We start from the raw sequence: 71,852 nt of genomic DNA, 5'->3' as shown, positions 1-71,852 counted from the left end.
CTCACCTACGCGTGGATATAAAGACCATCGAAAACAGAGTTCGTATGAAGAAGATATGATTTTTTGAAGTTTATTAAATAAATTATATATTTATTTAATTCAAAAATCCGGTAATATCCGAAGAGGACTCAGCGTCCTCATCCGAGGTACGCGTCGCGTAACCCTGTATGCCCTGCGTACCCGAGGGCCTTGGTCTCGGTTCGTCCACGTCGCCCTATGCGAGGCTACCGACCCGCCCATCCGACCCGCCCCATCCGATCCGTCCCATCCGAAGCCGAGGCAGTCGAGGACTCGGTCATGCATGACGTACGAGTACGCGCTGCGTACTAGCGTACGCCCCGCGTACCGAGGCTTCTCAGACCCCCTATAAATAGCATGCGAGGGCTTCCGAAAAAACTTGCTCATTTCTCTCCTTTCTCTCACGATCTTGCCTCGTTTTTCGTGCCCGTTCAAACCCGAAGCTCTGGTCTTTTTGCTCAAGTCCCGAGGGTCGATTTTACTCCCGAGATTCCCGAGAATCCCGAGAAAAATCCGTTTCCCGAGACGAAACTCTGCCCGGTTTTCCATCTCGCTATCTTCAAACTTTCAAGTGAGTTCATACCCCTTAATCAACCTTTTTAAATATTCTAAATGCTTTTATATGCTCTCAAGGGGGGGAATACAAGTAAACACACGATTATTATCGTGTGTTAAATAAAGAATTATTTTATATGCTTTTATATATCCAAATCGCATGTGCTTTATAAACTTTATAGAGAACTTTCATATATATATAACACATGTTACAATAGCATTCTATCTTTTGAAATATAAATTGTTGTAATGCATGTATAAACTAAACTTTTCTTAGATTATATGTATACTTGTCTATCTTAGGCTCTACAAAAATCTACGCTTTCATAACAAATGATTCCTTTTCTAGGTATTTCTAAACAAACAGACACACTTTTAGAAAACTATAATAGGTATAGTTTTACGAACAAATTCCTAACTCTTATGTACTAGAAACATGAATTTCAAGAAGTCACTTTCATATACAAAAACAAACGAAACATTTTAACAAGTAGATCTGTTTTTATACACCGGTTTTTGTGAGACACTAACTTCACGTATGTTCGAGTACACATTTCAAGTCCTGTATTATATACCAGAATCCTTTGGAGGGGGAGCATGGTGTTTGTGTATAGATCTATACGGTCTTGACAACCCGCGCCCTCACTGTTAGCTACAGTCCACCGTTTGGGGTGACAAACGTCATAACATTCCAACGCCTGAAGAACGTTGTGTATAGGCATTCCGAGTCAATAGTATGGTTATAAAAATCACATGGGGTATTAAAAATGCATTGATTTACAAGGTTTTCAAACACATTGGTTATTTTACACTTACATACATTTTAGAAAAAAACATTGATCTTGAGTGAATGCTACTTTTATACTAGTAGAAAATATAGGATTTTCTAAACACAAACAAACAAAGAAAAAACATTTCATTTCATACAAACATTGTCACTTAAATACTTATGAAACTCACCAGCTTAAATGTTGATCTACTCTTTCAAAATTACTTGTATGTCCCAGGGAATCAGTAATTTCAGGTATCATTATGCTTTTGATGAAGGGATGCTGCGGCGCCAGTTTAATCTCGCATTTTGACATCATATTGTAGTTGGTTTTGAACATGTAACTTTTGACAAATGTAAACTTTCAATTATATATATGATGGTTGTATTGCTTTCTTTACTATGTATTCATTTGTTACGTTACCACATGAAGTCATCCGCCCCCGAACGTTTCCGCCGTTCAGGTTTGGGGGTGTGACAGATTGGTATCAGAGCAATGTTTATAGTGAACTAAGTATATCGAACCACATAAGATATACAAACTATAAATGCTTAAGGGACTAATACTCTGTGACAAAACAATTTTTCTTTTTACGCTTAAGCAGCGTTGCATTCAACTTAAATTGATAGTTCATTTAAGTACAATTACATGCATACCACAAATTATTTTCGTGTTATCCAACTATAAAAGTATTTAGACAAGTTGACACTATGATTGAGACTCGATATATGTAATCAGATTTTGAACAAATATAGCGCGATCAACTATATTTGCCCGAGATTGGACCAACGTATATCGAGGAATGATCGTAGTAAGCAACAAGTCAAAACTTACCAAACCATTACAAGAATCAAACACAAGAATTTAAATACTATAGGAGTATTTGCTACCTAAACTAGTTTAACTTACATGTTTTGCATATTTCAACTTTATTCAATTCTTATAACCCTATTTCTCGTACAGTCAAATGGCTGGATTTCACCACCCTGGCGACCCCTACTTTCCCAACCAAGGCAACGGAGGATGGATCGAAGATGATCCCGAAGAGGACGAGGAACCCATAGAAGTGGGTGATGACTCCAGTACCGACTCAGAGCCGGAAGTTATCGATCCACCACCCATTCAACCTCCCGTCTTCGTAAGGAACTTTCAAGGACCGACTCCCGTCTGGGGAAGTCACCTCCACCATTGGAGCCAACAGCAAAACCTACGCCCTCCCTACAGCATGTGCCGGGACTTCTATGATGTTCGCGGCGGAGGTTCGGCTGATCGAGCACTCCCGGTAATGGTGGGTAAGTTAGCCAATCAGTCCTATCAGTCCGGAGTTCAAGCTAGCCGACTCCGGGATGTCAACATAGAAGTGCAGGTTCACACTTCTGACATCCGTAGGCTAGACAAGATACAAGACAATGCTCAACTCCAAACCGAAGCATTTCAAGCGCAAATGATTGCAGCCCTCGCTGAACTGAGGGAACAACAAGCCGCTTTTGATAGGCGTCTAATGGAGTCAAAGCAATCAGATGAGGAGTCAAGCTCCAAGCGTAACCTGCATCGCAAGTAGTGCTTGTCAAAGACTCAAATTTTGTTATAGCTTAGGACATCGGCTAAAAGTCTTTAAATTTCTCGAACTTTGTAATCGGAGACCCTTATAGGGGTCAAATTTTCATGATCGTTGTAACAACTTTTATATTAATATAAGTGACACTATTATTACTACGTTAAGTATTTCTTTCAAACCTTGAAAGGTCTTTGAGAAACCAAATACTTGTTTCATACTTTCAGTCTTACAAATAACTTTCATTCTTCTATTTTAAAACTCATACTATCATCTGTTGTTGAACTATAGCGATTTAGTTCATGAGACACATACATTTTCTGTTCTATGGAATTCTTATCCTTGTCTTTTCAACCTATAGTTGAAGGATGCCTCCGCGTAGGAATCCAAGGCGAAACAATGGTGGGGAAGCACCTGTACCACCACCACCTCCACCACCTCAATTTGATGTTGTTATGTTCCAAGCAGCAGTCACCGCAGCGGTGGCAGCTGCCATGTCACAGATCAATAACTCGAGTACTAATGGCTTGGGATTTGGCACACACCCATCCAACCATGGCGAGAGTCATGGACCACCTCGAGAATGCACCTATAAGGACTTCACTAATGCCAAGCCCCGGATGTTTTATGGAACTGGTGGTGTGATGGCCCTGAGGCAGTGGATTGAAAGGACGGAGGCAGTCTTTGAAATCTGCTCCTGTCCCGAGCACAGCAAAGTCAAATTTGCAACTTTCACCCTTATTGATAAAGCTTTAACTTGGTGGAATGGCCACGTTAAAGTACTTACCCTAATCGTGGCAAAATCCATAAGCTGGGAGAGCCTGAAAGCCATGATGATGAGAGAATACTGCCCACGGGGAGAGATTCAAAAGCTCGAACACGAACTATGGACTCTCGGAATGCTTGGTACTGACATCGCTACTTATACCAATAGATTCTGCGAGCTGGCAATCCTTTGTCCAGATATGATTGCTCCCGAGAGCAAGAAAATAGAAAGGTACATCTGGGGACTGACGCCCCAAATACGATCAAGCGTGTTAGCTTCCAAACCTAACACCTTTGAAAGTGCTAAGGAACTGGCACAATCTCTGATTGACTACGGAGGTCATCAGAACTCAACCACTCCTGCACCAGAACCACAGAAAGGGAACAACAACAACAACAGGAAGAGAGTATGGAATAAAGGGAAGGGTGGGTCTTCCCAAGAATCCGCAAAGAAACAACTGGTTTCAGTGAATGTTGCCACTGTACCTACTACAGCTCCTACAAATACCTACCCAACAAAGCCTTATGTAGGTAACCTCCCAAAGTGCACCAAATGCACTTACCACCACCATGGACCTTGTCGGGAAATGCAGTGCACCAACTACAACAGAAAGGGACACACAGCCCGTTTCTGCAAAGACCCCGCAAAGCCGATCACTCAAGTTCCCAGTGCGGGTGTAGGGCAGACTTGCTACGGTTGTGGCGAGGTGGGCCACTACAAGAGGAACTGTCCTAAGGCAGCAGGCACCGGCGGTGTGGGACGAGTTTTGGCAATAGGCCACGATGAAGCTGTAGCTGACCCAACTATAGTTGCTGGTACGTTCCTTCTCGATAATTCATATGCATGCATATTATTCGATAGTGGAGCGAAGAGAAGCTTCGTAAGTCAAAACTTTATTCATTTACTTAAACCTAAACCTAGCAAGTTAGAAAAATCATTCACTGTAGAGATGGCCAATGGAAAAACCAAAAACACTAACTACATTTACATGGGTTGTACGCTAACTTTAGACGGCCATTCTTTTCCAATCAATCTCATGCCGGTCCAAATTAAAAGTTTCGACGTCATAGTCGGCATGGATTGGTGGAGTCTTCTTCGCGCCGACATCATGTGCTTTGAGAAAGCAGTCCGTCTTAACCTCCCTAACAACGAAACATTAGTTATCTACGGCGACAAATCAAGTACAAACCTTCGCATCATTTCGTGCATCCAAGCTCGAAAGTGCTTGCGGAAGGATTGTCGAGCATTCCTAGCGCACATCGTTGATACAAGTCAAGAACTGAGGGACATCAAGAACATCTCGGTAGTACGCGACTTTCCCGATATCTTTCCAGAAGAACTACCAGGATTACCACCGCAACGCCAAGTCGAGTTCAGAATCGACTTAGTTCCAGGGGCTACCCCAGTAGCGAAGTCGCCTTATCATCTCGCACCAGTAGAGATGCAGGAACTTTCCAGTCAACTTAATGAACTCCTTCAAAAAGGATTCATAAGACCAAGTTTCTCACCTTGGGGAGCACCGGTCTTGTTTGTAAAGAAGAAAGACGGATCGTTCCGTATGTGCATCGGCTACAAAGAGCTGAACAAACTTACTGTCAAGAACCGTTATCCTCTACCCTGTATTGACGACCTATTGGATCAGCTTCAAGGAGCGAACTACTTCTCAAAGATAGATCTACGATCCGGATATCACCAATTACGAGTTCTAGAGGGGGATATTCCAAAGACAGCTTTCCAAACTCGTTATGGACACTACGAATTTGTAGTGATGCCGTTCGGATTAACCAATGCACCAGCAGTATTTATGGACCTAATGAATAGGGTATGCCGTCCTTACTTGGATCAGTTCGTCATCGTCTTTATCGATGATATACTTGTCTACTCCCGAAGTGAGGAAGAGCATAGTCAGCACCTACGAAAAGTCCTAGAAACACTGCGAACGGAGAAACTCTATGCGAAGTTCTCTAAATGCGAATTTTGGATTCGAAGAGTCGAATTTTTAGGCCACGTTGTTAGCGAGAAAGGTATACACGTGGACCCCTCCAAAATTAAGGCCATTGAGAACTGGTCGGCACCAAAGACACCTACAGAAATTCGTCAATTTCTAGGTCTCGCTGGCTACTATCGCAGATTCATAAAGAACTTCTCTAGCATTGCGAAACCTCTTACTACATTAACCCAGAAAGGCGTGGCCTTTGACTGGGAAGCGAAACAAGAGAAGGCATTCCAGACACTAAAACAGGCCTTGTGCACCGCACCGATACTATCCCTCCCCGAAGGGATAGAAGATTTCGTAGTGTATTGCGATGCGTCAAATCAAGGACTTGGTTGTGTTCTTATGCAGAGAGGGAAGGTTATTGCTTATGCCTCCCGACAGCTTAAGACACACGAAGTGAACTATACGACACACGATCTTGAGTTAGGAGCAGTGGTATTTGCTCTGAAGATCTGGAGACACTACTTATACGGAACAAAGAGTACTATATTCACCGATCACAAGAGCCTTCAACACATTTTCGATCAGAAGGAACTCAACATGCGACAACGACGATGGGTTGAGTTACTAAATGACTACGAATGCGAAATTCATTATCATCCTGGCAAGGCCAACGTGGTAGCTGACGCCCTCAGTCGAAAGGAATACACTGGTCGGAGGGTCAAATCTCTGACTATGACTATCCATTCCCACTTATGCACACAAATTAAGGAGGCACAAATGGAAGCTTTGCAACCTGAAAATGTGGCGGGTGAATCCCTGCGAGGAATGGAAAAGAATCTAGAAGTCAAGGGTGGTGGAGCCTACTATCTCATGGACCGAATCTGGACCCCGAAACATGGTGGTTTCAGAAACGTAGTCATGACCGAAGCTCACAACTCAATATATTCCGTTCACCCAGGTTCAGATAAAATGTATCTGGATCTTAAGAAACTGTACTGGTGGCCTAACATGAAAGCAGAAATTGCTACCTTCATAAGTAAATGTCTTACTTGCGCTAAGGTTAAGGTCGAGTATCAGAAACCGTCAGGATTACTACAACAACCAGAGATAACAGAATGGAAATGGGAGCGGATTACTATGGACTTCATAACCAAGTTACCCAAGACGACAAGTGGACTCGATACCATATGGGTCATGGTCGACAGATTGACCAAATCTGCGCATTTCCTACCCATCAAGGAGACTGACAAAATGGAAAAGCTTACAAGAACTTACTTAAGGGAAGTAGTGCGACTGCATGGTGTTCCGATATCCATTATCTCCGATAGAGATAGTAGATTCACTTCAAGATTCTGGCAGTCACTACAAAGTTCCCTGGGACTAGGCTAGACATGAGTACAGCCTACCACCCACAAACAAACGGACAAAGTGAGAGAACGATACAAACTTTAGAAGATATGTTGAGAGCCTGTGTGATTGACTTTGGAAAGGCATGGGATATCCATTTACCCCTTGTCGAATTTTCATACAACAATAGTTATCATACAAGCATAAAGGCTGCTCCGTTTGAAGCCCTCTATGGTCGAAAGTGCAGATCCCCTCTGTGCTGGACTGAAGTTGGCGATACCCAATTAGCTAGAGGAAGAGTTCTTGAAAGCACTCTCACCGGTCCGGAAATCATACGAGAAACGACTAAGAAGATCGTTCAGATTCGTGAACGATTTAAAGCCTCTAGAGACCGACAGAAAAGCTACGCTGACCAAAGGAGGAAACCTTTGGAATTCCAGGTAGGAGACCACGTCTTATTAAAGGTCTCACCATGGAAGGGTTTAATACGCTTTGGAAAGCGTGGGAAACTAAATCCAAGATACATAGGGCCTTTCGAGATTCTTGCCAGAATCGGCCCTGTGGCTTACAAGCTTAACCTACCGCGTGAACTTAGTAACATACATCCAACCTTCCACGTCTCAAACTTGAAAAAGTGTCTGTCCGATGAGACTCTTGTTATTCCACTCGACGAGATCGAGATCAACGAGAGCCTCAACTTTGTGGAAAAACCAGTAGAAATCATGGACCGAGAGGTCAAACAAACAAAACAAAGTCGCATACCCATCATGAAGGTTCGCTGGAACGCCAAGCGGGGACCTGAATTCACATGGGAATGCGAAGATCAGATGAAACAAAAGTACCCTCATCTCTTTCATGTTCACTAGTATCTTTACTACTTTAAATTTCGGAACGAAATTCCCTCTAACGGGGGGATGATGTGACAACCCGATATTTCAACTCTTTGTAATGACCTAAAAAGTCAAGTATTGTAACCACTTTTGAGTTAATAAAATTAACTTTGATAATAAAATGTCCAAAAAGTTCTATTTAAATTCCTTCTATGTTTAAATGTCTTTAAACCATGATCGTACGTAAAAAGAACGCCCAAATCCGACTTCGTATATTGAAGTTATGATTTTTCCAAATTCGGCTTAGCAACAGACAACTAAAAACTCGAATCGGAGATCGAGCGACTTTTGGCCGGAATGACCTAAACGAGAATCGAAGGTCTCGACAATGGTATTTCAGCGGTAAAAAGTCTGGCAAAAACCGACGTCAGATAAAGAAGTTATGAATTTTTAAAGAAATTCCTTAATCACGTCATTTTAATAAATAAATAATAAAAATAATTTCGGAATTTGCCAACGGAATCTAAACGAAAGTTGTAGAGCGTGGTCTCACCTACGCGTGGATATAAAGACCATCGAAAACAGAGTTCGTATGAAGAAGATATGATTTTTTGAAGTTTATTAAATAAATTATATATTTATTTAATTCAAAAATCCGGTAATATCCGAAGAGGACTCAGCGTCCTCATCCGAGGTACGCGTCGCGAAACCCTGTATGCCCTGCGTACCCGAGGGCCTTGGTCTCGGTTCGTCCACGTCGCCCCTATGCGAGGCTACCGACCCGCCCATCCGACCCGCCGCCCCATCCGATCCGTCCCATCCGAAGTCGAGGCAGTCGAGGACTCGGTCATGCATGACGTACGAGTACGCGCTGCGTACTAGCGTACGCCCCGCGTACCGAGGCTTCTCAGACCCCCTATAAATAGCATGCGAGGGCTTCCGAAAAAACTTGCTCATTTCTCTCCTTTCTCTCACGATCTTGCCTCGTTTTTCGTGCCCGTTCAAACCCGAAGCTCTGGTCTTTTTGCTCAAGTCCCGAGGGTCGATTTTACTCCCGAGATTCCCGAGAATCCCGAGAAAAATCCGTTTCCCGAGACGAAACTCTACCCGGTTTTCCATCTCGCTATCTTCAAACTTTCAAGTGAGTTCATACCCCTTAATCAACCTTTTTAAATATTCTAAATGCTTTTATATGCTCTCAAGGGGGGGAATACAAGTAAACACACGATTATTATCGTGTGTTAAATAAAGAATTATTTTATATGCTTTTATATATCCAAATCGCATGTGCTTTATAAACTTTATAGAGAACTTTCATATATATATAACACATGTTACAATAGCATTCTATCTTTTGAAATATAAATTGTTGTAATGCATGTATAAACTAAACTTTTCTTACATTATATGTATACTTGTCTATCTTAGGCTCTACAAAAATCTACGCTTTCATAACAAATGATTCCTTTTCTAGGTATTTCTAAACAAACAGACACACTTTTAGAAAACTATAATAGGTATAGTTTTACGAACAAATTCCTAACTCTTATGTACTAGAAACATGAATTTCAAGAAGTCACTTTCATATACAAAAACAAACGAAACATTTTAACAAGTAGATCTGTTTTTATACACCGGTTTTTGTGAGACACTAACTTCACGTACGTTCGAGTACACATTTCAAGTCCTGTATTATATACCAGAATCCTTTGGAGGGGGGGCATGGTGTTTGTGTATAGATCTATACGGGCTTGACAACCCGCGCCCTAACTGTTAGCTACAGTCCACCGTTTGGGGTGACAAACGTCATAACATTCCAACGCCTGAAGAACGTTGTGTATAGGCATTCCGAGTCAATAGTATGGTTATAAAACTCACATGGGGTATTAAAAATGCATTGATTTACAAGGTTTTCAAACACATTGGTTATTTTACACTTACATACATTTTAGAAACAAACATTGATCTTGAGTGAATGCTACTTTTATACTAGTAGAAAATATAGGATTTTCTAAACACAAACAAACAAAGAAAAAACATTTCATTTCATACAAACATTGTCACTTAAATACTTATGAAACTCACCAGCTTAAATGCTGATCTACTCTTTCAAAATTACTTGTATGTCCCAGAGAATCAGTAATTTCAGGTATCATTATGCTTTTGATGAAGGGATGCTGCGGCGCCAGTTTAATCTCGCATTTTGACATCATATTGTAATTGGTTTTGAACATGTAACTTTTGACAAATGTAAACTTTCAATTATATATATGATGGTTGTATTGCTTTCTTTACTATGTATTCATTTGTTACGTTACCACATGAAGTCATCCGCCCCCGAACGTTTCCGCCGTTCAGGTTTGGGGGTGTGACAGGTCTGAACTTTACGTGATTATCATGCTTGGGAAGGCCAGATCTATGAATTAAAGGAACAGATCTGACCTCAGGAGGTCTGTGGAGTTTGTGCATGGCATGAACTCGCCGAGTCCGAAGAACGACTCGGCGAGTAGGATGACAGTGTCCCGTAAATCACTCAGTGAGTAGATTTGCCGAGTTGAGGAATAACTCGGTGAGTCAAGGAGAGTTAGGGGAATGGAGTTCAAAGCAGAACTCGCCAAGTTGTTCTTGAGACTCGACGAGTTGAGTCGGGGTGGCCCCGCGATTCATGCCAGGTGTGGCTCGTCGAGTCACGAGAAGGACTTGACGTGCCAAGAGAGGGACTAAGAGAGTCATTGGACACGTGTAGACTCGTCGAGTCGCCCAAGTGAACTCGACGAGTCGGGTCAAAGTTTGACCGTTGACTTTTGTTGACTTTTAGGGTTTGGTCAACAGTGAGGCATTTGAGCCAGGAGAGGGGTAAAATGGTCTTTTACCCTTCTGAGGATGTTAAGAAAGGTTGGAGTATAGTTATATTTATGGGAGTATTTGCTTTATGTGATTAGGCGGAGGCTAGATCACATTTCTACGGAGATAGAGACTTACCGAGACACCTGAGGTGAGTCTTCTTGCTATATGTTACCTAGAGTGGTGTTATGTGATGACCAAAGGGTCCTGTGTGTTATGTATTAGATTATGTGCTATGTGATATATGTGTGTTGCATGATGTTATAGACCGGACCGGAGGGTCCAGCTACGGGACTGGAGGGTCCCGCTGAGACACATCGACCAGAGGGTCGTATATTAGCCTCGAGTGGCGTATGTTTTGTATGCGGTATTTTGGGGAACTCACTAAGCATTTATGCTTACGGTTATTGTGTTATGTGTTTCAGGTACCAGTGATGAACGCGGGAAGGCGTCGGCATGATTCGTACACACGCATATTGGATTTTATATATTTAGATCTTGGGGTTTTGTACTGATACAATGATGATACAATGTTTTTTTTAAAATGAATGTGAATGATATTTTATGGTTTTTCAAAAGCAAAAAATTGCTCAAATTTTACGGTGTTACATCGTGAGCCTTGGTCTTGATTTTGGTGGTTTAGGCTACTTGAAGTGAAAGAAGAAGAAGTTGTTAGACTCGTTCTTTGGAAGGAAGCTTAGAGATCCACATTTAGCTCCATCTTTTGGTGACTTTTGAGGTATAAAGTCCTAAACTTTACCCTTGTGTGTTTAGATCTCTTCATGTCATGGTTTTTGTGCTTTTGGTCCCTTTTTGGGTTAGTTTGATGAGCTAAGTCGTTTGAGGGGTTTATTATTTTAGATCTAGGCATATTATGAGTTTCTTAAGCTTAAAGGTGCAAACGTTATGGGATTTATGGTCTCATGCATGCATTAAGGCATCTATTAAGTCCTATTGAGCTTTAAGAGCTTCATAAATCATTGCATGCATGTAAAGTTAGCAACTTTACGTGATAAACCATCTCAAGGAAGTCAAATATAAGTTTTAGAGTGATGTCCTAAAAGATTAAGAGCTGGAAAATGAAAAATGGCCAAACGGGGAACTACATTGGGTGTACAAGAAGGTACGCTTAGCATACAAGCCCTAAAGTGAGTACGCTACACGTATGTGCTAAGTACGCCCCGCGTACTTAGCCAGTTGGGCTTCGATTTGGGCTTTATTGGACTTAGATGCTTAAGGCCTTGTTGGGCCATCAAGTTTTGGGTTGATGCCTGTTTTGGGTTCTCTTGGAAAAGGCCCATGAAAGGGTTTGGACCCAATTTGGAAAATTGGGCCTTGGATGATTATTTTGGTAATTAGGCCTTTTGGATTGTAGGTTTGGGTCTTAGTCTTGGATCAAACTATGTAAGGGGTAAAATGGTCTTTTTACCCTAATTTTGGACTGATGGTTATGGATTAGAATCCAATTATTAACTGGAATTTATTTGGTATTGATAGCTCGAGGATTTTTTAAACCATCATCCAAAGATTTATCAGCGTGATTCAGCAGTTCGAGGTGAGTTTCCTCACTTTGTTTAGCGGGTTGAAGGCACCAATTTCGGCCCATGATTTTTTTTATGTTAGGATGCTAGATGTCTACGTGACTCTTGCATGTGTTTTGTACTCGTATGCTTACCAGGCGGGGGCCGATGACTATATTGTATGCTATGTGCCTTTATGATTACTGCATGTATATATGTTTATATGTTATATGTTTATATGTATGTCGGGCGGGGCCTGATCAGTGTATACCGAGCAAGGCTCGATGTCGGGCGGTGCCTGATGAAGAGCGGGCCCATATATGTTTATTTGTGTATATATGGTATGTGGTATTTGGGGAACTCACTAAGCTTTGTGCTTACGGTTTTCAGTTTATGTTTTAGGTACTTCTGGTTCCAAAGGGAAGAGCTTGGGATGATTGCAGAGTACACACCACTCGTTTCCGCATCTTTGTGATTTACTTTGATTTTGAGGATGCATTGATACATATTGATAACCTTGGTTTTATGATAATAATTTGGGAAATGTTTATTAATCTAAAAACAAAAAAAAATATGGTCTTATTTTTTGACGTTACACACGAAGAACTTCATTCACTTTTACCCCCTGGGAGCATGCAATCACCTCTTTCCTCAATGGGGACTGATTTACCATTAGGTATAACCATTGGTGAATCAAAAGGTACATTCTTCTTGCTTTCAAGTAAACTGGGCAAGAATGTAATGTGCTCGGTACAGCCAGAGTCAATAATCCACTCACCTTTACTCCATACTTTACATGTCATGTTTGCAACACGTGGAACGACTTCTTGATTGTTGGCTTTAGAAAAATGCTTCACAAAAAGTTAGTACTGCTCATTCATTAACTTTGGTATGGGGTTGGATTCCGGCTCAATGTAGGCTGCTCTCGGTTTTCCCTTTTCTTTCTTTCCTAGACACTACTTTGGTTATCCCACCAATTTGAAACACCCTTCTTTCTTGTGTCCATTCTTTCCACAGAACGTGCAATGGTCATTCTCTTTTCTTTCTTTGTTGTCTTTGGTGGTTCTTGTCAAGTTTCTCTCTTTGAACGCGTTAGAGTTTCCATCTCTCCTTTGGAATGCCTTGAATGATGCAATTTTGGGTTGAGCTCTCTTGTCATTCGAGACCAACCTTTGCCTCTCATCTTCCACCACCATATGATACATATTGCCCAAAGTAGGAATGGGTTTGGTTGCTAGGATTTGTGTTTTGATGACATGAAACTCATAATCAAGCCCCATAATGAACTAGTACAAGAGTTCCTTTTCTTGAAACTCGTCCATCCTCTTTCCAACATCGTAGGAACAATTATAAGAAGTGCAGTGTGGGAGTGGTTGGATCGACGCATTCTCATCCCATAGAGATCGAAGTCTCGTGAAGTATGTGGAAATGGAGGCTCCGTCTTATTGATTCACTGCAATTCTTTGTTTCGGTTCATAAGCTCTGGGTGAGCTTTCCTTGCCAAATCGTTCAAGAAGATCTGACCAAATATGTGAGGCAGTAGTTGCATAGCTCACGTTGTTACATATGTTCTTCTCCATTGCAGTCGTAAGCCAACCCTTTATCATTGCATCACATTGCATCCAAGCCATGTAATGTGAGGTTCCTTTTTCTTGATAGTGTCGTCAACAAACTTGATTTTATTTTTGGCGAAGAGGAAATTCTCCATTTCCTGGACCAGACAACGTAGTTGATGTCACTGAGAACATCATTCACATGAAGCTGTTTTGGTGAACCTGTGGGTGAGTGTAATGGGGAGAATTGTAGTCGATTGTAGTCCCTCAACTTTCCCCTATGTTGTCTTTGTTCTTGGGATCATCTCCCGCCATCCTTCAAGATCGAAACAGGAGGGATTCTTGTATTTAGGATCTCGAAACCTGCTCTGATACCATCTAGAATTCGATGGTATCAGCAATGAACTTGTTATTGATTAATCTCAAAAAAAAATTATGATGAGGAAACGGAATACATGGGAGAATAAATACTATGAGACCAAACAAACTAAGCTAAACAATCGGCGACGATAAACATACAACCTATCATTATTGTAAACTATCATTATCCTATAATTTTTGCAGTGTATTTAGAAATTGAAATGCTTTATAATAGGAGTAGATAGTAAGAGATGACAAAGACCTTTCTTTACTTTCTATGGGTTGAGAATAATATATAGAGATGTTAAACCTATTTAATCAAACTGCTTCAACTTTTTTTTTCATGTGCTAAGATTTGCATAAAAAGTCATATTTGTAAAATGGGTACATTGTACACAACAATGTAACGCAACATCATTACCATTTCTTTTATTAGCAAATATATTGACATGCACATGTGTATCATCATTAACATGTGACACATGCATGTATACCATTAAATTGTTATAAATTCTAGAACTATCCTAACGTCCTAACGTATTTATGTTTTTTTAACGGCAAAAGGACAACATATATAAAATATAAATAGCCAAAATAACAACATTGTAAAGAGAACAACATAGAAATGCAATATAATTTAAGTGTTTTCGTCACCTTTTCTGATTTGCCTTGTATTGTTACCCTAGAGAAGATGGTTATATATGATGTTGCTCATATTGTATGTTCCAATAACACGTCATTTGTGTTATTGTGTATTGTTTTCCGTATCGTGATCATTGAAGGGTAGTTCAGGAAAAGACATATTTATGTATTTTGTTTTTTCTAGAGTAGAAAAATTAAGATGAGATTATTTAATATTATTAATAGTTATATTTAATTTCATGAGACTAAAACCACTAAATATACGGCTACTATTGTGGCGGTAATATAATGCACCACATGCGTTTGGCATAAATTTATCACCAAGTTTTAAAACCTATTATAACATACTACGATGAAGTAATTATTTAATAACTATGATATTAATTAGGCATGTATCAAAACGGAAACCATTGTTGGTACGTGGTAGACGTTTGACCGATTTAGTATGTTTCCTGATTAATTAAGGTTTTGAAGTTTACTATTGGATGAATGTAACATAAATAAATTTGATAAGTATAAAAATTATTAACTTAAACTGTTGTTAAATAATTAGATGGCATTATATTATAGAAATATTTCTGACTTATAAATATAGTCATTTTTAAATGGTTTGGTTGTCAATTTTGTCCCAATCCAAGTTAAAATGACTATTTTGCCTATTTGTTATCTACTTTACAATTTCTTTTATTTAGTTGGTTTACATTTCAAAATATTAAGAAATAAAATTAGGCTCCTACCCAACACTCTTCTCCCTTTTGAATCCTTACGTTATGAGATTTGAACGATTGCCTCCACCATCTCTCCTTAACTCGCCAACCATTGACACCCCGTGCATGGTCACTGACGGACCACCTCCACCATCTTTCCTCAACCCTCTTTTCATCTTCAACATGAGAAACCTACACTGCCACCATCATTAACAACACATGAGGAGCCTCTACTGATCCCGCCATCTCAGTTATCGAATTAGGTAACTTTCATCTTACATGTTTATCTATACATTGATCATCCAACACACACCATCTACTCACCTCCCAGACCAACACTAGGGACCCTTATCCATGTCACAATCGCTACCGATCTCAGACTCGAATGCAACATTAACAAGAGGATCGACAAACGGAGCCTATTGTGGGTTTTATTTGCAACATTTTTATGTTTAGGTTAAATAAAAGAATATGAATCGTTGCTTTTAAGAGATAAAAATCAAGCTCATTAAAAACATGCAATAATTGTAAGATCTAGAAGAACATCAATTTGGTCCAAGAGATCGATTTGGTGGTAACGAATATGTTTTAGATTTTGTGTGTGTTCCTGAATACAAATATTCGATGTGGTATAACATAAGGCACTAACAAGACTTTTTCTTCTAATACTTTGGTCTTTACTAACACTAAAAAAAACTACATAATTTAACTACATTCTTAATATTAATGTAATAGAGTAGTTCCTTGTGTTATAGACTAACGATATTACAATTTTAATTATGAAATTATACAACTAGAAGCAAATTAGTCAAGAACTCTCCAATAAAATCACCGAGTCGTCGAAATCATATGTCATATCTTCTTTATCTATAAAATCAAGAATATGATGATATTTTGATATGCATTATATAACTAGGTGTAAGACCCATGTATTACATAGGTTAATTAAATAAATTAAATATAAATGTTTAAATATTTAAGAACTTTGGATTTATAAGAAAATACGAAAACCAATGAATTATTAAAATTGATTTTTTTATCTTTTAAATTTAAATAAATAAACAAAATAAACTAATGAGATTTAATTTGAAAATTTTAAAATAAGAAGATAAATTTATTAATGAAATTGATATACATTTATTACTACATTTATTTTGATTATTACATTAAAATATTATGTGAAATTTATTAAAATAGAAAAACTCATAAAATGACATGTGGAAAAGAAATTAATTCAAAATAACCATAAAATAACATTTGACAATTTGAATGAAAGTGTAACATGTAACAAAAAAACATTCATTTATTAAAATAGATAAGTTAAGTAACGGTGTACCCAGAATCTAATCAGAATGGATCAGGTCAAATAACATCAGTCCGGAATGGTCTATTTCGGAAAAAGTAATTTTTCAAAAAAAAAAATCAAACTGATAATTTTTTCTAATAAACAATGCATAAATATTAGGTTACTCAATTTCCTTTAAATTAATACTTGATTTTTATTCGGTCAATCACCCAACCCGATAACTTCAAATATCAACCCGATATTTTGATTTAAAAAAATAAGAAACGATATCTCGTATCTGGGACCCACAATTCGCAGTCATGATCTTTCTTTTCCCCGCCCCCCTCGTCTCACGTCTCTCTCTCTCTCTCTCTCTCTCTCTCTCTCTCAACAAACACGCAGATCATCTCGCACACAAACATTAAACCCATAAACCACTCTTTCAAGACGTTGCTTCTACGATCCCTTTCGTGAAATAGAGTTCTTGATCCAAAAAATAACCCTTAATCCAACGCCATTTATGTTATACCTCCGTTTTTCTTCGCTTCGTTATTAAGCTAATTCAAAAAAGTAATCGAAACAGAAAAGGTATGCTGTAAGTTAACCGATTGTTCAGTTTCATCTGTTTTGGAATTCTTTTTATCTTTTGGTTATTGGGATTAAATGCAGTGGTAGAGATAGGAAGAGACATCAAACACGTTTTCTGTTAACTGGTCCTATTTCTTGTTACCTTAATTGTTGTTGTGGTGACAAGTTTTTGATCGGTCTATCATGATGATTGTAAAGGGTTTATATTATTATTACTTTTATTAAATTTCTGAACTTGAGCTCTACTCGCGATTGAATTCGGCCATGTGATTTGAAAATTTGAGGTACAATCGTTTACCTGTGTGCTTTTTCTTACGAATTGAATGCTCAATTTGTGTGTTGATCGATTGGTGTGTGTTTCGATTCTAATTAGAAGTTGTTGAATTGCAGTTTTGGTATAAATGATTCGAACATAATTCCTCATAAAACTCATATTGCTTTTTTTATTAGTCATGATTCTGTTTTTTGTCCAGATCCGATTCCAATTCCTCCTATTTAATTGATTGTATGCAATATCACATAAATTACACCCATATGATCCAATGCACTGTGCATATATTCACTCATAATCAGATCAGAATAACGATAAAGTGTTTGTTTGTTTCAGGTCGATAAATTCCCGAAGCTTTACGTTTTAAATGAATACCACAAGTGAAGAAATTCGAGAAGATGGAAAGCAGAGAAGAAAGTCCATAGGTACTCCAAGCTCTATGAACGGCGGTCATGGTGGTGGTTTGACCGTTTCCGGCGGCAAAACCAGACGATTCTCCATGGGCATACCAAGTTCCCGAAAGAGCATTGGAGAAGAAGGTAACATCGTCCCTAATTATCTCAGAGCTTCAACTGGGTCATGTCACGATTTCTGTAAATATGGTAAGAAACATGAACAATCAAAGTCTTCAATCCCCATAAAGTTCAAAAGATCAACAGCTGTCAATAAAGAGAAAGTTATTACAACAACTGTAGCTCCAATAGAAAGAAAGAAAGCAATCAAACCTTTTCAAGATCCCAAAATTCAAACGCCTCTTGAATTAACCAAAAAGGATGTCTCAATCTCATTAACATCTAAAACGACACAAGTTTTGAAACGGGTTATGTCAGCAAATGGGAAACCTAAAGATAAAGAGGTCAAATTGGGTCAACGGTCAACTTCTCTTGTGAAACGAAGTCCAGGGTCAAATGCGTCAAATGGAGAGGTTGTTAAGAAGAAAGATACTATTCGAATTGTCAAAAAGACAGGGATTACCCCTAAAGCTGTTAAGAAAGATGTCGTGAAGGGTACTCCAGTTGAATCAAAATCCCCTAAAGTTTCTTCTTTGAGTAGGGCTACAAGTTTGAAGGTGATAAAACATAAGAGTGTTAAAAAAGTGTCTCCATTAAAGGATCAAAACATAGTTCAAAAAATCGAGGTCAAGCAAATTGAAACAGAATCCGAGGCTAAAAGTGGGAATATTGAGTTCGATTACATTCATGAAACTGTTGGAATCGTTGATTCTCCCTCATTTCCATCACTGGAATTGATGAATGATCCTGTTTCCATAAACGGGTTGGAAAAAGATTCGATGATCACACAATCAGTCTATGAAAGCTCCAAACTTGAAGATGATTCATCAATGGCAGAAGTCTTGGAAAAGCCCCAATCTTTTTCAGAAGTTGAAGAAAATTTGTTAATTGCGCCTCCTGTTTCTGAAAGCTCTCAATCTTATTATGATGATGAGGTTCTTGAAGATGAATCTGATTTCACTGATGAAGAGACTGAAAGTGATAGTGATGATGAGAAAGTAAACTCCACCGAAAACAACAAGATCTCAAGAAAGGGTAGAATGGTAATTTCAGAAGATAAAGATGATGAAGGGGTGAAGTTAAGGTTCAGAAGAGGAAAGATTCTTGATCTTCAATCTGAGAATAACGGACCTCGAAGGCTTAAATTCAGAAAAGGGAAAGTTATGGAGGGAAATGAAGAGAGACCACATGTTTCTAGAAGAAGTTTTGAAAAGAAATATGAAAAAGAAACAAACAATGATTCTATTTCAAACAATGGTCATGAAAACGTTGTTTTGAAGCATCAAGGTGATCAAGGAAGGAAAGATGCTCAAGGGTTGTTTAACAATGTCATTGAAGAAACAGCAAGTAAGCTTGTTGAAAGCAGAAAGAGTAAAGTGAAGGCATTGGTTGGAGCTTTTGAAACTGTAATCTCTCTTCAAGATGGAAAACCCTAATGAAAAATTACTGCTTGTTTAACTACTGAGGTAAGTGACTTTTGATGTGTTTTTTTCTCATTTTGTTTTTGAGGTTTGACTTGTGTATAAATAAAGGAAGTGACAATCTTATAACTTTACAAGTTTTATATGACTGTTTGGTTTGTCGAACAATGTTGACTTATAGTGAAATTATATCTATCTTTGTTTGTTCTTTTAACTATATAAGTTTTCATTAGGTTGAAGAATAAATGATTTATGTCACAACCTATCATCAATATGGTATTGAAATTCTAATTGTGCCAAATGCTCAACATATGTGTGATTGGAGTAGAATATCGACATGGTAGTTATGTGGTTCAACAAGATGTTAATATCTACAATGTCGTTAGGTGTTATTCCCTGTAATTCTTAAATTACAAAAGAAAGTGTAGTCATTAACGATTACAAGTATAGTCATTAACAAATACAATACAACTTTTTAAAAGAATAGTTTTTAGACAAAAGTAGTCTTCATGTCTTCTTCGAACCCATGTTGTGAGGCAGTCACCACAATGATGGACATGATGATCGATGAGAATGCAATCTCTTGCATTTTCTCATTCCTATCGGATCAACATATACAATGGTTCCCATCCTTATCTATGGAGAGTAATAACTACCTAGGAGATATTATAGGACTAGTTATTACAAGCAAAAAGAATTTGATAATACAACATAATATTTATCATCTATAGTCCCATGCATTCGAAGGAGAGGTGGACGGATGCTAAGACTATCTCAAAAATCATTGAATAATATTCATGGGAGACCCTTAGTAAAAGCACCCACAATTTGATAATGAGACAGAACATGCAACACAGAAGCAACTTTTCACAAATAAAGTTTATATTCATTTTGATATGTTTGGTGTGTTGATGTTGAAGTGAGTTTACAGTAGGTAAATGACACTCAAATTGTCATAATAAACAATGGTGGTATTAATAAGAGGAAAATGGAGCTCAAGTAGGAGATTGCGTAACAAACAAGCTTCAGATAAACTATATACGACACTGCGATACTTAACTTCTACATTAGACCGAGATAGGAAGGTTGTCACTTAAAATACTAATAGATAAGGTTGCCACTAAAAACATACAACCTATGGTGGAGTTGTGATTGATTTGTAGTTGCAACACATAGGTGATAATGCCTTCCACACCATGAATAATATGTTTAAGAGCATGCATGACATGTAGGTATTGTATATGCAAGCTATTTGTTGGACCGCATAGGAAACAATTTGTATCATGAAGTGACATATTGCAAAGTCTGACATAGCTATGACAACATGTGGATTTCGAATATGGGTTTGCAGAAGTACTGATGAGCTTAGTGTTTAAGTTTATAGGGTTATGAGGTGTTTTACATGACGAGTGCCTACATTGTTTAAAAAATAACCGAGTGATCCAAGGTCCTTCATGTTGAAAGCCCGAGCCATGAGAGACATGATGGACTATAGAAGGTACTGAGTGGACATGTTAAGTATAATTTTATCCATATACAGAAAACAATATGTAACATCATTACCATGTGTCACACCCCAAAACCGGAACGGCGGAAACGTTTTGGGGTAGAGGACGTCATGTATAATATCACAACAATGCATAATAGTAAACAAGCAACAACATCATCCATTGCATTAATAATATAATTTTTAATACAAGTGTGTTTTGTGTATATTTTATAAGACACCAAAAATGAATAATCAAAATAAAGACGAGTCTTGAAAGCTCCGTCTTCTCAAAACCTGGTCATCAGTACCTGTCTACTGGTGACCTGAGAATACAAGTTATTTTGAAAGAGTAGATCAGCATTAAAGCTGGTGAGTTCATAAGTATTTTAGTGGCATTGTTTGTATGAAAATGTTTGATGTAAATGTTTGTAAGTTTTTGTATCTCCTAGAAATCCTATATTTTCTACTAAAAAGTAGCCTTCTACCAAGGCCCAAATGTTCTATATGTTGTTTGTTTGTAAAAGTACGTATCTTTCCCAAGTATGACTATCATTACCAAAATATAGTTTACATTACCGTTTATGTGAGAAGATCACAATGTGAATGCAATGGGAAAAATAACGATGTATTGTAGTGTTGTATATAAGTAACTATCAATGTACTAACTACCTTAAACCAGTTTGTTAATTAAGGTAAAATGTGATATGATTGTAACCATACTTGATTGACTAGTAAAACACAACGATCAAAGATGTCGAAATGGTATGACATTCGTCACCCGTAGACCTGCAGGTCCCACTGTAGCTAGCAGCAAGGTGTAGGACGGTCAGTCCCGTATAGATCTATACACAAATTCACGCTCTCCCTCCAGGAGACTCTGGTTACAAAACGTGACACGGCAGTAGATTGTCATGCCATGAAGTAGTGGCTCACATTAATGTTATAGTGTTCTAGTGTTTGTATAGTATGCTCTGGTGTATTGTATGTTCTCTCCGTTCTAGTGTATAGTATGTTCTCTTTGTATAGTGTAGTGTCTGTTCTCTTAGTTTCTCATCATAGTATGTTCTTTCTGTTTCTCATAATAGTAAGTTTGTATTGACTCATGAATGAACTGACTCTTGTATGTTTCATTGTACTAGAAGTAGTGAGTAGTAAACCTCTAAACTATACCTATTATAGTTTTACTAGTAATGTTGTTTGAATGACTGTGTATGTTTGTACACCTTTGCTACCCAAAGGTGCTAAACCGATGTAAGAACTTTTATATCTATACATATATACATAATATATATATAACTAAGATTCAAACGACATTCAGACAAATAACTGGATACCCTAAGTCCACAACCAAACAAGGAACAGGAAATAAAGTGAGTTATCAGTCCTAAGTCCTCTCAACCTTACTTATATAACTATATCTATATAGGCATATTTTTGACAATAGATAAGTTTAAAAGAGTTTAATAAAGAGTTTAACATATAAAAGAGTTTTAAAGATTTTTTTGATAAAACAGTTTGAAGCATAAGAAAAATCTGCTTGCTTGATAGTCATTAATCACATGTGATTGATATAATAACTATGATGTTATCAACTTGTATCCCCCCCCCCCCCAGGTAAAAGCATTTAAAATCGTTAAAAAGGTAGATTAAGGGGTATGAACTCACCTGTAGTGAGTGATGCGAATGAAAGATCGGTTGTAGGATGCTAAGTGCTAAGTGAAGTCTCGAGCACAAACGGATCCTAATAAGCATATAATGACACATATATGTATATAATTAGTGTATATAACAAATAATAATGATAGGTAAACGCCTTAGGGACTAGGAAACACTTGGATTGAAGTGTTAGAAGTACCAAGGATTGCATAAAATGGGTTTAAGGCCACACTAGTGTGTGTAGTGTGTACGGCCAAGTGGTGTACGACCACTTGTGTGTATGGCCAAGTGTGTGCGGCCATGGAGTGTACGGCCATACACTCCTTGAAGAACATGTCAAAAAGGGTGGTCTAAGGCTATATCTAGCATCCCCAAAGTGTTCTTGACCTTGTATTGGAGTATATCAAGAGTTTAAGGCCAAATATGCACTAAACAATGGGTGTACGGCCATATGAAGGGTGTACGGAGGTAGACTCTTTGAGTTCATGCATAAAATGATGATTTAAGGCTAGAAAAGGAGTGATTCACAAGTCTTACAAGAAGATTGAAGAGATACTTACGAATTAGAAGCCTTTAGGGGTGTTTTAAGGTCCAAGAACTAGTGTGTATTCTTGGTGTTTCTTGAAGATCTAACCAAAAGAAGTAATTTCATGGATGAAATCATGGATCTTCACTAGATAGTGTAATGAATTAACTAATCAAAGGAAGGAACACTTACTTTTGAAGATCTAGATGAAAAATCCGATGATAGTTGAGAGAGAACCGATTTCTTGGCTTGAAGGAGTGAAAAGTGATTGAAAATGGCTAGGTCCCACATATATATGTGAGAATGTACGGCCAGGAGGGGGGTGTACGACCGCACACCCAAGTGTACGACTGTATACTCCTCTTGAAGGAGTGTTTGGCCCTTTAGAAAAGTGATAAACTTAAGGAAACAATTCTAAACCCTAACTTTGAAGGTACTAGGCTTAGAACACTCAAGCAGACTCTAAAAAATGCCAAAAGATAGTAGAAACGAGTCTGAAACGAGTCTGGCCTTGATTGATTTGAACGGTTGCACAAGATAGAAATCTCGGGTTGTCACACCATGCCAGTATATAAAAAGAGAACGGTCACATTCACTATGGATGAAGTTGGTTGTAAAGATGTAATCGGTGAAATACTTGTACCATACACATGGGACGTGTTGTAGGTGAGTTAAGTACTTTTTCAAAAGGAAAGCATTTTCGAGATGGGAGGAGTTTCAAAAATCCGTAATTTGATGCATGTAGATAGTTTTGTTCAAGTTATCGTTCAAGAACCCATTTTTAACATCTTGTTGATAGAGTGACCATGATTTTAGATAGCACAAGGCTTAAAGCGGTATGTATCGTACTAGTTTGACAATCAAGCTAAAAGTCTCATTGAAATTTGAGCAAATCCTGATAATTTCTGAAATCGTTTTGAGCAAAATCCTCATATTGCAGTGGTGATGGTCTTTATATGTAGCAAACCCATATTTTCGGTGGTTAGTGGGTTTGATTTATGGGTTTCAGATCTGGATTTTAGGGTCAAGTTAGATTCAATTTTCTTGGTAATATTTTCGGTTCCAAAATTGGTTGGGTTTGATATTTTGGTTCCAGATCATTCTTGACATTTTGGATGATGGTTTTTTGGTTGATCACTTGGTCTTGTTTGCACGCAATAGAAAACAAAGAGACCACATGGGTATCTCTTCTTTTTTCGTCTCTCGATTGTCAGAACCAGAAGCACACAATTTTACATGAGCACATAGTTTCCTTCTTCTCTTGATCTTCGTCGAAGACACGTGCACCTGTGGTTTTGTTTTCCTCTTTTTTTGTTTAAGGAAAATTACATTGTATCGTACATGGCGTTTCATTTCAGCGAAACATTATCCTACTTTGTTGTCTACATCAACAAAAATATTACATGTGTCATAGTTACCTATTATAAAAGGCTAAGGGACTTATTTAACCGATAAAAGATACTTAGTTCCTCTAAAGTGCAAAAAAATAATAATTAAGTGAATATTTAAAACAAACAGGAAAAGTTCATAGGGTTAAAATGTCATTTTCTCAACATAAAACAAGTAATAATACATTTACGTTCTTCTCGGATTTCTTTGGTATAGCCAGTTGATCGAACTTGAGTACCCAACGTAGAGTTCCTCTCTTGTGATCGCACCCAAGATGCAAAACTAGGCAGATCTGAAACTTCGTCGAACACCAGCAACAACACGGCTTAATTAAACGAATTGGCAATGGACCAGGTCATGGAAAATGAGTGACCACGTCGTGGGAACTGAGCTCCGGCTATTCTGAGATTTTTCCTAGGGTTCCGAACTTTTGAGGTGGAATGGTATTTTCTTATCACTCAAATCCAAATTTTAACCCCTTTTTATATACGAGGTTGATTTGAAACCCTAAAGATAATTACCATATATATATATATATATATATATATATATATATATATATATATACACACACACACACACACCTAGAATCTTATTTAGGATCCTTAATGTTCCTAAAGCCTCAGGATCATTAAACATATCTCAGTATCCTGACTATTATCACTAATATTTCTTAACACTTATAACGACTATATTCTTCTTTCTTTTTTCTCACATGTGCAAAATTAGTCAACACATGACCCATTCTCAACAGAGAACCACTTCAACTAAGCTTAAGACACGGGAATACCAAAATAAACAACGTACAAATACTTGTTCAAGGAGGATCCCGAAAATATCGGACTTCTTGTTGATTAGCTTAGACTATAAATAAGACCTGTAAATCGCACACAACACACAGTTAGCTCGGCCATTACACTTGTACTTGTATTATCTTCGTCATCTTTGTAATCTCATATTAAAATCAATAAAAAGCAACAAGGCAGGTGATCATTATCACCCCCAAAGGTTTTATGTTGGAGATCCTACAAATGATCAAAGGTTTTCCTTGTAACTCACTTGTCTAACTTTGATTATTATTCTACACTTGCATTATCCTAACACCACAGCCTATCATACAATTTGGTTGAATTACATTTGATCAATTTTCGACCAAAACAATTTAGCACCCATCGTGGGGTTGTGGTGTTCACAATCGTTAAAGAATAATGTCTACCCAACCAACCTTATCCTCCTCTTCCATTCCTCCCATTTCCTCTAAAAACCTTCATCCACCTCCAGGCGGACCTCCTAAGAAAACTTCTGAGGAACCAAAGAAAATCACCTCTCTGGTCGCTACCCAGAGATTTTAGGATCCTCCTGTACCGATTTCCAACAACGAGCTCTTTGCTATGATGAAGAGAATGGAACAACAAGTCACTCAGCAGTAGGAGTACAACATGATGGTACTCAAGGAAATGAAGAGAATGAGGGCGAAGATCCACAAACCCCAAGAAGCAGCACCATCAATCTTGTAGCCCAGGATCCTGAACTTTGACAATACAAGATCCTTAGGAAACCGCCGCAAGATGGGATCCTCGACACAGACCCTACTCCCACGTGGAGTGCAAAAGAGCAAGGTTATGTGATCCAGGATCCCGACGAAACCTTCGTCACTCCCAATAACAAGGATCCTAGTAACTCCGTGAATAATAATACTTTTAATACTAACTCCATAAATGTTGATGCGGGAATAAGCTCGGTCATGGCCAAAGAACTTCAGCAGTTAAGGGAGATGATCTCAACTCTCAAGTGTGCCCGGGGTGGTCCAACCTATACCAAAATTTCCCCAACAAGCTACATGATCTCAAGATCTGCTCTAGCGATTGCTGACACCAAAGTCCCAAAGTGCTTCTAAACTCCCAGCATGAAGCCCTACGATGGGATTACGAATCCTGAAGAACATGTCGCATAGTATAAGGAAAGAATGGTGATCATCCCCATTCTCACACATCTAAAAAAAGCTTGCCTATGCAAGGGTTTCAGTTTGACCCTCACAGGATTAACCTTTAAATGGATACTAAATGTTCTTACTTACTCTATTACTTCGTTTGCACATTTATTCAATATTTTTAACAACCAATTTTCTTGTAGCATCACATTCGAAAAGATCACTAATGATCTCTATCGAGTGGTTTAGGATCCTAAGTAATCCCTCAGGGATTTCGTGAATAAGTTTGGTAGGGAGGATCTGAGTATCCCCGACATCGGCATGGCGACTGTCGTAGAAGCCTTCAAAATGGGCTTAAAGAAGGATTCCCCTTTCTACGAAGACCTTGTAATGACTCCATGAGAAAGGATGGATGAATTAAGGATCAAAGCATATCTGATTCACTTTCAAAACCTCTTCGTTGATTCCTAACCTTAAGAGCTTATTCAAAAAGTTCTTTTATAGAGTAAGATCGTTACCAAGAAGGAAAAAATCCCCCCATCTCGTTCGAGAACAAGCCCAAGCCCTTTTCCTCTAAGTGCACTAGTTGCCTTTCAAATTCTAAAAAAATCCAAAAGGTGTTCTCCAAGCCATTCCCTTTCTTTCGACCACATAAGATTGGGGTTACAGTTTCATAGGTGCTGATCACTCTGGTCTGAAGACCTTCCGAACTAGAATACCTTTACTACAAGTTGCTTGCCATAAAGGCTAGGGTTGTCTGCTTTGTCTATCGACTTGTATTGATCTGCTTTCCTTCTTCCCTTTGTTAGCAGTTATCCTTTAATCTTACATGACAACTTTCGAAGCAAGTTAGCCAATAAAGGACTGCGGGGGAATGAGAAAGATACATACATCTAGAAGGACTGTATTAGGATGGGCCTTAGTGGTTAGGCATGCTGGTGGGAACGCATTAATAGATAGTTGAATGTGGGTGCAATCGTCATTCCCTACTAATAGAAGTCGGAGAGGTTAGGGTAATGGGTTTAAAGAGAAATCAAGATAGGGTGAACACATCTGTATTGTAATATGGGTATAAGTATAGTATATGTACCAACATGTAAGTGAACTACTCCTTCGATTGGTTTGCCCGCCGTTTGGTTTGAGGGCCTACATCACCTAGGCCTCCCGCTGACTGAGTGAGGTTCATAAGCCTCGAAGAAGTCAATGAGATCTAAAAGAGGAGCAACCCACCAAACTCATATGATAAACTGAATAGGAAGGTCGATTCCTCGGTCCAAAGATCCTATACATCCAAACCTTATTCCAAACCCGATCATCATAGGGTCAATGCCCTTGAAGATGAAGGGGAGGAAGAAGAATTTCGTAATATCACTGTATATTGTTTTTCTATGGATGTTTCAGGTTTCATATTTGTTATGCAGGATCTTGACAGCAAATCAAGATGGCCAATAAAGGGAGAAAAGTCCACTGTCTAGAAAGATAAGTCCAAATGGTGTGCATACCACAAGGACTTTGTCCATATTACGGAAGATTGCATAGCCCTCAAAAAGGAGATCAGTTACCTACTTAGCACGGGATACCTCAAGGAGATCCCTGGAAGAAGAAGAAAAGAAAGATCCAAAGAAAATGATCAGGATCCTCACAAGAACCTAGAGAAACCAGGATCCCTTCTTGTGGATGCCAAGGTAATCAATGTGATCTATGGAGGATCTTCTTGGAATAGTGTCTAAGGCTGCAACTATATTAGGCAAGTATTTGACCCGATTGTGCATGGTCCTTTTGGGTTGCCTTCACCATAGCAACTTGATAGGATGATTTATTATGAGAGAATAAATATTATTGATATATTATGAGGATAATATAATGAATAATGATATTGTTATTTGATTAATATAAGTCATAAATTAATTAGTATTAATTTGGTGACTTAAAGAGATTAATTAAATAAGAGGGTATAAACTGTCAATTGTTTGATAGTTACACTTTGGGCTGTAAATCCTTCTTGGATAGAGGATGGACGGATTCTAGGGCTTGGGATAGCCTCAAATTCGTCCAAGGCTATCTTAGGTAAGGATTAGGATTGCTTTGAGGAAAGATTATCCAACTAGGGTTTAAGGGTGAAACCCTAGGAGCCTTACAAGTATAAATAGACCCCTAGGGCAAGGGAAATCGGCACCTCTGCTAAAGCAAAGAAAACCTGGCCGAATTCTAATCCCTCTCCTTTTTCTCAAATCATCCTCCTTGCTAGTTGGTGTTTGTAAGCCATTAGAGGAGTGACAATTGTGACTCTAGAGCTCCAAGACAACAAGATCAAAACAAGAGATTCAAAGGTAAACTTCTAGATCTGATTTTGTATTGTTCTTATATCTAATTAGTCATTAGAAGTCTTGGATTCAAAGCATTTTTAATTAGAGAAACCTAGATCCAAGCATTAGGGTTTGCATGTGCACATAGGAATGTTCATATGGACAAAACCCATCAGATCTAACATTTATGGTACCTCTTATTTTGCAGCAAAAATACATGTCAAAGTGTCGAAAATGGAGAAAGAACAAATACCTCAGAAGAATACAACGATCACGAACGAGAAGAAGATTACATTTGATGAAACATATAGAACAGGCATCTAGGATCCCCACCACAATAGAGTGGTGATCACTCTTTACATCGCCAACCATTTTGTCAGAAGGATCCTTGTTGACGGAGGATCCTCAGTCAACATTATACTGCTGGATGCTTTAAAAAGGATAAACATCTCTGAATCTAAAATAGTCAAAAGATCCTCAATGCTAATAAGATTCAGTGGCGAAACAAAGCATACGGTCAACGAGATAAAGCTACCTATCTACATAGATGGGGTAAACTCTATGCAACGCTTTTGTGTAATTGATACATTATCCTCCTATAATGTTATATTAGGTAGACCATTGATCCACAATTTGAAGGTTGTCCCCTCAACATACCATCAGTGTGTTTAGATGCCCACTCCATGGGGGCAGTAAATATCACATGTGATCAACAAGAATCCAAGGAGTTCTACAAGACCTCGATGAAATCTTCAACGGTACCATGACAAGCATAGCAATTCAAGCAGGGGGGCAAGAGGTGTGCTAGAAACAAGAGAACATGATATAATGGAAGTGCCCCTGAACCTTGAGGATCTTGAAGCCAAAATCCTCATAGGATCCTCAGTACCATAGCAAATCAACCAAGAACTAATAAAGTTCCTAAAAGATAGAAGCAAAATATTTTCCTGGAAGCATGAGGACATGACAGATATAAACAAAAAATATTATAACTCATAAACTTAACATTGATCCTTCTTTCAGACCAATACACCAAAAAAGAAGGAAGTTTACACCTGAGAGAAATTAGATCATCCAAGAAGAAGTAGAAAAACTTCTCAAGACAATGATGATTAAGGAAGTGAAGTTCCTAAGGTGGCTGGCCAACGTGGTTATAGTACAAAAGAAGAATGAAAAATGGCGAATATGTAGAATCATTGTGTACACGATGGTTTCAATGTTGGTAGGGAGAGTAGGTTGTATATAAGGAGAAAAAGGCGACATATGACTATTGTGGTCAAGGCTAAGAAGTCATAGTGCATGATTTATAGCAATGGTATGAGTCAACTTATTGTTTGTTATGATCATGAATGAATAGCCCATAGTTATTGTGACTAGGCACATGGTTGAATCAACACCGCAATGGCTATCATGATTGTGGCTCATCTCCACAACCTCTTCCACGGTGAAAGAAAGACTGAGAGGTAAGAATAGGGGTGTGGACTCATGAGAGAAGCAATTGTTGACATGTCTTTTTTTTTCAACCACGACCTCTAACTTTCCAACAAGGTGTGTGGAAGTAAAATTAGAGCTTGTGACTAGTGTTGTTATGGATTTGAGATCTAAGTAAAAACGCTAAACTTAATTGGCTTCCATCGTTGTGGTTTCTAGGTTGGTGAAGGGAAGAGAATGTGAGAAGGGGTATGGGTAGTACCGGGGATGGAGATGACATAGTAGAGAAAAAAAAAGTTGTGTTGAGTTTTAGTTAAAGGGTAAAATAAGAAAATGATTAAAAAAATAGTTAAAAAAGGTAAACATGTCTTTCTACCCATACTTAGGTGTTGTTTGTTTTTTTTTTAACTTCTTCAGACCATTCTTGCGCAACACACACGCAACACTTACCCTCTCGCAACAGTTTGTTTTTTGTAAGACTTCAGATTATAAAACCTCTGCACGTGTTTTGCGCGGCGCAACACTTGACTTGCTTCTTCAAACCTCTTTAGCTTTCATTTTTTCCAAGTGATTTTTTTTAGAAATTTGGTATAATTTTTTTTTTACTTTTATTAAAAATGATAGTTTCTTTTATATTTTTTTAAAATTTTATATTTTTGCTTTTTACATGTTCTTTTAGTATTCTTTCAAGGTTCTAAGATTATTAAAATTTCGGTGTTGTAACTATTTTCAATTCATAAAATTAGTTTATTTAAATTTCAGTTTACCGCAGCATTCTGCAGATGTTAAAAAACAAATATGCTTCTTATTACAAACTGCAGACGTTTGGTTCACCTCTTCTACTGTAGATGGTTGCAAAGAAGGTCTGCAAATTTCATAAATTTTTTGTTTCAAAAAAACAAACAACACCTTAATAGTATTAATGTAATGCTTGGAAATGAATATGTTCCTAGTTGCCATTCATAATTAAAAGAATTGAAAATTTGACCCTTGTGAGTAGTACGCAGGGCGTACAAAAGGGTACGCTTAGCGAACTAGATGAGAAGCTAGTACGCGGGGCGTACCTCATGTGTACGCTTAGCGTACTAATGGTAGATGTTCGTGGGTACGAAGCCTCGTACGCAGGGCGTACGAAGCCTCGTACGCAGGGCGTACGAGGAGTACGCATGGCGTACGAGGGGGGATAAGAAAACCCTATTTTCGGGATTGCGCCCTATTTAAGCCATAAGTGAGCCTCTTGTTGCCTTGTTTAACCAGCCTCCTCACCCTGTAAAAATCCTAACTCGTTCCTTAGCTATTGTTTGGTGATTTTGAGCTCTTCTGGAGCTTTTGTGGAAGGTTTTGTGCATCTAAAAGAAGAAGAAGCTTGAAGATTTATTCTTTGGAGGAGGGCTTTGAGATCCAGCTTAAGCACCCTATTTTGGTGGCTTGTGAGGTATAAAGTTCAAACCTTGCCATTTCATTTCTTATATCTACTTCTTGGCATTTTTTAGTCATTTTGGTCCTTTTTGGTTGGTGATTGGGAGTTAAGGTCGTTTTTGGAGCTTAGACTTATAGATTGAGACATATTAAGGGTTCCTTGGGCATAAAGGTGCAAACTTTATGGCGGTTTTGGTCTCATGCATGTATTAAGTCATTCATTAAGCTTTTTTTTAGCTCTAGAGCCCATTTAGCCATGCATGCACATAAAGTTGGCAACTTTATGTGATTAACCACATTGGGGAAGTCATATATGAGTTTGGATCAAAGTCTTATTATATTAAGAGCTGAATTGGGAAAGTTGGCCAAACAGACTATCGGGACCAAATCGATACGGAACTTTACCCGCCTCTCGGGAGGCACTCCCGACAACTCCTCGGGAAAAACGTCCGGGAACTCACGCGCTATCAGGACCTCATCGACCGACCTCGGTCTCTTTGCATCTACTCTCATATCCACCACATAAGCCACAAACCCGCTACAGCCTTGCTGTAGGCTCTGCCTCGCTCTGGAGGCCGAACAAAATGCTGACCCAGAACAGGTACCCTCGCCATAAACCATAAGAACTCCCCCACTAGGGTCTCGTATGGTCACCAACTGTCGCTCACAGTCGATAACCGCTCTAAACCTGCTCAACCAGTCCATGCCCACGATGACACAGACATCTCCCATCGCAATCGGGACCAAATCAATCGGGAACTCAACGCCGAAGATCTCGAGTACACATCCTCGAATCACATCAGTGGCATACACCGCTCTCTCGTCAGCTATGGAAACTCACAAAGATCGACTCAACGCCTCACGACAGATACTGATGTGCTAACAAAAGGCTAACCACACAAAAGACCGACTCGCACCCGAGTGAAATAACACCAAAGCAGGTACAGAACTCACAAGAAATGTACCTACGCATATCATAATATAAGCATAACATCACAACTCAAAATAAATAGATGAAAGAATACATACCAGCCACAACATCGGGCGTTGGGCGGACCTCCTCCGCTGTCAACTGGAAGGCTCTTCCGCGAGCCTTCGGCACCTCGGCCTTCACCGACCGACTCTTCGTAGCTCGTACGGCAGCAGGGGCAGATCCCTGTGATGCTCCCTGAGCTGACCCCCGCAACTGCGGACACTCGGCCTTCCGGTGTTCGGTCTGGTTGCAGTGAAAACAGACTACAAACCCCCTTTGGGCAATCCTTGGCCATGTGCCCCTCCTTGCCACACTTGTAGCAAGACCCTGCCCTACACCCCCCCCCCTCATGACTCTTGCCGAACTTGCCACAAGTGCGGCCCTTTTGGTTCCCTAATTTCGAATCGGCGGGCTTGGCCCGCTTGGCAGCCGGTTGGGACTGTGCCGGTCGCCGATCCTTCCCCTGAGACTCCGCCTCCTCCCTGGCCTGAGTCTCGAGCTCAATCTCCCTATTTCGGGCATTTGCCTGAAGCTCGACAAATGTACAGTACGTCGAGTTTGCCACGAACTCGTGGATGTCTCTCCTCAAAATGCTCAAATATCTACTCATGCGTGCCTGCTCGGAAGACACGCGCTTAGAGCAGAACATCGCCCTCTCATGGAACATCCTGGTGATCACCGTAACAGACTTGGTACCCTGCTTTAGGGTCAAGAACTCCTGGTCCAAATGTTCCCTTTCCACCGGGGGAACGTACTCATCACGAAACATAATGGTGAACCTCTCCCAGGTCATCGCGGCAAGCTCTGCAGAAGAATAGTGCGCTGTCACAAATTTCCACCCGTCCTTTGCCCCCAAGCGAAGCTGGTTCAGCGCGAACCGAACTCTCAGATTCTCCGGACAATAACACATATAGAAGCATCCCTCAATATCAGAAATTCATCTCATCGCATCGATCGGATCCTGCGTCCCATCAAACTATGGTGGCTTTGTGTTGCTGAACTCTCGGTACAGCAACGAGTCACCCCCCTGTGGCCTCGCAACAACAACAGCTGCGGAGGCCGCAACAACAGCAACATCAGTAAGAGCAGCGTAACGCTCGTCAAAAGTCTCGATCATGGTGGTCTTGATAGACCCAAAAATCTCTGGTATCTCAGCTCGGATGACAGCAGCCAACTCCTCGTGAATCAACCTGCGGATCTCCTCGTCGCTAACACCACTGCTCTCAGGTGTGTGGCGTGTCCCAACCATGATGTCTCTCTGAAATACAACACAAAATACCATAGACTCGCTCGAGTGTACACACACTCGATATCCCATTCCTACTCGATCCTTGGTACCCTAAGGATTCTTACTTGGGCTGCGCACTGATCCAGTGCCTTCGGTAGTACGGGCCCAATACTACCGTCCACACCACATCAGTATTCACCCCAAGTCCTCCTCCTAGGATCCCAAGTCTCAAGTACTCTACTCTCTCTATGCATAGTCTACTCTCTAGCAGATCTCTCATAAGCTCCTCGTTGCTATCTACTCACTCCCAAGCATCTCCTAGCAGCAAAACCCTTAGGCTAAGGCATCACAAATCAGGCCACTCTAGTCCTAATAATAATACCTAGTCTACTCTAGCATGCATAAAATATTATCTCATATCTCATAACACATAATATAACGTAGTTTGGGAAATCACCGTTCGGGCACTGGCTTGATCGTACACACTGCTCTGCTCTGCTCTTTTCAAAAACTTTTTACTCCTTGAGAAAAATTTGTGATTTTATTTTGAAAATCTCTCAAATCCTCGGTTTGAGTTCAGATACGCCCGAAGGTGCAACCGAATCCCTCAAACCAAGGCTCTGATACCAACTTGTAACACCCAAAATTTTCAAATAATTTTTCACATTTTAAAAACACACTTTCATTCATAAATATTATAAAAATGTCATTTTATCACATATCAATCCATAGAAACACAACCCAAGATCATAATGTGTAAAAACTCCTCGTGTGTGTACTGATCATGCCGGCGCCTTCCCGCGATCCTCACTGGTATTGAAACACATAACACAACACTATAAGCATAAATTCTTAGTGAGTTCCCCAAAATACCACATACAACACATATTAGCCACTCGAGGCCATAACTCTGAATGACCCTCTGGTCAATGTGTTTCAGTGGGACCCTCCAATCCCATATCTTTGTGGACCCTCTGGTCCTAACTCTGTGGACCTTTCGGTCCTAACTCTGTAAACTCTGAATCATACATAGCACAAATCACATAGAAATCATATCATACAAAAATCATACAAGATACTCTGTCACATAACTCTAATTACCACTCTTTGGTAAAGTATAGTGAGAAGACTCACCTCGGGTAACTTGGTAATCTCGAACTCGGTAAAATCTGGTCTAGCCTCCGCCTAATCACATGGAACAAGCACTCTAATCAATACAACTCTCACGGCTAGACTATTCCCTCTCTTAGCACTCCTAGAGGGGTAAAAGACCATTTTACCCCTTTCATGGCTCAAAGACCCCAACATTGACCAAACCCTAAAAGTCAAAAAAAGTCAACTCTCCGGGTTACGCTGCGCGTACCAAACCTGTACGCTGGGCGTGCCCGGCGACCTCACAGAAACGGGGAACGCGACCCCCTACGCCGCGCGTACTGGGATTACGCCCCGCGTAACTCCCAGTTTCATACTCCTTAGCTTTTGGGGTCTTAAACAGTTAAGACACACGTCCAACTTTCAGATCTGACCATTTCTAAGCCTTTTAATCCATAAAGTTGGTGACTTTAAGCCTTTGCATGGCTGTAAAAGTCACCAAAACCCATAACATTCCATTTCTAACCCTAGACAAGCTCATAGCTCAAGCATGACCCCATAACAACGACCAAGTTGGGATTTTTATGGATCTACATCACTTATATCACTGAAATGGGATAGATCTAGGTCCATGGAGTCCATTATGCTCATAAAGTCTCCACCTTTGGGACTTTAACCCTAGAAATGGTCCAAGCAACACCAAACCAAAATAAAGAGGAAAATTTTGAGCTTTTTACCTCTAGATGAAGCTCCTCCCTCTGAAGAACTCAGATCTAAACTTGAACCTCCAACTCTAGCCTCCACAAGCTCCTCTCATTCTTCTTCATTAACACACAAAGACACTTTTAGCTCAAAACACTCACACACAAGCTTAAGGACGAAGAAAATGCTCTCTTAGGGTTTCACTCTCTGATATGGTAGCTGAGGATAAGGCCTTAGCATTCCTTATATAGTGCATAAGCCAAATATTAGGGTTTGCATCTGGGCCCGCTACGCCTAGCGTAACCCTGGGTATGCCCAGCGTACCTAGGCGAGTCCACATCCAAATTAAGCGCATGAGTACGCGCAGCGTACTCTCCAGTACGCCTAGCGTACTCATTTGCTACAAAATTCACTCAAGGGCTAATCTTGACAACTTGACAAAAGAGAAGGGTTAAATAGCTGTACCTGAATTTCGGGATGTTACAGCCTTAGGCCAAGTTAGAGGAGGGGTAAAAAGGTCTTTTACCCTAATTTGGACTCTTACTGTGAGTCAGGATCTAGTCATTAATGGGTTGTCATTGTGGTATTTGATAGCGTGCGGATTTTAGCGGATTTGTAGTTAAAGATTTATCTGTGGGTTTTAGCCGTCTGAGGTGAGTCTCCTCACTATACTATGGGTCGAAGGCACAAATGCCGACCCATAGCTTATGTATTATGCAAAGACCAGTGGGTAGCCCTTGACATTTGTATGGAAGACCCGGAGGTGGCTCTTGGCAAATCAGTATGCAAGACCAGGGTTCGGACCCTGACAGTTAAGTAGATAGTTAGTTGTAGATTGTATGCTAGTTGTCTTTGTGATGCTTGCATGGAAGACCAGGAGGTGGCTCCTGGCCCTTGTCTGTAAGACCCAGGGTTTTGGCCCCCGGCTTGGCAAGGAAAGGCCATGATACGGCTCGTGGCATAATGGCAAGACTATGGATGGCATATAGCACCTTCTATTGCATGTTTGATATGTTTGATATGTATGACATGTATTACTCGTATGTTATGTATAATATGTGGTATTTTGGGGAAGTCACTGAGCTTTATGTTTACAGTTGTTGTTTATGGTTTCAGGTACTTCCGGTTAGAAATGGGGAGGTTCTGGCATGATTGCAACGCATACACCCATATTTTCCGCATCCGTGAGATTTTGAGATTGTACTATAATAATTGTTTTTATTATAAAATACCTTTAAGTGATTGAGTAAATGATAAATGGGTCGTTTGGTTTTACCTTCATATTTTGGGGTGTTACATTTAATTAACTAAAATTAAATAAAAACCAAAAAAACTAATGATATCGTTTTTACACTTATTCCGAATATAATATATTTTATGAATCATCTAAACCAATCATAAACATTTATCTAATATATAATATATGGATATATGGTGTATGTCGTTAGACTCAAAGTGAGGTGTTAGATAACTTTTTACCCCAAATGACATTTTGTAATTGTTCGTTTTTACATCAAACCAAACACAAATGTGAAATGTAATTAAAAAAAGTTAAATTAAAAAGAAAAGAAAAACAAAGAAAGCGGCTATTTACCAAACGCCCCATCAAATTGAAGAAAATGCCAACTGTTGGCGTGCCAATTGCATCCATCCGATCAATCTCAAGGCTTACCTGGTGACTTGGATGGGTTTCCATACATCCCCACAACCCAATCACAATCACCCACGTATAACCGGGGCCCACATCACCGATACACTATGTCATCTATCTCACATTAAAATAACCTGCATGTCATTTTATCACTTTCTTTAATCTTTAATAATACCCTCCTCGAGTCGACTCAATTTATTTTCCTTTCCATCCAATCAGATATGCAACTACTCCAAAGAGGCATTTCCCCATTCTTCACTCCCATTTCTTGATTTTTTTTTCTTCACGCCAACAAACCCTTAAAAAAGGCAAGTTTTTTTCATCTGGGTTTTGTAAAGATTCCGTCTATGCATGTTTTGAATGTCTAGATTCAGTCGGGTTCTTTGATTTCTTCACTAATTTGTCAATGTTTGTTCTTCAAGAAACCCTAACTTTATGTGTTTTCTTTTTTCCCTTTGATTTCTTCCTCGCAGGTGGTTTGTTTTGAACAGGGTGTTGCGTATGAGCTGAGGTGAGGAACATGGCAAGTATCTAACTCTGATCTTTGCGCAGTTTCTTTGTAATTTCAAGTTTATTTTAGTTGGGAATCATCGCTCTTTGTGGTTAGTTGTTGTTATGGTTTAATTTAGTTTTTTATATGATAGAAAGATAATTCTATCTGTTTCTTTATTGCATTTATGCTTAAGGCGAATAGTGATTACTGATTAGATACAAATTTCTAAACTGTTTCGAACTTTCGATCTTTCGCTACTTAGTTTTATCAATTTCGGGGATATTAATCAATAAAGAATTAAAGATGCTCCTACTGTGATTCCGCAAATTGTGATAAATCAACCTTCAACCATTTATTTGTGTCTCATAAACTATTGCAACATTGTACTCTCAAATCTCAATCTTGTACTTAGAAAAATCCACCCAATCACGTTGCTATTTTTGGAATTTAACTCTTTATCGTCACAATGTGCAGACAATGATCATTACAAAACAATACCGATGCATACACTCTGCAAGCTGTATATGCACAAAAGGCCATTTAAGTGAAGACGTAATCTTCCTACTTCTCCAACATCTAAATTGGAACCCTAAAATAATCGCCACTCTCTCATGCGTATGCAAATGGTTTGACGATCTTGTGAAAAGAGTACTCTGGAAAGAATTTTGCAGAACGCGGGCCCCCAAAATGATGCATGATCTTCAATCAAGTGGGTCCCACAGTGTCGATGGCAACTGGAGTGCACTCGGGAAGCTTCTAATCTATTGTTCTGGATGCAAAAAAGACGGCTTATTCAACAAAATCCAAATCCCTGGACATTTTGCACATCGTACTAGGTTTTCAAGAACTTCTGGAAAGAGTTTTTTGTTGCCAAATTGTAGGACGGATGTTTTGTATGTTTCCGACCCATGTGAGCATTTGGATCAAGGAGAAGAAGGGGATGTGGGGTTTTTCCGAGGGGTATTTAAGTCATTTGCCACTTCGAAAGTAAGGAAGATGCTAATTAGAAGAGGGGCGAAGTTTCATGAGAGTGAATTTTGTCCTTATTGTAAAGCGAAATTGTGGAGTATGTTGCAAGCTAAAATGATTCCTCAAAGTGCAAGTTGTAGATTGGGGGCGTATGAAGATTGTATTGAGTATTTTGTGTGTTTGAATGGACATGTTCTTGGTGTTTGTACGCTTTTGCCCTTGTCGGATTCTGAAGAGGTGTCGGAATTGGATTGATGGAGAAGGGCAGAATCGTCCGGTTACCAGGTAGATTGTCACTATAAAATTTGTTGTTTTGAAAGTTTAGTATAAGCATTAGTTAATCTTATAGTATCTTGTTTTTTTACTTTAAAAATCATTTAAGGGGTGTTTGGAATTTGGATGTGCGTTTTGAAGTTTTCAAAGTGATTATTGAAGACTTCAAGAATCAGAATAAGGTAATTAGTTAAGTAGTTTAATATTCATCTCGATAAATTTTTTTTTTTTATAAATCTCCAAATTTGATTATTTCGACTCTAATTGGGTTTTTGCCAAATTTGTTTAATTGTTTGAGTGAAAGTCATGGTAGCATTATATGTTTGTTTTGGATTCTCAAATTACTACTCTCTTGAACGATTAAGATATAGAAACACCAAAATCATAACTTATGTATTGTTTCTTCATATGGTAAATTTGTAAAAAGTTAGTATTTAAGGGATTTAATTTCAAAGCGATATGACTTAATTTTTGTTTTTGATTTTCATGGGCAGGTTTACGAGTGTAAGATGGGGGAGATTGGTTGGAAATGCACAAATTGGCTGCCTTTTTGACTTGTTTTTTCGGTCCAAGCTGCAATCTTTTATTGTGATATATTTTTATTAGACGCATACTTGTTTCTTAAACTATTGTATTGATGGTAGATGGATTCAAAAAGATGTTTAATGTCATTATGTACATGCGGTGTTTTTTATGTGTATTTGGAAGCAAAATGCAGATGGATTTAACATATATTTTGTTAGGGGTGGATTTAAAACAGAAACCAAATAATATGTTGACCAAATCAAGGTTTATTGGACTCTACCGGATGAGTGTGGTTTATAACATATAAAATAGGTCCCTCCAAAAGGTTAGACATAACTCACATAAGTTTGACCTTTTGGGGTAGGTCATCTTTATTGGCCTTTCGAAAAAGATGTTTGAATAAAGAAATTTGTATGGATATAAGTTTTCTTCGCATTGCATGATAAACAGAAAATTACTATGTGAAATGTTTAATGTCATAAACAGATAACAAACTATTTATTTTTTTATATATGAGAAACCATTATTGTAAAAAGGGTTATAAATGAATAACAAATTGTTTTTGTTCATAAAATACTATTTGAATAGAGGTAGAAGATTCATTAATTTCATTGTTAACCTTTTGATAGGAATTTTTTTAGATTAAAGATATTTTGTGAAAAAACAAATAGTTTTTTACATACGACATTAATCATTTAAGAAATGTCATCGATTACTTCTGTATTTTTTTAAAGCGATCATACAACATTAAAAGTTGTTTTGTTTGTTCAAATTATTTTAAAAATCATATCAATTTTTATATATATTATACCATATTTGTTGATTTGATATCGATTAATAATATATTTAAGACTAGGTGTGAGACCCATGTATTACATGGGTTTACTTAAAAAAAAAATTAAATATAAAATTTTAACAATTTGAAAATTTTGGATTTATAAGAAAAATGAGAAAAATTTTGAATTATTAAAATTAATGAGGCTTTAATGTATTGAATATATTACATATATAAACATTTTCTAATAAATACCTTACATATATATTACCTTACATATTAAATGTGGAATTTTAATTTGATAAAATGGAAAATACAATAAAATGACAAGTGGAAAATAGAAAATTTAAAAATTTTAGAAAATGCCATGTGTCCAAATGAATGAGAAGAGGACATATGTCAAAAAAAACCTTCATTTATTATAGTAGATTATAATGGTTGTCAAGATTGTGATCTTATCCAAGATCATTCTATGTATTACAAGATCATGATTGTAATCGGATCAGGATTGAAATCCTATTATAATGAACTCATATTCAAATTTGCCCGTAAGATCTTGGGTGTGCATTATACATCATAACTTGATGTTGATATGGAATCAACTTTAACTTTTTAGTATGAACCATAACTTTTGTTATTGCAAACCATAAAAATTAGGAAGAAAACATCTTGATTAAGAAAAATAAAAATAAAAATAAAAAATAAGAAAAATAAGAAAATAACAAGATCACATACAACTAAATGATTAAGATCACAAAGGGGATATCATGAATGTGACCTGTCTAATTCGAGATGAATTGATGAAGTGATAATGTTTTATGAGACTTCTTGCAACTTGCGATAATTGATTTCAAGTTGAATAGATGGATTTTTGAGGCTCAACTATATGATAAAACTAAAGAGGTGGATCAGACCATGTTACGATCTTAAGATTCTAATTAGGAATCCTAAAATCTCACCATAGATATTTCTTTAGATAGATACTAATAAGATTGTGATCGTTTTTTTTGCTTATAAAATTGTTTATTTGATTCTCGATGAAGCATAAGAGGGACTAAAAATGAGTTGTTTATTTATGTTTTTGGATCGCAAGCAGCATGGAAGCACAAAAAATCTTAACAAAAATAAAAATATATTTTTGTATATATTCTCAAACGTATATTCTAAAACCGCAAACCACACTAAAACTGTTGCACCTGACTACACCGCATAACACGATTTAGAACCTTCGCGGTGCGGTTGCGATTTATGAAAATCTCAAACCGCACATGTGGCGCAGTCGACTTTGAGTAGGGAGAAATCGATGTCGGCTTTTGGCGAGAAAGCGGAGTAAATAGAAGTTTCTGACGATGGTGGCGGCAGCGGTTTCCAGCGAGAGAGCAAAGTCAAAATAAGGGGTGTGAAGAAAAATCTAAAAATACATAGTATATGGCAGTGATAGCGTTTTCTGGTGCTTCCACGCGATCCAGTGGTTCACGACCGCAATCTGGTGATTTCGGAAGTCACGATCTGGTGATTTTGGTAGTCGCGATTTGGTGGCTTCGGTAGTCGCAATTTGGTGGCTTCGGTGGTGGGTAGCTGAGTTCCAAGGGTGTAGGTTATATTTCTTTAATCTAATGATATGAGATAGTACGGGTTAAGGGGAGATATGAGAGAGTGAAATGGTTGGGATGCTGTGGTAGGGTTGGGAGTGGGACTTATATGTCTATTAATTATTTATTTTATTTTGTAATATTAATAAACAATAAAAAAAATATGAAAAAGAAAATACAAGGGCAACATAGTTTTTTTTTTTTTTTTATCTCTACATGGGACTAAAAACACAACAAAATGATATGGTAGGTGGTCCGAATACAAAAAAATAGTTAGGGACCAAAAATGAAATATTTGAAAACCACAAGTACCATTTAAGTAACTTGTTCAAAACCTTATTCAAACTCAGCTCTATACGACTCCTCCTTCGCTTCTCACATTGTCAGCTCCTCAAGCGATTCCTCCCCTGCTCGCCCCCGTATGCCATCGCCTCTCCTGTGAAGCCAACGGCCAGAGACCTTCGCACCCCACAGCTACAGGTTCCATTTTTCTTCATTTTTTCCTGCTTTAGTTCTTCTTTCTTTTTTCCTGCTTTCGTTTCCCCCTCCTTTTTTTTACTGCTTTCTGTTGAAATCGAAAATATTGATTTCAAGGTTACCAGTGTTGTTAGTGATGATGCCTTTTGCTTATTTTGGTCGTTGTGTTTCTTGTTCATGTTTATAATTGTTTGGTGTTTGGGTTCATCGGTTGATGCTAATAACCATATTCATCTAGCTTTGCTGATTATGAAGTGTCTTGATTTGTTTAATCTTATGGGTTGGATTTCTGAGGAATCAAAGTTTAGATGATGAAAAAACCGCTAAAATTTAATAGAAATGTTTGAAATCAGATTGCTTAGAATGAACACAAGATTAGAAATCAGATTGCACACAAGCTGTTTGATCAAATGCATGAGAGGGGTTACTTTCTTTATATGCATGTTTTCACTGATCAATTACATGTTTTAACTTTTAACTTATGCATTTTGATGTTGGTAACTTTGGAATGAACAATAGATGCATGTTTTCTGTTAGTTAAAAACAATAATTATTAGTTTAAAAAATTGTTAATTAGACAAATAAGTCAAAATGTAAAAGGAGGTCCTTTTGGCCATTTTACACATATATGCATATGATGAATCATCTTTCTACAGTTTTAAGACTCTTACATCAAGTCTATTTATTCAGTTATGCATGATTTATAACTTGAAATTTGTAGTTAGGAAATATGAACAAGTGTGAAGAGAATAAAAGCTGGGAAATTATTCACATCCCAGATAAACCACCTTTCCCTCTCCACCAACAACCCACTGGTAGCTTCTTCAACCTCTGTTCTATTCTTTAGCATCTTCTGTCATTTTCTTTTTACTGAATTTGATTATATTCTACAGTCAAAGTTTATGCTGCTGTAATAGATCCTAAACATGCCAACACTCTTGTAAGGTATGCACACACAATCTTTAATAACTTCACCTTTTCTTGAATTTCATCATTGATTGCTAATTAAAACTGTTTGCTCTTCAGGAAATTAAACAAGATTCTACCATTAGAAAACCTTCATCATGTCAAACGAGTTCGAAAACAAGACCTTAATGAAGGTTTTATCTTTTCCTCTGATAAAAAATAGCATAAAACTTGGCAATAGTTTATATGATATTTTATATGTTATACATAGTTGACTTTTATGGCTTTCATCAGGATGCATACATTTATCAGTGATCTTATGTTTAGCTTGTGAAAGTGAAAGCCAATTGGATAATATACCTCAAGAGGTTGTGGAGCTTATAAATTCATATAAGTTGGAAACTTTCATTACAAAAGTATGTTATTTCTATATTTGGTGATTTAGAGATGTATTTTGTTATTGTGGGATGAACATTTAAAAAAATAAAATAATAATAATGTTAATGTTAATGCTAGGTATGCAAATATGCTCCGTTATCAAAAGAAGAATGGATAGAACAATGCAAAATATGGCCAACATCTTATCATCCACCAACCTAGTAATTCATCTTAAATTTCATTTCATAATCAAAGTATTTTCCATGGTTTGACTTTGTTGACTTCTGTTTGAATGTGTGGTTTAAACTGTAGCAATATAAGGGGCATTACGGGGTTTTCAGAAGAGGAATCTAACTCTGTTTGCACCTTCATGAAACAAGCACTTGATTTGGCAAAATGTGAATGCCAGGTGAAATTTCAATTAAGAAAAATGTAAAATTATCCTTAAAACTTTATATAAAAGAACAATAAAAGCAATTTCATTATGTGCAGATGATGAATGCTGCTATTATCATTGATCCTTCAACCAATGAGGTGATTGCTGAAGCACGTGATCAGGTCAACTCTTGCAGCTGTTGTTCCATAAATCATGAAGCAACTTCTCAAAATCATGATAAATTGGTTTTAAATTCTTCAGCTACAAAACCTGAATTGTTAAATTATGGCAAAGGTGTTTCTTGTTTAAATCCATGGAAATGGTTGAATCAGAAGTCATGTTCATGGCATCCTTTAAGACATGCTGCCATTGTAGCCATTGAAAATTCTTCACTTAGAGATAAACTTCTTTTTCATGGCAATGAACATGTTGCAGATAATCTTGATGAAACAAATCATTTGTTAAAGAAACAAAAGATCAAATCTATCCACGTAAGCTCATTTATTTGTTTTTTATTTTTTATTTTGTTACCAATAATAGCAATGTAGTCATATTTTGCTAGGGATTTTGACATAAAAGTCCTTAAGTTTACAAATCTTTTATGTTTTTACGGTTTTACCCTAAGTATGTTTTCTGAATTTGACATGGAAGTCCTTAAGTTTGTCAAATTTTGAACATTAATGAACAAAAAATCGTCATAGGGACAAAAACCGACAAAAATTGACAAACTTAAGGACTTTCATGTCAAAAGCCCTATTTTGCTACCAATATGGGCAAATCTACTTTATTTGTTACATATTGCTATTATTGGTCAAAATATGTAATTATGTTGCTATTATGGGTTACAAATTGCTATTATCCATAGAAAAAAAAATGTAAGTACATTGCTATTATGGGTAAAAGATAAAGTATGTTAGTATTATCTTATATTGGTGAAAAGATTAAAGTAGGTTGCTATTTTTAGGTAAACAATGATGAGGAGGTGGTCAACTCTCAGTCAAATGGGAGACCGTATCTATGTACCGGTTATGACATTTATCTTGTTTGGGAACCATGCGCAATGTAGGTTCTTTAATTACAACTTTGTGTTATCTTATTTATCAGTGTCAGTGTCAGCATCAGCATCAGTATCAGTATGTTGTTTTGAACAGGTGTGCGATGGCGCTTGTACATCAAAGAGTGAAGCGTATATTCTACGCGTTCCCAAATAAGAGTGATGGTGCGCTTGGAAGTGTTCATAGGTTACAAGGAGAGAAAAGCTTAAATCATCATTATGCTGTATTTCGAGTTATGTTGCCTCAAGAATCCTTTGATGAATGTTTAATGTAGATTGTTTTTTTTGTTATTTCATTTGATTGTTTTATTTTATATTTTTGTTATGATTATGTTTTTTATATAATTTTTGTTTAAAGTTTATTTGGACTTGTGTGTTTTAATATAACAATGTTTCAATATGATCTTAAAAAAAAATTATATATTTTTTTACATCTTTAAAAATTTTTGAAATTTACATACAACTTTATTTTATATCTTCTTTTTACAATTGTCTAATTGTCTAATGTTTTTTTAACATATTTATTTAGGTATTGTTAGAAATACTTTTGTTTACATTTGTACTTGTGTTTATTATTATTACTATTATTATTTTTTAATTTGAACATCACACGTAAAATATGTTTGTCCTCAAATTTGGAAAAGAAATAATGGTTTACAAACTTTGCAAATAGTAATTATAAATTTTTAAAAAGATAAGTCTTAACATATGAGATTTGTTGTACAAACTGGTTAACACTGTTTAAAAAAATGTTGAAAGCGAAAAACACTGTTAACTTATAAAACAAAATGAATATGTTATTATGTTAATGCTTGTATTTTTAAAAATTATAACCATCATTTGCAGGTTTGGTAAATCATTTTTTTCTTATCCAAAATTGATGACAAACAGCCTCTTGTGGTCTTTAATTTAAAAAAATAAAAGCAAGTAGAATTGTAAAATAAATGTTAAACCGGAAAAATCATAGATGAAAATAAAGTTGTATGAAAGTGTAAAAGGGTTATGAAAAAGATTTGACAAGAAGTAAAAAAAAAAGTTGGTAGGGCTAAAGATGTAAAATTGAGAATTTATATTATTATTATTATTATTATTATTATTATTATTATTATTATTATTACATGTGGTGCATATATGATGGTTAGCTGGTGCCTAGCTTTACAATATTGTTTGAGCTTTTATTTATAGGAAAATGACTTATTAAGGTAATTAACTTTTCGGTATGTTTATATCTAGGTAACTATTTTTTTTTACACACCTAGTTAACAAACTTGTTGGAAGTGTTCACATATGACCATTATAATCTGCTATAGCAGGTTAAATCCTAGATGCGAACGCTTTCAACAAATTCATTACCTATATGTGTACAAAAAAAATAGTTACCCAAAATATGAACAAAACGAAAAAGTAAAAGTAAATTACACGAATGGTCCTTGTGGGTTGGGGAAATTTGTGTTTTTGGTCCCTAACTTATTTTTTTAACTTGGATGATCTCTACTGTTTATTTTTGTTGCGTGTTTGGTCCCTGTCTTACCTAAAAAGACTATTTTGCCCTTATTAATTTATTTTTTAATTAATTTTCTTATTTATGTATTTATTTTTTACATATTTAAAAAAAAATAAGACAACTTCAAAAATGGTCCCTATGGTTTCCGAAAATATCAAGTTTAGTCCCTAAGTTCAAAAAACCTCACATATGATCCCTGTGGTTTCAAAACTTTTAACAAATGGTCCTTCCGCCTAACTCCGTCAGCTTTCTACCGTTAAGTGAGGGGCATTTTCGTCATTTCAATACACAGGGACCATTTATGAGGTTTTCTCTATTTAAAAAAAAAAAGAAAAAAAATATAATTATTCAGTTAAAGGGCCTCTCTCTCAAGTACAAAACACCATAAAACTACTACCCATCTTCACACCTTTGTGATTCACTGCTACTCTTCTTCCCTTTGTTTTGTTGCTGCCATCAACTAGAACAAGAGTTACAAAGCAACATGTTCAGATCGAGGACTCGTATCATATACAGGTTCTTTTGGGTGACTCTCTTCCACCGATAAACTTGTGACATCAATCTCAGACCTTTCTATTAAGTTACCATGTTCTTCAAAATAAGAACTTGTTTCTGAAACTGATGTTGCCACCTCATCGCCGTCTTTCTCATTATATACATGTTCACTCATTTCATCAGATAATGACAGACTTGATGCCCTGCTATGAACTGCTTCTGCCATAATCTCCAAAGAAGAGACCACATCCACTACTTCTTGTTGATTCATCACATTCCCAACACTTATTTCATCCTCATGAAGTCTTTCATCTCCTTCCCTCACTTGAACAGATTCCACATTGTCATCGATATAATCTTTAAAAGAAATAAGTTCTGGTTCTTGAGAAAGGTCAATATGGTCCTTATTTTCAAGGTCATCAGTTGAAGAAACAGATTCTGTATCAGATATAGAGCTCAACTTGGAGTCACTAACTTCACTTGATTGTCTTTCAAAAGCCACTGAACCAACATGTTCAGGTACAAAGTAAGGTCTTTCATGGCTTTCAGAAATCAACTCTTCATGTTCATGTTCTTGATCTTTTTCAGAAACCAGTTCGGGTTCTAGAGAATGGTGGCCATCTTCTGTATGATCCTTATTTTCAAGATCACTAGCTGAAGATACCGATTCTGTATCAGGTATGGAGCTCAACTTGGAGTCACTAACTCCACTTAATTGTCTTTCATAGGCTAATGAAGCAACATGTTCAGGTACAGAGTAAGGTCTTTCATGGCTTTCAGAAATCAACTCTGGATGTTCATGTTCTTGATCTTTTTCAGAAACCAGTTCTTGTTCTAGAGACTGTTCATTTCAATACACAGCGACTGCCTGTTGTTTTGCGACATCCCAACCACCGCCTCCTCTTGTCGTGACCCACCACCATCAAACACCTCGACACCACTGCTTCCTTCCACCTATTGCCTCCACTCCAGCTTCCACTTGCCATCACCTCCGCCAAGAAACACCGGTTGCCACCTCGTCTTTCTCTATGTATCGACAACCAACACCAATCCCCGCTACCGTAAGTGTCGACCGACCACCAGCAGGCTTCTCCCCTCCCCCGCTCATCTTTCCCGTCGAGATTAGGCAGAATATAACTAATTAGTGGGTAGATATTGAATTTTGATTAAGAAGGAAAAGAGGAAGAAGATGAAGTGTTCATCTTGGGTAAAAAGAAAAAGGAGAAGGAGGTGGAGGTATAGAGAGAGAGAGAGAGAGAGTGGGGCCTTTTAATTAAGTAATTATATATATTTTTTCTTTATTTTTAAATAGAGAAAACCTCATAAATGGTCCCTGTGTATTGAAATGACGAAAATGCCCCTCACTTAATGGTAGAAAGCTAACGGAGTTAGGCGGAAGGACCATTTGTTAAAAGTTTTGAAACCACAGGGACCATCTGTGAGGTTTTTTGAACTTAGGGACTAAACTTGATATTTTCGGAAACCACAAGGACCATTTTTGAAGTTTTGTAAAATTAATAGACCCCACATATTTGTATCTCCTCGGATGATCCATACTGTTTATTTTTTAATTGATTTATTTTTTTTAACTCGGATGATCCCTACTGTTTAATTTTGTTACGAGCTTGGTTTTTGTCTTACTTAACAAGACTATTGTACACTTATTAATTTTGTTACGTCTTCATTATCCCTTCTTTTTTCGGTCCTTCAACTCCGTCGAATCAACACCACAACCCACTAAAGATGAAGAGACAGTAGGTTATGGTGTTGGTTCGCCATAGTTGAAGTACCAAAAAAAGAAAGATGGTGAAGACATCGATGTTACTAAAGATGGAAAAGAAATAGAAGTTGGGTAGGATGAGAGATAGGATGGTGACCGGTAAGACCCAAATTAAATTTCTCAAATGTGGTTTCAGGTTTACGGTGAGGAGATATAGATATGTGGGGTCTATTAGTTTTTTTAAATATATAAAAAAATAAATACATAAATAAGAAAATTAATTAAAAAAAATAAATTAATAAGTGCACAATAGTATTTTAGGTAAGACAGGGACCAAACTCGCAACAAAAATAAACAATAGACCATCCGAATTAAATTTCTCAAATGTGGTTTGAGGTTTATGGTGAGGAGATACAGATATGTGGGGTCTATTAGTTTTTTTAAATATATAAAAAAATACATAAATAAGAAAATTAATTAAAAAATAAATTAATAAGGGCAAAATAGTATTTTTAGGTAAGACAGGGACCAAATGCGTAACAAAAATAAACACTATGGACCATCCGAGTTAAAAAAAAAGTTAGGGACAAAAAACACAAATTCCGCCAAACCACAGGGACCATTCGTGTAATTTACTTTTATTTTTCGTTTTGTTCATATTTGGGTAACTATTTTTTTTTGTACACGTCTAGGTAACGAACTTGTTAAAAACGTTCACATCTAGGATTTAACCTGCTATAGCAGGTCATAATGGTCATATGTGAACACTTCCAACAAGTTTGTTACCTAAATGTGTACAAAAAAAGATAGTTACCCAGATGTAAACATACCGAAAAGTTAATTACCTTAATAAGTCATTTTCCCTTTATTTATTAAGTATGCTTTGTGTTAACTTGTTTAACGTGCTCTATCTAACCATCTGTCACTAGGAGTAAAAATGTAACACTCTTTAGATGTTGAGGATATTGAAATGATACGAGATGACTCATGACTTGGAGTTTGGATATGTGAGTTCATATCATGAGTTGCATCATCATAAAAATTGTTTAGCATTTACTATGTTTAATATGATGATGTATGATTTATATACAATCCTCAAAGATATTTAAAGATGAAAGATGTATTTGTTATGTTTTCAGATGAAAAGTGTTGGATTAATCGGTTAATAGGAAACTTTCATTATTATAAGGTTTGTTTATATCAAGTTTACATAAGGTATTTTAAGAAACTTGATATGTACTTGTTTTAGATTTTGTGTTTATTTAGGATTCAATTATGTCTAGTATAAACAGGGTATAAGTGCAGATGTTTAAAAAGAGTTCTGGGTATTCTCGTTTAATTAGAAATAGCTTAGCACTCAAGCAATTTTCTATTGTTCTTTTCTTTCTTCTTTTAGCTGCATACTTGTTTCTTTTTTGTTTAGAAGTGAAACAAGTTCCAAACCTAAGTAATCTTACACTTGGTATCAGAGTGGTTTTGTTAAAGGGGGTGTGATTCGAGGTTGATTATGTAGGAAAAATTAGGGTATATGGTGGAGATCTGGATTCCAACTTGGATCGTGATATCACTTTCCGAACTGATATTTCTCCGCACAACCCCCGTACATATATTGGAGTACAAATCATGAAGCCCCTTAGCTCACATGATGGTTCTAGTTACTTAAAATGACATGGTGACACTAAAATCACCAAACAGATTACAAGCAACCCCGCTTTCTTTTAATCGGGATTGTGAGAGACTAACCGGAGGCACGGAATAAACGGACAGGAAGATGTCAAAGCGGGTGGCTTTGATTCGGTTCGTTTTGCGGGTGACGGAAGACGGTAAAGGTGGTCGTGACCTTGTCTTATTTCCTTGTGGAAGAGTGCTCTCGGAACAAACTTTATTAAAGAGGTCGTGGTTGTAAAAAATAATAAGATGTCGTTGGTTAAAGACGAAGGTTCGATGACGTATCAAGTTCCGGTTTTGACTCAAACGAATTATTCGGTGTGGGCGGTCAAAGTCAAATCGATTATGGATACACACGACATATGGAGACGGTCGAACCAAAGGCGTTAGGTGAAGCGTCGGATCAAAAGAAGTCAAAACAAGCTTTTGCATTTTTGTTTCAAGCGATACCCGAGGACATGGTGTTGCAAATGGCGAGTTACATCGAACCAAAGAAAGTGTGGGATGGGCTGAAGACACGGTATTTGGGAATGGATCGGGTGAGAACGGCTCGACTTGCAACGTTAAAGAGAAAGCTTGAAAGTTTGCGCATGAAGGAGGGTGAAACGGTCGATGATTTTGTGACAAAATTATCCGGTTTAGCTTCAAAAGTAAGGAGTCTTGGATATGAGCTTGAAGAAATTGATTCGGTAAAAAGGTTACTAGATTCGATGCCTAAGTCGTTTCTTCAAATCGTGGCTTCAATAGAGCAATGTTTCAAGTTGGATTCAATATTATTCGATGAAGCGGTTGGTAGATTGAAGGCATACAAGGAGCGTATAATAAGAACTGAGAAAGTGGAGGATACTCAAGGTGGGTTGTTGTTGGCTAGTGAGGAAAAGTCACATGTTTGTAAGCATTGTAGCAATGGAAGTTCAAATTGGGATGACTTTGGACGTGACCGGGGAAGAGGTCGGGGGTCCGGGAGAAGTCGAGATGGTAATGAATGTGTCCGAGATAAAAGTCACATTAGATGTTACAAATGTGGTGAGTTTGGTCACTATAAAAACGAGTGTCCTAAATGGGAAAAGGAAGAAGCAGGTCTAATTGAAGAGGAACCGACATTGTTTTGAACAAGTGGCTCGTATGTCCAAACCGATTAAGGGGATAATTGTTGGATTAATCGGTTCATAGGAAACTTTCCTTATTATAAGATTTGTTTATATCTAGTTTAAATAAGGTATTTTAGGAAACTTGATATGGATTTGTTTTACTTTTTGTGTTTACTTAGGATTCAATTATGTCTAATATAAAAGGGTACAAGTTCAGATGTTTAAAAAGAGTTTTGGGTATTCTCGTTTAATTAGAAAAAGCTTAGCACTCAAGCAATTTTCTATTGTTTTTTCTTTCTTCTTTTAGCAACATACTTGTTTCTTTTTTGTTTATAAGTGAAGCAAATTCCAAACCTAAGTAATCTTACAAAAAGATGTTATCTTTAAAGTTCATAAATTTAATGCACATTTATATATTAAGTTACACGAGTCTAACACATTATTTTAAATGTTGGTCAAGAAAAGTCAAAAGGTCAACTCATTAAAACCTTTGGTCAACACTTGGTCAAATAATAGCCAAAAATAGCCCAAATTGCCCAGCACAGTGTGCGGGTCGCGCAGTGTAGCACGCGGGTCGCGTAGACCTTGCAGTTAAGTCTTGGGCCAATGTCGCTTCATCACACCTGGCCGCGCAACCCACCCGTGCAACAGCACGCGGGTCACGCAACCTCCTGATCCTGATCTTCATTTTTGCTTCATTTTTCTTCGTTTTTCACCCGTTCTTGCTTTGGAAGGCCCCAAACACCTAGAAACTCTTGATTTCTTCAAAAACAACTCTTTTGAATCCCAAAAGCATCTTCAAAACTCATTTATTGAAATTAAAAACACGAAAACACAATGCGTTCCAAAAATGCCATTCTTTAACGTCTTTGGCGAGACGCCTCCAAACTTCACTTTAACACTTTGGGGCGTCCAAATGGACGACATCTTGGACATTTGAATCAAAACCTTCATTGAATGGCTTCAATCGATGTCCATTAACCTTGCAAATTTGCCCCATGTCTACATTTTTTAATTTCCACACCTCCATTGAGACTCTTTTCTTGTATTTGACTTTCTTTTTACGGGAGAACCATATCGGACTTAGTCCTTTGATAATAGCAATCATCCAACCATATTCTTTCTTGTACATGTTCAGTAAGGTGACCAACTCTTCCCTCTTTGACATGGTGGTTGAGTAGGTGACCGGTTGGGCGTCTTCTTTCTCGGGATAGGTAACCTTTGAAGAGTCCGATAAATTTATCGCTTCCAGCTCTTGTGGTTGGTCTACCAATGGAGTTAGTTTCTCAATGGTAGTGGGTGGCTCAACCTCTCTTTCATTAACCCATATCACTTCCTCTATAGTTTCATTGTCAGCTTTTTCAATTTCTTCTTCTTCTTTAACAACCTCTTCCACTTCTACTTCTTCTTCCTCTTCTTCATATAACACTCTTGGGCCATCAAAAGTTTTCTCATCTTTCAAAGGAATGCAACATGCGTTATGACATGGGCTCTCTTCAGATGGTAATTTATGTTGAGATTCCACCATACTCAATGATTGAGAAATTTGTGTTATTTGTTGCTCTAAGCTTTTGAGGCTAGCTTGAGTTGTTTCCTGGAAAATTTGGGTAGAAGTGGCAATGCTTTTCACAATGTCCTCTAAGGACATGCTTGGCGCTTCATTTTGTTGAGGAGGATAAGGATAGGGTTCTTGGAACAGTGGAGTTGGTTGGTATTGGTTATTTCCCCATGTTTGGTATGGGTTTTGGTAATGGTTATTTCCCCAAACTTGGTTGTTGTCCCACCATTGATCATGTTGAGGCTGATCATAACTCCATTGGTTTGACCGGTAGTAGCTTCCTTTCTCTTGCACTTCTTCCCATTCTCCTTGTAAATATGGACACATGTCGGAATGATGTCCATTTTGGGCGCAAAAATCACAAAGAAGAGGTGTGGGCTGCACACTTTGGTTACTTTCAATCATCATAACTAACTGAGCTAGCTCAGAAAGTTGGTCTTCGGTGCAAGGAGTGTTCATTTCCAAATCATACTTTTTTTTTTTAATTTCGGGGTTTTAAATTAGAGTACCTGCACAATGAGATGTAGGCATAGAGAAACAAACTGATTAAATCAAAACCAATCCCCAACAACGGCGCCAAAAATTTGGTGGTTGTCGAGGCCAACACAAATAATAACCCTAAATATTACACACTAAAATAGTGTATAGTGGTAAAGGGATCGAATCCACGGAGATTGGTTCAATTTATAACTCTATGAAAAATCTCTTTGTAAAAATACTTGTAAAATGACAATAAAAATAAAATGGGGGGTTTTTGGTGTTTTGAAATACTTGAAACAAACTAGAATTAACTATGATTTAAATAGACAAATGCAACAAAAATAAGAGTTTGATGTAAAATCACTAAGGGAGAGATGGTTGACTTAAAGTTTCCTCACTTTGACTTTTGATGAACATATCATTAGAATCCAATGGTGCAATACTTTGATTTAAATCCTTAATTTGGCTATAGTAATCCAAGGAGCTTGAGATTACCTAGACTTTTCTTAATTGTTGAAATGGCTAGAGAAGCTCATAACAATTTCCTTAGTCAAAGTCACTAATTCCAAATAGCATGTAATTAGTGAAAGTCAACTAGCATTAAGAACCAAAAAGTCACCAAATCCAAGAGGGGTCAAATGCTTTCACCACCATGTTGGAGGAAATGTTTTTATGATTGTGTGAAGCAAAAACAACACAAAAATCATTTGTTGCTTGCTAATTTGAGGATCCTTTACTTAATCAAGAAATTAGCCAACTAATCACCACAAACACATTTAAACTCATGAACTAAAACATACAAGTAGTGATAAGATGTTAAAACACAAAACATTCCCATAAAGATTTAAGAACATGTTCATGGATTCTTCAACATTCAACAAAAGTTCAAAGGATTAACCAAAAGTCAACCAAGATTAGTTTAGCCAAGCATGGCTAAACCCAAAGAAACAAAGTTAGAGAAAATTGTACCAAACATTAAGCAAGAATCAAGAGGTAAAAATATGATGTTCTTCAAGTGTTCTTGGCCTTCAAAAGTCTTCAAAACTCCAGAGAGAATCTCCAAAAATCGGATGTCCAAGAGTCTCCAAAAGATGGGCACCAACCTTCCTCAAATAGCCTTCCAAATGGATTTCCGAAATTACCCCTGCAGAGCCTTGCGCGACCCGCGTGCTGTTGCGCGGGTGGTCCTTGAATGTAGCATCTTTGAGGTTTTGGGCCTCCATAGCTTAGCCCACTTGGCCCAGTGCGAGCCCAATCAGCTCCTAGCCTATTTTTCTTCAAGTTTTCTTCAATTTAAGCCCAATTTGGCTTCTCCAAATGATTCATAGCTCGCAAACTCGCCCGATTAATAATCTATGCATGCTTGAATATACTCCCGCATCTTGCAAATTTAAATGTTTATTTCTCTCCAAGCCTTCAAATAATCATCAAGCTCGCTCCATGCATCATCTCCACCACCCATCAAGCCTAAGATCCTTGTTTTCCACCAATTCCCATCGCTTTCCATACGTCCCGAACATTCCCGCTCCACTAGTCTCCATGAAATCTGCAATAAAGCTCACGAAACTAGAAAGTGCCCGAAATAGTCATAAAATAACAAAAAGGAAAATATGCATGAAAATTAACTAGATTATGGATGAAATATGCTAAAATAAACTATAAAAAGAAGTAAATAAAATGAAACTATCAGTCGTTAGGACCGAAAGGTAGTCAGCACCCCAAAATGGCTTGACATGGGAAGTCAGCACCCCAGAATGGCTTGACACGGGTAGGACGGCACCACAAAATGGCCGCATGGGTAGGTCGGCACCCCAGAAAGGTCGTACCGGGAAGGTCGGGCACCCCAGAAATGTCTGGCAGTAAGTATGATATGTGATTGTATGGTATGTGGTACGATGGGGGAACTCACTAAGCTTCGTGCTTACAATTTTCAGTTTTGCTTTCAGGTACCTCTTCTTCGAAGGGGAAGGAGCTGGCGCAGTAGCGGCACATCACATACACGCCTTGTATTCCGCACTATAAGATCTTCCTAGGGATTTGTACTCTGACATTGTTATGATTTATAAAATGATTTACAGACACGCAACATCTTTTATGAAATGATATGATCAATGAATGTTTAAATTCTAATGCTTTGCAAAGTATATGTTTTAAAAATGAAATTTTTGGCTCGTATTTTTGGGACGTTACACCCCCGTTATGGCGCTGCCACATCAGATAACGCCATTCCGGCGTTGCCCACACCCGGTTGTCTAACAACGTTAATTTTCATCTTTTTCATCGTTTTACAAAAATATAAACTTATAATCCTCTCAAAAACACTCTCAAGCATATTGCTCTCAATGTTACTCTTACACATTGCTCTCGCTTTAAAGATCACATTTTAAGATGTTGAAAGTTTATTTCAAGGTTATTGCTTTTTTGTAGATTTTAAAAATATATGAAGTATACATGTTATTGTTGATTTTCTAAATGTTTATAAGATACAAGTAGTGAGTAGTGAAATATTAATTTCAAAGAAAAAAACTTATCGAGAAATAACATTTCTACACATATCATCTGTGAAAATATTTATTTTGTATTTACAATTGAATCTCGTTGGATGTCGGTTCCTAGTAAGACTCTGCTATAATTACTACTTAAGACCTCGAAAATCAAACGACCCAAAACTTTTTTGTTTGCTTGACGATGGTTTGGTTTTAAGCATGTGTTCTTCAACAAGTTTTTAGACATGTAACATGCAACTACTCTCCAGTTGCATAATCAAAATACTAAGTAAAATTTTCTTTTTAACATGATGCTTGAAACCTTAGTTTTAAAGATTTATTAGTTTTGTACTAAAATCCATTATGAACACTTCACAATCCTAGTGCTAGTTGGAAAACTTATTTTTCTTTGAATGTTTGTAGGTTTTCGATCCTTTCTGACGAGTTTTGCCTATGTGTAGTATGCTATATCAAATCTAGATATCGTAGTATAACATGTATCCCATAGAATAACGTTATTGTGTATATGTATCATCATCTGATCATTCAATTTTAGTATCACCTTTTTTCAAGGTAAAAAAGATAGGTTTATATAAAAACCTAGTGACATAAGGAAGTAGATTGGTATCATCCACCAATAGAAGTACTTTTTGGTAATATTTATCATCACCTATACCAACATTTGTATCATCATCTTAACTGATATAGGCATCATCATATTTATCAACATCATTGTTATGTGTGGGAACAACATTGTCACATATAACAACATTATCATCACCAACATACTTCTAGTGTTTCATATACAACATATCCAAGATTTTGTGGTTATACCACATCGACATGATAAAAGGTGATTGTTACCAACTCTTTTGCTTTATCTATTCTCACCCGAGCTTTTTCCTCTCCCATTAGCTCATTTCTCATCGGAGCCTTTTTGATAGAATGATTCCCACCAATAGTTTATTATCCCACTGCATTGCATTGGACAATTAGAACATCTTCCACTAGAGCATCGTCTACCATATACATATGTCTGCCGGTTGAGACTTTATGAATAATTTTTTTCAAGTGTTTCACGTGATTATTGCCGACTATTTATGTAACATATTTCAATGTGGGATGTTGGGAAAACATATTGATATTAGGTATGCCTTCTAAGCATGTCTTAAGTTTGACCAAATTTCATAAATCTGAATAAATTACATCTGATGGGAATTCTACATTATAGTTTTGAACAAAAATCATAATGTATTAAGATTTACCATTGCCTAAACACCATGAACCAAAAGGTATAAACAAAAATAAAATACTCAATCGAAAATTTTGAAGATATGTATTTTGTGAGAGAAATGATACCAAATAATTTTTTGTGATTTTTGTACGTACATCTTTATCTTTAGGGAGAATTTCTTATATTCCCTTAATAAACATCTAAATATCGTATTTGTCTGACATTTTTTTGTATTATTAAATCATTAAAATTAAAATAAAAAGTGATTTTGACCATAATACCATTACCTTCTGAAGTTATTTTCTACAACTTGCGATGTAGACTAGAACCTACGTCTCTTTTTTTCTTCCTTCTCGTTGCTGTCTTTTTTGATGTTTGTGCACTCTTTTCGCCAATCGTTTTTTCATTTATTAGTATTAGTTAAGTTTATGTTTTTCACAAATATTGTTTTCAAAAGAATTGGTTTTGTCATCCAGAAAGGGCTAGCGGCGCAGCTTGTTGTCCGTTTGCCTTCAATCAATATGTATTGAACCTTTATGTCAAAAAAAAAAATTAAATATTCAATTTCATGAAGTATAGATAACTTCATTTTTAAGTTGTTTGTCAACAAGTTCCTCCAACTCTTTTTCATCTTCAAAAACAATTCCACAAATTCAAAGAATTAAATAGAATTACAAAAAGCACACAATTATAGCAGGGCGATTAAACTTATGGTTCCTAATTTGTTTCCAACTTCTGATGATTCCACCTGCAAAACTAGTGAAGTTTACGGTTAAGACAAAACATCAAACACAAAGATGATAACACGACAAAGTATTCATTAGGCTTTTTATACATAAATGCATTAAGCCAGAAAAAAAGACGCAACACTTCAACTTTTCAAGGCATGTGCCACAACACTTAATCACATTCTCTTTCCTGCGTACACAACCACAATCACAACAACCTCACGGAAACGATTTCTTTGGGAAGCGGAGGGATCTCCAGCAAGATGGGTTGCGATTTGTTGAAGATTGGGGAAACTCTTGGCCGATCGCCGACAACGCATAAGGCTATTAGTCCGTTAGGTATACGGACCACGAACCCGGTCGTGGTTTACATGGCCACGGACAACGAGCGTGAACACTACACCAGCCAGTCGTGGTTCGTCGTTTTCGTGATGGATCGTGATTGCTCCAGTCGCTGATCTGGAAGCTCTCCACAACCGTTGTCGTGGAGAGTATAACAGATAGTCTTAGGGATTTAGGGGGAATACGACCAATGTAGCAAAAGGGTTTTTAATATTAAAGGGTATTATGGTCTATTCATTTTTTATTTGAATTTTAAAGATTTAAGAATATAGGAAAAAGATTATTAAATGTTAAAAACTATTTAAAAAAATAGATTTTGACAAATCCGATACTATAAAAGATCGTTAAGGATTGTGATATTTAGAGGTTAGATGGGACAAATAGATATTTAAAGGCATATATGAAATTCTTTCTATTGTATAAAAAGTATTATCTAGTATATTATTTATGTATATGTATATGTATATGTACATGTACATAAAGTCTACAGATACATACAAGTCTCCATTGGCTTGTTGACAATGGAGAAACAAAATTCTTAGAACTTTTTGTTGATCCTTCTCTTTACCCATTCAAAATAATCAAAACTGCCCATCTTCCCGTCTTCAATCAAATCAATCAATTCTGAGACTATGGCGACGACCACCGCAAAACCGCAGCGATCGCCTGAGGAAATCGAGGACATAATCCTACGCAAAATCTTCCTTGTAACCCTAATAGATTCAATGGGGAACGATTCACGAGTTGTTTACTTGGAGATGACGGCAGCTGAGATTTTAAGCGAAGGCGGTGAACTGAGACTTTCTAGGGATGTGATGGAACGAGTTCTTGTTGATCGTCTATCAGGTAATTTCACTTCTGCGGAAACCCCTTTCCAGTACCTAGTTGGGATTTATCGTCGCGCATATGAAGAAGGGAAGAAAATCGCTAATATGAAAGATAAAACAGTTAGGGCTCAGATGGAGTTAGTTGTAAATCAAGCGAAGAAATTAGCAGTGTCCTATTGTAGAATTCACTTAGGTAACCCCGATATGTTCGCCGATTCCCAAAGAGATAAATCGAATGTTTCTCCATTGTTGCCCTTGATTTTCTCGGAAGTTTCTAGTTCCATTGATACTTTTGGTGGTGGTAGTAGTGGTGGTGCCTCTTCTCCTCCTGGTTTTTTGGATGAGTTGTTTAGGGATTCAGATTACGATTCCATGGAAACGATCTTGAAGCAGTTGTATGAGGATTTGAGAGGGACTGTACTCAAGTGTTCTGCTCTTGGAAACTTTCAGCAGCCATTGAGGGCTTTGATGTACTTGATAAGTTTTCCAGTTGGTGCTAAAGCTTTGGTGAATCATCAATGGTGGATTCCCAAAGGTTTTTTCATAAATGGCCGTGCTATTGAGATGACAAGCATCTTGGGTCCTTTTTTTCATATCAGTGCTCTTCCTGATCAAAGTTTTTACAAGAGTCAGCCTGATGTTGGGTGAGTTTGATCTTGATTTTCTATTTCCATGGCTATTATATGACTTACCTTTTCAAGTTTCCATCTGTTCTATTAGATCATTTTTCTTTAACTTTCATATCCATGGAATATGCAGCGAGCAGTGTTTTATGGACACATCAACAAGACGCCCTGCTGACCTTTTATCTTCATTTGCAACAATCAAATCTGTCATGAACAATTTATACGATGGATTGGCAGAAATTCTTAGGTCTCTTTTAAAGAACACAAACACACGAGAGAATGTGCTCCAATATATTGCAGAAGTAATCAATAAAAATGCATCAAGGGCTCATATCCAGGTTTAAAAAAAAAAACTTTTTAGACCCTAAAGGCATAATTTATCTATCCAGGTGAATGTTTTATTCATATTGGATAATTTATGATTGGTGATAGGTTGATCCTATGTCTTCTGCAAGTTCAGGCATGTTTGTGAACCTTAGTGCTGTTATGCTTCGATTGTGTGAACCTTTCTTGGATGCAAACTCAACAAAGAAAGACAAAATTGACCCTAAATATGTCTTTTATGGTTCTCGTTTGGATTTCAAGTAAGATACTCTTATCTTATCTACTATAGATGTATCTTTTTCTAAATAAGAAACGATTGAAACTACAATCCCTCAATATGAATTTGATCATATGATTCTCAACTGAATACAGAGAATTAACTGCTCTTCATGCATCTTCGGAAGAAGTTACTGAATGGTTAAACAAAAACAAGCCAAACATTGAAGAAAACAGGTTGCTTCAATCTCAAGAAACAACAAGTTCTGGTCAACCAAGTCAAAGCTATTCATTTATTTGTGAATGTTTCTTTATGACTGCTCGGGTTCTAAATTTGGGTCTTCTGAAAGCTTTTTCAGACTTCAAGCATCTTGTCCAGGTATTCATTTCCTTAATCCCATGATTCAAACTACAATTTCCTTCTTAATAAAAAAAAGTAAAAAAGAAAAAAGTACATTGCTTTATTTGGTTGCAGGATATTCAAAGATGTGAAGATAATTTAGCAACCTTGAAAACCATGCAAGAGCAAACACCTTCTCCTCGAGTGGCTCAAGAAATTGCTCGACTTGAGAAGGAAATCGAAACCTTAACACAGGAGAAATTATGTTATGAAGCTCAGATACTGAGGGTAAATTAGTCTTTTTTCCTTTTTTCAGTATTCGAGTTTCAGTTTTTTCAAATCCTTTTTTTTGTATGTTATTGTTAGGATGGAGGACTACTTCAACAGGCATTATCTTTCTATCAGTTAATGGTGGTTTGGTTAGTGAGTCGAATTGGTGGTTTCAAAATGCCTTTACCTCAATCTTGCCCCATGGAATTTGCATGTATGCCTGAACACTTTGTGGAAGATGTTATGGAGTTGCTTATTTTTGCTTCTAGAATCCCACGTGCTTTAGATGGTGTCAAATTGGTACTAAAAACATTTTCTTTTTTCTTTTTAAAAACTTTTTATTAATTATTTTCTCTATTCTCACTTGTCTTTTTGTTTGGCAGGATGATTTTATGAACTTTATTATCATGTTTATGGCAAGTCCAGAGTACATTAGGAACCCTTATCTAAGAGCCAAAATGGTTGAAGTCTTGAATTGTTGGATGCCTCGTAGGAGGTATTTATTTTGATTGATTCTATCATGTTATGTTATTTGCTTACAAAGGGTATTTATGTCTTTTTACGTGTTGTGTGTGTGTGTGTGCAGTGGCTCATCTTCTGCTACCAGTACACTTTTTGAGGGGCACCAACTCTCTGTTCAGTATCTTGTGAAGAATCTTTTGAAACTCTATGTTGATATTGAGTTCACAGGATCCCACACTCAGGTGAGTGATTATTTCAAATATTTTAAGAAATAGCAATGCCATCAAAGTACAAAAACAGTTTCTACTGTTATAAATTCTCTAGATTTTTTGAAACATCATGTTTTTATAAGAGAAAGTTGAAAAGTACAACAATGTTATATATATAGCTGTTTAGATATTCCAAAGTACAAAGCCATTCTAATAAAAAAGTTAAAAGTACAATGATGCAATTAGAAGAAGCAAAAGTATTGTAATTTTAGCAATGTCATCCAAATACAAAGCAACTTTAATTTAAAAAAAAAAAATTCAAAATAGAATGTGTTAGTAGTAAAAAAAAAGTAATGAGAAGAAATGAAATTTGGATTCTATAATAAAGGATTGAGTAAAAGTAGATTGCTATTTCTTATGATATTTGTTCACTGTTATGCAGTTTTATGACAAGTTTAACATCCGCCATAACATTGCTGAACTTCTAGAATACCTTTGGCAAGTCCCTGTCCACCAAAATGCTTGGAAACAGGTGAATTTTTATTCTTATTATACATATTTTTATAATTTTTAATCAACTTATTATTAACTGTAACTGTTTTTGAAAAAATTACAGATTGCAAAAGAAGAGGAAAAGGGTGTTTACTTGAACTTTTTGAACTTTTTAATCAACGATAGCATCTTTCTTCTTGATGAAAGTCTGAACAAGATTCTTGAGCTTAAAGAGCTTGAAGCTGAAATGGCCAACACTACTGAATGGGAGCAAAGATCAGCACAAGAAAGACAGGAGAGAACTAGACTTTTCCACTCTCAAGAAAATGTCCGTCTTTTCTCCCTCTCTCTATCCTTTCAAATATATTCATAGGGGTATTTTCGTCATTTTCTCAATTTACCCATTCATACTTTTTTGACCATCACCATTTTTTTCCTGGATACCCGGTTTTGAAAAAAAACACACACACACACAATGTACATTCATTATTTTGTCTTTTCTCCCTCGTATCTATCCTTTCAAATATATTTATAGGGGTATTCTCGTCATTTTCTCGATTTACCCATTACTGCTTTTTTGACCATCTAAAAGCACTGCAAAATACCAAAAAACGCAATGTAGATTCATTATCTTGTCAATTTAGCTTTTAGCCATTGACTTGTTATTTTTTTTTAATGTTTGGTCCCTGAATATAGTTGATTTTTGTGATTTTGGTCCTAATAAGTATTCTGTTTCAGTTTTGGTCCTTATTTGAATATAGTTGATTTTTTGTAATTTTGATCCCAAAATACAGTCAACCAAAAATGTTACAAAAACTCCAAATAAGGGTCAAAATTGCAATAAAGAACCCTTTGGGACCAAAATTGCAAAAATCAGTTATATGCAGGGACCAAAACTGTAATTAGCTCTTTCTTTTTTAAATCAATAATACAGTGAAGCATGTTGTGCCCTTTTGTACATTTCCCTTTTGAAAAAATGTTATGGTCTAAATCGAATCACTACAGAAAATGATGAAAGTACAAGTCCAAGTCCTTTTTTTTTGCAAATTTCCCAAATATTTGTATTATGAATATTTATTAAAAATAAAGTTATGTATATATAGATTATTAAGATTGACATGAAGTTAGCCATGGAAGACGTGAGCATGCTTGCTTTCACCACTGAGCAAATCACAGCCCCTTTCCTCTTACCCGAAATGGTAAACAACATAAAATCTCATTTCCACTTTATAAAATAAAATATAAACTTTTAATAATAATAACGATTTCCTTATTTTTCAGGTTGAAAGAGTTGGCAGTATGTTGAATTATTTCCTGTTACAGCTTGTGGGCCCTCAAAGAAAATCATTGAGCTTAAAAGACCCTGAAAAATATGAGTTTCGCCCAAAACAATTGCTTAAACAGGTTTTTCTTTTTCTTTTATTAAATGATATATTTGGAATATAATTTAATAAACATCTAATTATTATTATTTTTTTTTTATATCTTGAAGATTGTCAACATATATGTCCATCTGGCAAGGGGCGATCACGAGAATATTTTCCCATCTGCCATTACAAAAGATGGACGTTCCTACAACGACCAGGTATTTTTTTATTTCTAAATAATTATATTACAAGGTTTTATAAAAATTATTTATTTATAAATTATAAATGTGTGTGCAGTTATTTACTGAAGCTGCAAATGTTCTTAGAAGAATAGGTGAAGATCCAAGAATGATACAGGCGTTTGATGATTTGGGGAAAAAAGCTAGATCTGCAGCATCCGAAGCCATGGATGCTGAAGCTATTTTGGGAGATATTCCAGATGAATTTCTCGATCCAATCCAGGTTAATATTGTCCTTTTACATATATTATTTATTATTATTTTTTTTTATAAAAAAGAAAATACGTTTTACTGACACACATATAAATGTTGGAATCTGCAGTACACTCTGATGAAAGATCCAGTCATTTTACCATCTTCAAGAATCATAGTAGACAGACCCGTGATTCAGAGGCATCTTCTCAGTGACCCTGTAAGTTTTCCATCTTTATGTGTGTGTGGGGGCATTTATGTCTTTTTCACAAACGAGAGCGAGAGAGAGGTTCAAAAATTGCAATTTTTGTCCCATTGATACCAGTTTTGGTCCCATTCTAATCGAGGCATGCCAAACACAAGCTTTCTAGCGCTATTTTTGATGATGACAAGGATGAGGGCATTTACGTCTTTTGCCCATATGAGAGAGAGAGAGAGAGAGACCCTGTTTTGTCTTTTTTTTGGTGCAATTTTTGTCCCATTAGTATCATTTTCAGACTCTCAGTCCCAGTCCAATGCATGTGAAAACACAGTATCAAGGGCATTTACGTCTTTTGCACAGACAATGAGGGTATTTATGTCTTTTGCCCAAACAAGAAATCAAAAGCAAGTCACTGTCCCATTTTTTGGGCGGGACAAAATAAGTATAATTTTTTAATGGCATTGACATCGGTTTCAGTGTGTCTCAGTTTGATAAATGTCAAACACAGTAAAAGAATTTTGTATTTTGGCAGACGGATCCGTTCAATCGATCACATCTTACACCGGACATGTTGATTCCAGACACGGAGTTGAAACAAAAAATAGAAGAATTTGTGAGGTCACAACAAAGGAAGCAAGAAGATCTGAGCATGCAAAGCAGCTCTAAATCTTCTATTCAATCACCAGATGCTACAAGGCCTTTAATCGATTGATTAGACTCTAGTTTTACAGTTTGTAATTTCTTGTATCTATTGTTAGCATCTCGTTCGTTGTTTGCTATTACTTACTCAAAACATTTTCTTTTTCTTAAAACAACTTGTAAAATTTTTAATCATATCATATCATAGAAATTATCATGTTACGTTTGATGTTGACAACTAAACTAAGTTGCATTCACATTTTTGTATCCTTGTGTGTTATGTGTGTTCATAATCATTGCTCCATTATTAAAGATCAAAATAAGCACAAAAACCGATTATTTAAAATTAGCTGAGTTTTGATTGCGTTCTGATATCTTTCTTTCCATTTTCAGATTGAAATGTTCTTTCCTATAAGTAGATGAATGATACAATACCAAATTTTGATTCAAGACGTAACATAGCATGGCTAGCCACACACATGAAAGTATGATATGTCTAGTTTTCTTCCTTTAGGGACTTCTTAAGATATCTTGGAATGTCTCTTCACACTAATGGATATATTTTGCGTGTAGCAACTTGTGTTGACAACTTCATCCCACAAGTACAATGTCAACAGTTTCAACAATCATAGTTCTTTCGACTTCGATAAATCTACATCAAATTTGGCGTTAAGATGTAATGTCATTTGTGGTCTTTTTAGTTTGAGCCTATACATATTTAGTTTATTTTAGTTGTTTTAAAGTTTGAGTTTATCAAGTTCAAACCAATCAAATTGTATCGTTACATTTTAATAAAGGTAATAATCGTTTCATAGACGATTAATTGTGTTATAAATGTCACTTTCTTTATCTAATAAAATTAATTCATAACAACTAATTCAAATTATATACAAATTTCTTTATTTATGTTTGTTTAATAATATATAATCTCTAAAGTAATTGTGAAAATAGATATAAGACAAATTTGTAAAAAAAAACTAATAAATCAAATGTATGTTGTTGAAAATCTAAATAAATTAGGCAAAGAGAATATACTTCAAATATAAATTTTTTTTATGTAAAAACTAATGTTATGGTGCAAGAATATCACTATTTCCACCATTTTTTGTGCAAGATTTTTCTAATTATATCACACAAACAAATAATTAACAAAAAGGCAATTTATTTGTTTCTATAATTATTTATAACCTGTTATATATAAAACAAAAAAAATAATAATTAAAAAAACGGCAAATTTGTCATATAATATGCATACATTCTAACTCCTACAAAAGATTTACAAAAGAATAATTTCGATTCCATTCAAAATCCGGATCCATTATTGTCATAACCAAAAAAAAAAAAAAAAAAGAAAATCCCAAAAGCACAAATCCTATAACTAAACAATTCTTTAAAGTACAATGCCTTAATAAGAACCATGTGTTCATTTATCAAAGTTTCATACACTTTTGACCTTACGCTTTGCATACTCATGTGCAATGCTCATTGAACTCCTACTATGCCTTAAAGAAAATTCCGCAAGCAATATTTGTTTTTCTTCTGATGTTAAATCACCATGACCACCCTTTACATGTTAAAAAACACACTTTCAGTATAGCAATATACTTTTAAAACCAATGCTTATAAGTCCACAATAATTAAAGTTAAAGGACCTCAAATGTTAATTTTGAAAGTAGGTGTCCTAAAATAGAAATTGGTTAAAAAAATTCTTACCAAACGTGAAGTTCTATCACATACAGCATGGTGCATGAGGATTCCGGAAGCAACCGACACATTAAATGAATCCACCATTCCTTTCATTGGAATACTACAATGCATATCTGACATTTTCAAAGCTTCTTCACTAATCCCCCTGTTATATCAACAAACATCAACCTACTTTCATTACTTTGCTTATTATAGTTATAACATCTTACTTTCTTTCACTTTTTTGTTGTTGATTGAGTTAACGCCTAATCAGGCCTTAACTCAATCAGATCTGACTCAATTGTCATCTGACCGAGTCAGATCTAGTCTTTTACCAGATCCGGTAAAAGGCATATCAAACAGACCCTTAGTAATTGGTTAATTACTACCTGCCCTCATTTCCAACAACTATAGCAGTGGGACATGACCAATCCATATCATAGATAGAAACCTGTATTTAAAAATAAAATAAAAATAAAAACAATTTTATTTGTCTCATAAATGTGAATGAAACCTTTAGCTAAATGTATAAAATCCATACTTACAGCTTCAATTCCCACGTGAGTTGTAGCAATGCGATAGCCACGAGACCTCAAAACTTGAAAGCATTCTTCAGCAGAATCCCAGAGCTCAATATCTAACCATTTCTCAGCTCCCATACTAATATGGCGATGCTCTCTATACCTACATGTTGAAGATGAGAGGAATGGATAATGGATTCCAGAAACACAACAAATTCAAAGACTTTTTGTAAAGATTTCATCGATTGGTGAGTGCATAATGCATAAGTGATAAGTCACCTCAGATTGGGTTAACACCTTTTCCGGCTGTCAAGAGACACCACATGAACGGACTGAAACCCTAAAGCATCTGCTGACCGGAACACTGCTGAGACATTCCCGGGATCTGATAAACCCTCCACCACCATACACACAGAGTAGGTCCGATTATTCACGACGTTCATGAACCTCTCCTTTCTGAGCTCCATTAAAGAAGGATCAACTGCATCCAACACTTCTCCGCTACTCAAGTACGTGTTTCCAGTTTTGAATTTGTCCAGGTAAGGAAACCAGCGGTTTGATTGTGGTTCCGTCCTCCGTTCCATCTTCATGAAGCTGGTAACGTCGTCGTTTGTGTTTCTCCGTAACAGATCTCTAACTGAAATTCGTTTACTTTCTTCTTCTTCTTCTTCTTCTTCCTCCTCCTCGACACATGTACAGCTATCTTCCGTCGATTCAATCGAAACGGAAGCTTGAATGGATCCATATGATCTTGAGGAATGCCGGTATGTTTTAAGCTTAAACCCTAGACCTTCGAATTGAAGTGTTTGCATAGGCACATAAGAGGATAATTTTCACATGAAGTGTAACAATTGAGAAAACATTGATGTTCACCTGGACTTTGAGAGAGAAGACGGTGGCGGGGGAAATGCGAAGACGGAGTACACGTTGCGATGCGTGTTGTACTGAAGTCTAAGCAAGAGAGAGAATACCGGAGAAGGAATTTACAGGCGCTCATATCTGTGTTTGAGTGTGTGGTCTCGGCGGTGAGGATGACGGCGGAGCGAGAAGATAAACGGATACCGATCGGTGGTGGTGGTGGCGACATAAGATAATAGAGATGACAGTAATGGTAAATTGCAAAACGCTCACTAAAATACTTCTTGGTATGCATATTTGGTCCTCGAGTTTTAAACATAAACATGTTTAGTACATAATAAACTTTTATGATGCTAAGGCATTTGTAAACATTGATAATGTATACATAACACACTACTTATGGACTCAAAAAATAAATACAAAAAAAATTATGGATAAAATGATAGCAAGGGTCCGGACGAGAACGTCAATCATCTACTGTCGATAATATTGTATTATATTATTTGAACCGACACTCATATTTGTACACAGCAGAATAAGATGTGTAAATATGTTTTTCCTATTGTCAGTATGCTATCTCTCGAATGTAGCGAGTGTTGCGATATTTGATGAACTCTTTACTCTTCATCCACAATTATGAGCAATATTGTATCAAACTCCAAATACTAGAGCATCACCATAGACTCTTTTCAAACCCTTTTCAATTGTTTTAACACAAAATACTTGATTATTGGAATAATTTCTTTTAAATCAAGAAAATGTGACGATTGATTAGAAATGAGCTAAATATGAGAAATAACACTTTACTTTCCAACAAAATTATTACAACGTTGCATATTGGGTTTTTTTTTTATTATTATTAAAACTTATTGGTTACATTTGAAAAGCTTATTCATTAATAGCAATGTGTAACATTCAATCTTTCTAAATTGGTTACCTTATTGCTATAATTGATAAAGTTTCAAAAATACTATATCCAAATCCTCCCTAATAAATAAAGAACTTTTTGTCACATGTCCTCTTCTCCTTCATTTGGACACATGACATTTTCTAGAATTTTTGAATTTTCTATTTTTCACTTGTCATTTTATTATATTTTACATTTTATTAAGTTAAAATTCCACATTTAATATGTAAGGTAATATATATGTAAGATATTTATTAGAAAGTGTTTATATAGTTAATGTATTCAATACATTAAAGCCTCATTAATTTTAATAATTCAAATTTTTTCTTATTTTTCTTAAAAATTCAAACTTTTCAAATTGTTAAAATTTCATATTTAATTTTTTTTAAATAAACTCATGTAATACATGGTTCTCACACCTAGTTATCAAATGAATTATTGTGTTATCTAACGTAGGGATCGTATTAATGAGTTTTATTTTAAGAAACAAATATTATTTTAAAGTTGTTTTTTATATTTATGCTAACTATTTAGGTTAAAATCCATTCCATTATTATCTTTATTAGTAGGAATCATCTCCTAAATTAGAGATAATTATTTCCTTATAGGATTACTATAGTCTATTATAAATAGGATGTTTATAATTATTTTTTCCAATGTTTTTGAAATTTAATAAAGTTTATGAAATAATCTGTGAAAATTCCTAAAAAAACAAATTGTTCTTGTGGCTCTTTTTTTGCATCATTTGCTATCAAGTCTAACTGAGATGACGAGTCGTAGCATATCTCGTGTAGGGTGTTTATAATTATGGTAGTAGAAGTATGTTTTTCTGTATTTTATATAGAAACAAAAACTTTTTATAATATTATATTCTCTTATGAAAAAAAATAAACATATTCTTAATAGTTTTTACAGAATTTACTAGAATTATTATTTCGTAAAATTTAAAAAATGTACAAGGCCCACAAAATATTGGGCCGGCCTTGGTCATTTTCTTCTTGGGAAGCAGCGATCCGTTTAGCAACGGTGTGAATTAATATATGATTCTTCAAGATCATGGACTCATGGTTAGATTGAACTTATAATAGATACTATTAATGCCAAAAAAAATATCTAAATTTAACGAAATCCCCCTTAATAAATGAATGTTTTTTTTGCCACATGTCAATCTCTTATGAGTTTTGACATTTGTCATTTTGTGGTATTTTTGAATAAATATTTTTTCTATTTGTCATTTTCTCATTTTTTTTGTCTTTCTTAATTAACACATCATATTTACACCTTAATTAATAATTGCCTTAATTGAAAATAACCAATAAATTACAATATTACAACTCATATAGTGTTTAATATATTTCCTTTTAAATTCAAATTTGAAATTTGAAATTTAAATATATATTTTTTTAAACCTTCATATTTATTTATTTTTTGTTTTATCCAACCCGTATAACATACGGGTCTCACAACTAGTAAAAAAAATATACTTCAAAATATAATGTTATGATAATAAGGAAAATAGATAATAAGAGAAATCTCTAAAAAAATGTTGAGTTTTATTCAAAAACCTGTTCATAAAAAAATACTAAAAATGGCAACGAAACTTTAAAATTTTGAATAAACATAAAACCATTGTATTCCCACTAATGATCATTTTACATGAACATGAAAGAGTAAAATAAAACATATGATGATTAAAGAAATTACAACATTTGAAGACTTTGATTCCACTTTGGAGGTTGGAAATTGATGAAGTGATGATAAGAGTACAAAAGATAGCTCATCTAAAACTATCCACCAACAATTACCAAATTAACTTAGATGTTAGTCCCTCTTCTTGGAAAATAAGTTCTTAAGTCTTTAAGAAAAAAAATCAATCTTTTATCTTAAAAGAGAACAAAAGTATCTAACTCTTCAAACTAGTTCTTTAACACTTTTAAGAGATAACGAAGGAAGATCTTCAAAATAGTTCTTAACACTTTTAAGAGATAATATAGGAAGATGATGGAAATTCCGTTCATATAGTTAAGGGAAAAAAGAATAGGTTGAAAACCTTTAAGCACTTTACAAGGTAATATTTATCCTTTGAATCCGAATACTTTAAGACTATATTTTCATCATAATGTCTGGCCATGCTTTTAAAGCATGACTTTCTTATCAAAATAAGAAACTAGCACATTATTTGTCCTTTCTTTTGGATTTTATATAAAAGAAAGAAAAAGTTTTTTTTTATAAATTCTTCCAACTTTTATATTTTATAAAGTCATGGCGTCTTAGCTAAAAGATAAAAGGTCTTTAAGTCCAAAAAGACATACATGACTTTATATATCATACTTTGTGATATAAATCATATAATTTCATCGGAATAATATTATTTCCTCAAAATAAATAATTTCTAATTAGTTAAAAGAATTATAATTATTTATCAAGAATCAAATTCTTATAAATAATATATTTATATCAACATGTTATTGATGTGACCCCATATAATCATATATTATTAATTACATCATTTTAAAATGATTATTAAACATATAAATCCAACAAAATTCTTATATTTTTGTCTAATAATCGATTTATTCATTATAAATTTTTATTCATTTAAGTCCTAAAAACTGACAATTGTTTGTATTTTGACCATTTTACCCAGTACACTGATCATTAACAAAATATGGGGAGTTTTTCGTAGATATGATTAAAATATAATGATTATATATATATATATATATATATATATATATATATAGATAGATAGATAGATAGATAGATAGATAGATAGATAGAGAAAAAAAAAGAGAGAGAGAGAGAGAGAGAGAGAGAGAGAGAGAGAGAGAGAGAAAGAAAGAAAGATGTTCAAGTATTATAACTAATTATTGTGTGGATGTAGGAATGATTGTGGGCCAATCATTTCCAAAACCTAAATAAGGGTAAAATTGTAACATTACCTAATAATTAATTTTGGTAAACAAATAAATATTTAGTTACCCTTTTGATTTAGTCACGATACTTTATGCATTTAAAACCTAAGTGATCAACAAACACAATTGTTCTTCCTACGCCTCATCCCTCACAGTCGTTC

General features: G+C 36.3%; 5 protein-coding genes across 13 annotated transcripts; 4 read left to right on the top strand and 1 right to left on the bottom strand.

The window, feature by feature from the left end:
* The first annotated feature begins 17,057 nt into the window (after nucleotides 1-17,057).
* On the top strand, nucleotides 17,058-19,697 carry LOC145097673 (uncharacterized). Of its 3 annotated transcripts, none has more exons than XM_079035294.1 (2): nucleotides 17,058-17,279; nucleotides 17,887-19,697. In XM_079035294.1, the coding sequence occupies exon 2, from the start codon at nucleotides 17,918-17,920 to the stop codon at nucleotides 19,496-19,498; it is 1,581 nt and encodes a 526-aa protein (XP_078891420.1). In that variant the 5' UTR covers nucleotides 17,058-17,279; nucleotides 17,887-17,917; the 3' UTR covers nucleotides 19,499-19,697. The 3 variants fall into 3 exon arrangements, with proteins under 3 accessions (XP_078891420.1, XP_078891423.1, XP_078891422.1); XM_079035297.1 differs by having other exon boundaries at nucleotides 17,058-17,286; XM_079035296.1 differs by lacking the exon at nucleotides 17,058-17,279 and adding an exon at nucleotides 17,355-17,563.
* A 17,737-nt stretch (nucleotides 19,698-37,434) lies between these two features.
* LOC145097672 (EID1-like F-box protein 2) lies at nucleotides 37,435-39,740 on the top strand. 4 transcript variants are annotated; one of them, XR_013704454.1, is made up of 5 exons: nucleotides 37,435-37,583; nucleotides 37,749-37,786; nucleotides 38,243-39,022; nucleotides 39,120-39,192; nucleotides 39,505-39,740. XR_013704454.1 is itself a non-coding variant. In XM_079035293.1 (4 exons), exons 2-3 carry the CDS (start codon nucleotides 37,796-37,798, stop codon nucleotides 38,990-38,992), a joined length of 753 nt encoding a protein of 250 aa, XP_078891419.1. In that variant the 5' UTR covers nucleotides 37,435-37,583; nucleotides 37,749-37,795; the 3' UTR covers nucleotides 38,993-39,022; nucleotides 39,505-39,740. The 4 variants fall into 4 exon arrangements, 1 of the variants encoding a protein (XP_078891419.1); XR_013704452.1 differs by having other exon boundaries at nucleotides 37,749-37,798; XR_013704453.1 differs by having other exon boundaries at nucleotides 37,749-37,877.
* A 2,515-nt stretch (nucleotides 39,741-42,255) lies between these two features.
* On the top strand, nucleotides 42,256-45,455 carry EMB2820 (Cytidine/deoxycytidylate deaminase family protein). 3 transcript variants are annotated; one of them, XM_079035291.1, is made up of 10 exons: nucleotides 42,256-42,382; nucleotides 43,101-43,194; nucleotides 43,273-43,324; nucleotides 43,406-43,479; nucleotides 43,580-43,701; nucleotides 43,802-43,884; nucleotides 43,976-44,072; nucleotides 44,156-44,530; nucleotides 45,004-45,101; nucleotides 45,174-45,407. In XM_079035291.1, the coding sequence occupies exons 2-10, from the start codon at nucleotides 43,110-43,112 to the stop codon at nucleotides 45,184-45,186; spliced, it is 999 nt and encodes a 332-aa protein (XP_078891417.1). In that variant the 5' UTR covers nucleotides 42,256-42,382; nucleotides 43,101-43,109; the 3' UTR covers nucleotides 45,187-45,407. The 3 variants fall into 3 exon arrangements, with proteins under 3 accessions (XP_078891417.1, XP_078891416.1, XP_078891418.1); XM_079035290.1 differs by having other exon boundaries at nucleotides 42,263-42,382; nucleotides 43,105-43,194; nucleotides 45,191-45,455; XM_079035292.1 differs by having other exon boundaries at nucleotides 42,263-42,382; nucleotides 45,191-45,455.
* A 13,444-nt stretch (nucleotides 45,456-58,899) lies between these two features.
* Nucleotides 58,900-65,026, top strand: LOC145097669 (U-box domain-containing protein). The gene is made up of 16 exons (XM_079035289.1): nucleotides 58,900-59,870; nucleotides 59,986-60,190; nucleotides 60,285-60,436; nucleotides 60,549-60,771; nucleotides 60,868-61,020; nucleotides 61,099-61,302; nucleotides 61,386-61,498; nucleotides 61,589-61,706; nucleotides 62,116-62,205; nucleotides 62,290-62,493; nucleotides 63,269-63,364; nucleotides 63,447-63,569; nucleotides 63,658-63,750; nucleotides 63,830-63,994; nucleotides 64,094-64,183; nucleotides 64,698-65,026. The coding sequence occupies exons 1-16, from the start codon at nucleotides 59,032-59,034 to the stop codon at nucleotides 64,875-64,877; spliced, it is 3,048 nt and encodes a 1,015-aa protein (XP_078891415.1). The 5' UTR covers nucleotides 58,900-59,031; the 3' UTR covers nucleotides 64,878-65,026.
* A 1,053-nt stretch (nucleotides 65,027-66,079) lies between these two features.
* Nucleotides 66,080-68,128, bottom strand: LOC145097668 (tRNA/rRNA methyltransferase (SpoU) family protein). Of its 2 annotated transcripts, none has more exons than XM_079035288.1 (6): nucleotides 67,885-68,128; nucleotides 67,309-67,795; nucleotides 67,036-67,174; nucleotides 66,880-66,941; nucleotides 66,518-66,656; nucleotides 66,080-66,368 (listed from the first exon to the last, which is right to left on the bottom strand). In XM_079035288.1, exons 1-6 carry the CDS (start codon nucleotides 68,096-68,098, stop codon nucleotides 66,243-66,245), a joined length of 1,167 nt encoding a protein of 388 aa, XP_078891414.1. In that variant the 5' UTR covers nucleotides 68,099-68,128; the 3' UTR covers nucleotides 66,080-66,242. The 2 variants fall into 2 exon arrangements, with proteins under 2 accessions (XP_078891414.1, XP_078891413.1); XM_079035287.1 differs by having other exon boundaries at nucleotides 67,309-67,801; nucleotides 67,885-68,127.
* Between the last annotated feature and the right edge of the window lie 3,724 nt (nucleotides 68,129-71,852).

Source organism: Lactuca serriola, chromosome 4 (assembly GCF_051521515.1).
Source record: "Lactuca serriola cultivar US96UC23 chromosome 4, Lser_US96UC23_V15, whole genome shotgun sequence".
Taxonomy (NCBI): Eukaryota; Viridiplantae; Streptophyta; class Magnoliopsida; order Asterales; family Asteraceae; genus Lactuca; species Lactuca serriola.
This window is presented reverse-complemented; position numbering and strand designations above follow the sequence as displayed.

Coding starts and splice junctions, on each gene's coding strand:
- LOC145097668 (XM_079035287.1), bottom strand. CDS start 68,098: ATGTCGCCACCACCACCACCGATCGGTATCCGTTTATCTTCTCGCTCC. Junction 66,942..67,035: donor CTCACGTGGGAATTGAAGCT/GTAAGTATGGAT, acceptor TTTTAAATACAG/GTTTCTATCTATGATATGGA. Junction 66,369..66,517: donor GTGATAGAACTTCACGTTTG/GTAAGAATTTTT, acceptor TAACATGTAAAG/GGTGGTCATGGTGATTTAAC.
- LOC145097673 (XM_079035294.1), top strand. CDS start 17,918: ATGAATACCACAAGTGAAGAAATTCGAGAAGATGGAAAGCAGAGAAGA.
- LOC145097669 (XM_079035289.1), top strand. CDS start 59,032: ATGGCGACGACCACCGCAAAACCGCAGCGATCGCCTGAGGAAATCGAG. Junction 61,707..62,115: donor TCACAGGATCCCACACTCAG/GTGAGTGATTAT, acceptor ACTGTTATGCAG/TTTTATGACAAGTTTAACAT. Junction 63,570..63,657: donor CAAAACAATTGCTTAAACAG/GTTTTTCTTTTT, acceptor TATATCTTGAAG/ATTGTCAACATATATGTCCA.
- EMB2820 (XM_079035290.1), top strand. CDS start 43,110: ATGAACAAGTGTGAAGAGAATAAAAGCTGGGAAATTATTCACATCCCA. Junction 43,195..43,272: donor TCTCCACCAACAACCCACTG/GTAGCTTCTTCA, acceptor TATATTCTACAG/TCAAAGTTTATGCTGCTGTA. Junction 44,531..45,003: donor AAAAGATCAAATCTATCCAC/GTAAGCTCATTT, acceptor TGCTATTTTTAG/GTAAACAATGATGAGGAGGT.